General features: G+C 38.8%; 6 protein-coding genes across 6 annotated transcripts; 2 read left to right on the forward strand and 4 right to left on the reverse strand.

The window, feature by feature from the left end:
* The first annotated feature begins 514 nt into the window (after positions 1–514).
* LOC107305058 (two-component response regulator ARR10-like) lies at positions 515–3,311 on the forward strand. Its single transcript, XM_015841488.1, has 6 exons — positions 515–557; positions 728–860; positions 983–1,135; positions 2,095–2,343; positions 2,919–3,016; positions 3,131–3,311. Exons 2-6 carry the CDS (start codon positions 740–742, stop codon positions 3,197–3,199), a joined length of 690 nt encoding a protein of 229 aa, XP_015696974.1. The 5' UTR covers positions 515–557; positions 728–739; the 3' UTR covers positions 3,200–3,311.
* Positions 3,312–13,616: 10,305 nt separating this feature from the next.
* Positions 13,617–25,761, reverse strand: LOC102703918 (protein translocase subunit SECA1, chloroplastic). Its single transcript, XM_006645765.3, has 19 exons — positions 25,224–25,761; positions 23,607–23,886; positions 23,110–23,213; positions 22,821–23,000; positions 22,304–22,522; positions 21,671–21,784; positions 20,850–20,963; positions 20,560–20,727; positions 19,475–19,650; positions 18,404–18,470; positions 18,092–18,238; positions 17,233–17,328; positions 17,075–17,143; positions 16,744–16,845; positions 15,565–15,816; positions 15,352–15,419; positions 15,114–15,231; positions 14,401–14,640; positions 13,617–13,960 (listed from the first exon to the last, which is right to left on the reverse strand). Exons 1-19 carry the CDS (start codon positions 25,608–25,610, stop codon positions 13,850–13,852), a joined length of 3,012 nt encoding a protein of 1,003 aa, XP_006645828.2. The 5' UTR covers positions 25,611–25,761; the 3' UTR covers positions 13,617–13,849.
* Positions 25,762–27,413: 1,652 nt separating this feature from the next.
* Positions 27,414–32,386, reverse strand: LOC102704196 (protein transport protein SEC23). The gene is made up of 5 exons (XM_015832959.2): positions 31,662–32,386; positions 29,610–31,430; positions 28,452–28,568; positions 28,017–28,088; positions 27,414–27,831 (listed from the first exon to the last, which is right to left on the reverse strand). Exons 1-5 carry the CDS (start codon positions 32,061–32,063, stop codon positions 27,694–27,696), a joined length of 2,550 nt encoding a protein of 849 aa, XP_015688445.2. The 5' UTR covers positions 32,064–32,386; the 3' UTR covers positions 27,414–27,693.
* Positions 32,387–35,921: 3,535 nt separating this feature from the next.
* On the forward strand, positions 35,922–39,033 carry LOC102704471. Its single transcript, XM_006645767.2, has 7 exons — positions 35,922–36,099; positions 36,221–36,295; positions 36,396–36,453; positions 37,159–37,214; positions 38,080–38,142; positions 38,294–38,359; positions 38,551–39,033. The coding sequence occupies exons 1-7, from the start codon at positions 36,007–36,009 to the stop codon at positions 38,782–38,784; spliced, it is 645 nt and encodes a 214-aa protein (XP_006645830.1). The 5' UTR covers positions 35,922–36,006; the 3' UTR covers positions 38,785–39,033.
* A 388-nt stretch (positions 39,034–39,421) lies between these two features.
* Positions 39,422–39,888, reverse strand: LOC121053940. Its single transcript, XM_040522594.1, has one exon. It carries the CDS (start codon positions 39,796–39,798, stop codon positions 39,529–39,531), a length of 270 nt encoding a protein of 89 aa, XP_040378528.1. The 5' UTR covers positions 39,799–39,888; the 3' UTR covers positions 39,422–39,528.
* A 21,130-nt stretch (positions 39,889–61,018) lies between these two features.
* Positions 61,019–67,946, reverse strand: LOC102704758 (suppressor of mec-8 and unc-52 protein homolog 1). The gene is made up of 15 exons (XM_006645768.3): positions 67,836–67,946; positions 67,065–67,428; positions 66,918–66,966; positions 66,676–66,759; positions 66,469–66,572; positions 65,096–65,182; positions 64,970–65,023; positions 64,700–64,795; positions 64,134–64,261; positions 63,354–63,480; positions 63,118–63,177; positions 62,916–63,023; positions 62,200–62,300; positions 62,054–62,105; positions 61,019–61,964 (listed from the first exon to the last, which is right to left on the reverse strand). Exons 1-15 carry the CDS (start codon positions 67,874–67,876, stop codon positions 61,866–61,868), a joined length of 1,554 nt encoding a protein of 517 aa, XP_006645831.1. The 5' UTR covers positions 67,877–67,946; the 3' UTR covers positions 61,019–61,865.
* Positions 67,947–71,525: the final 3,579 nt, after the last annotated feature.

Consider the following 71,525-nt stretch of genomic DNA (forward strand, 5'->3'; position numbering starts at 1 on the left):
CTCGTGAACAGCCAAAGAGAACAAAACGGGCTTGAAGCCCAGAGGCTAGATCGGGCGTAGAGATGCACGGGAAGGGTGCAGATCGGACGAGACATGCGTAGAGCACGAGGGAGATAAGACCGGTGCCAGTCTGCCAGATGCTTGACACGTGTTATATCCTAGCGCTTAAAATTCGGCTAAAAATTATAGAGAATTTTATCTTACGTAATAAACTCATCGTTTACGTAATTAAAAACGTCTATATAAGACAAGTAACGACGACCAGGCGGCCATGCACACACACGCGCGCGAGTTTCAACAACCTGCATGCGCACCGCCTTCCACGGGCCGGCCTGGGCGTCTCTCTCGTGCCGGAGTACTCTACCGCCGCCGCACGCCCGCACCGCCAGCCGCTCCACCCGCCGGCCTGTACGTCTCTCTCGTGCCAAGCCATCCACCACCGCACCGCCAGCCGGAGGCCGCCGCCGCCGGCGGACCGGTCGAGCAAAAGCGGCATCGTCGTCGTTGTCGGTGGGGCCGGCTGGGTAGTGGCGCTCTCCTCGGCGACGAACCTGCAGGTGAGCGAAGGAAATCAGGTAGCAGGCTGCCCCGGCCGATGCAATTCAACTTGACGGTCGGCGCCCTTAGATTTTCTCCGGCCGTTTGGCACCCTTTTATCCGTACAGGGAGGGGGCATATATACATTCATCCTCATCGCAGGTTAATTCAATTTAGCCTCTATCTTTAGCTCGCTTAGCTGATGAGAGCGGCAGCGGCCGTCGGCGCTGCGCCGCATGGGCTGGTCGTCGACGACGCGGTCGGTGAGAACAAGTCCGTGCAGCGCGCCATGACGATGAAGCTGGAGGAAAAGAAATGCAGAGGTCATAGCTTGATCGATCTGGTTCCCTACATGCGTGTATATTTGCCGATTGTTCATCGATTATACTATATCTTAGTTTGTTTGATTCTGGTTTCAATAATTTGTTCGGTTCTGTGGATGCAGTGACTGTTTGCCCGGACATCAACGCCGCTATGAAGCTGCTGCTAGAGCGAGGAAAACAATTCGACTTCGTGGTGATGTCAGTTGAGTCAATTTGCAGCTTAAGTCACGATGAAAAGAAGTTTATCTGCGAGGGCGTAGGACTGAGACTAGTCGGTATGTTTTTCTTCTAACATAATAAATGTTTATCAACAACTTTTTTTTTCTTCATTGTTTCAAAGCTACTGCTTGCATTCATTAAGTTGGCGACGGAATTGGGAATTGAAGTCAAAAATCCATCAAAATGTATCTTGCATGTTTGAATCGAAGTTAGTGACGGTTTTGAGTGACTTAGGCCATGTTTGATTCAGTTTGAGATTATTGCAATCCAGACTATTGAGTAAGATTAATATAAGTTGTATTATTATAAGCTATGGTAGAAATATCCATGAGTTGTTCGTTTTTCTAAATTATTTGAGCCCTAGATTAGTGAGTTTGTAAGGCTAAAGTCTACCATGCCATTCACTTTTTTAATACATGGTTTATCCTTTTATCACTTTACACAAAAAATACAAATTTTAAGTAGCTAAAAGAGTCATTTATTAATAATTAAAACATTCATGAATAATTTATAGATACAATAGGTTTACACAGAGTCGCAGTCAAACACTCGGTTCGCAAGCACACACAGGCTCCGGGAGATATGAAGGGGTACAATATTGTATATTATTTGATGTGCCTTTGAATTATTATAATATGTGGTAGATTATAATAATATATCACAATAATCCTTTTATTTATTTTAGATTAGACTATAATAATCCTAATCTGAATCACATAAGATCTTTGTGTGTATTATGATTAATTGGTTTAGTTCCCTTTCAAAGTTAATAACTATATTATGAGATAACATGGTTTTGGAGATTAAAAAATGTCACTTAAAGATAAATATTAGGTGGCCCAATTAATCTAAATCTAGATTATATGAGGAAAAATATATTTTTATGATGTTCAAAATGGTTTATATTGATCTTGTAACCTATCATGCATGTACCCATACGTATACATAGATTAATTAATGTATCGATCATTTATGCTTGACAATTAACTCTTCTTTTTTCACTTACTCAATCCAGCACTTATGGCGGAAGAAGACAATTTCTACCGTTTAACACCCATCCTCAATGCTTCTATGTTGTCGCGCCATGATGGTAATAACTTGACAGTAAATAATGCATCGGCAATCAACAATCAACAGAGAGAGGGTGTGTTTCAGGAGCCATATATAAAGTATCAGCAACGGGAAAAGCCAAGACTCATCTGGACACCACAGCTAAAAGATATATTTGAGACAGCGTACAATCATATCTTACTTGAAGGCAAAAGTAATGAATAGCTTTATTTATCATTTCCTATATAATTATACATCACTACTAATTAAATTAATATATATATATAGACATCTAGATTAGCATTTTAGGCTAAAATTATTTTTTATTGAAATAATATTATATTTTTATATTAGAATATAAAACATTCTTTATTTATATTTTTTTAACTATCTTACGTTTAATTAGTACTACCTTAGCAATTGTTGTTTCCTATATAATTAATAAAATAATCTTACTCGTTATATTTTAAACTCAAATTATAAAAATATAAAATATTTACATTTTTATCATATTATAAATCCAAATTTAAAATTTCATAATTAAACACCAAAAAAAAATTATTTAACATATCATGCTTTTCATATATCAAAAAATACACTTTTAAATAGAATACTTTAAATAAAGTACTTCGATTATACACTCTTGTTTTTTTTCTAAATGCTACTAATTATATTGTTTAATTGTTATTATCATTATTCATTTATATGTTATGTGCTTTTTCTTACTGATATCAACATTGATCTTTAAATTACATTACATGATAAATTATTTACTTTTGTTTTGATTAGAACCAGTGCCTACTGATATACTAAAAGTAATGAAATTGTGGATGGATCCATCGAGTGATATGGAACTAACACGAGAGAATGTTTCTAGTCATCTTCAGGTAACAAAATTAAACTTTTCATATTTAACTAAGAATAAATAGATCTTATTATTATACTTTTATGAATTTGTTATGAATTGTTAATTATCTCATAAATGTTTCTATAAAATGCAGAAATATCGGACAAAAATCAATCATATTCGAATATATAAGGAAAACCAATATGAAGAAGTGCCCATTTAGCAAATTACATATTCGAGATCTTTACAGATGGCGTATGGTAAACCCTCCCAACAGCACATGGAGCAGGAAGATACTAAAATGTGATGTTATTGTCGTCTTTTAAATCATAGTTTATCTTAGAATATACTACTTTCTAATACTTTGTCAAGTCTATAGATGTTAGTTTGTATGTTTGAACTCTATTGAGTTGATTAATAAAATAATTATTAGATCAAATATAAATAAAGATTAAAAAAATTAAATCAACTTTTAATAATTAAAAAATATTACAAATTTCTCTGTTAAAAAATTTCAACCAACAACGACACATGACTAATAGGCATTCCTCTCTTCTAAAGTTGCAAGTGAAACCTAAGCCTTATCACTTTATTTATAGTTTAGACACACATTAAAAAGTCCACTCTATTTATAGTAATTTATAGTACTCCAATCCGACCTATACATTCTTAGATTAAGCCACATTAGCCATGCACACATACGATCCGATCTTTACTCATATACGATCCGATCTATACTCATTACAAGGAGAATCGTAGCCGCCGGTCAAACACATTATCCGCGCCAAGCTGCCAATCCTGCCACGCCATATAAATAGCCATGACCCAGTGCGAGTAAACTACATATTTGAGATCTTATTCGATATCTTAACTCGATATATGTAGATATCTTTACTCGATATGTTTACAGATGGCACAACCTTCTCCAACAATACCCAAACTTTCCACAACAACACACGGAAACACACGGAAAATGAAGATACTAAAATGTGATGTTACTATCAAGCTTATTGTCTTATCAATTATAAGATGCCAAAATATGATGTTATTATTGTCTTCTAAATCATATTTATCTTAAAACATACTACTTTCTAATACTTTGTCAAGTCTCTAAATATTAATACAAGTAAACATGAAAGATTTAAATCAACTAATAATAATTAAAAATTATTACAAATTTCTCTCATAACTAAATCAAGCCTAGACACACATTAAAAAGTACGAATTGGCACTAAGATAAAATATGAACTTATAGCTCTCTAATACGACTTATATTTAAGATCTTATTCGATATCTTTACATATGGTATATGGTATCAATTATGTCATCCCAAACCCTCTCCAATAGCAACCAAACCCTACATATCAACACATGGAGGATGGAGATCCTAAAATGTGATGTTATTATCAAACTTATTGTCTTATCAATCATAAGATACCAAAATATTATATAATTATCGTCTTTTAAATTATAGTTTATCTTAAAACATACTACTTTTTAATACTTTGTCAAGTCTTTAAATGTTAGTTTGCTTGTTCGAACTCTATTGATTTAATAAATGAAATAACTATTAGATTAAATATAAGTGAAGATGAAATATTTAAATCAACTAGTAATGATTAAAAACTATTACAAATTTCTCTTTTAAAAACTATCAAACAACAACAACTCATGAATAATAGTCATCCCTCTTTTCTAAAGGTGCAAGTGAAAACTAAGTCTTATCCCTTTATTTATAGTCTATACACACATTAGAAAAGTCTGAATTGGCCCAAAGATGAAACCTATTTCTAGGAATTAATAGCGCTTTAATCCGATCTATACCTATCCAGATTGAGCCACATCAGTCATGCACACATACGATCTGATCTTTACTCCTTACACGGAGAATCGTAACCGTCAGTCAAACGCATTATCCGCGCCAAGCCACCAATACTTGCTGGCCATGTGCCTGGCTCCAAGACCCAGTGACCATTGAGCAAACTACATATTCGAGATCTTATTCGATATCTTTATAAATCGCATATGGTATCAATCATGTCACTCCAAACCCTCCCCAATAACATATAGAGTATGAAGATGCTAAAATGAGATATTGTTATCAAGCTCATTATCTTATTAATCATAAGATGCCAAAATGTGATGTTATTATCGTGTTTTAAATCATAGTCTATCTTAGAAACATACTACTTTTTAATACTTTGTCAAGTCTTTACATATTAGTTTACATGTTCGAACTCTATTGATTTGATAAATGAAATAATTATTAAATCAAATATAAGTGAAAATGACAGATTTAAATTAACTAGTAATAATTAAAAACTATTACAAATTTCTCTCTTAAAAGCTCTAAAACAAAACCAACTCATTGTGCCTGCGAGCCTCTCCAGCCTGCCTAACACACATTGCCCAAAAAGTCTAACGTGCGCACCCATGGGTCGAGCAGCACTACCGGCCCATACGTTGTTACAACCCAAAATATATGTGTCATGGGCCATAGTAACTTTGTGTGGTTTTTCATGAGATTTTTCTTTATTTTACAAAACCATGTTCTTTTACTTTATACATATACAGTTTACATGTATAAATTTATATGTATAAAGATTTTTATATAGAGAGTATGCATGTGTGTGTATATATGTATGTGTGTATATATAGCAAAAGTAATCTATCCCTCTCTTAGGATAAGCTATTCTATACCCTCTCTCTCATAAGGCCCAAACCCCCCTCCCACCCTCTTCCAAGGATCTAAAACCTCTTTCCTGACCCGGTCAAAGCTCTCCCCCACCGATGAAGCCTATTCTTTGACCTTTCTCTACACCCTACCGTTGTCCACTCCCGTCTATCTAAAAAATACAGTAACATATTTTATAAAATACAGTAACAATATCAAAATATAGTTATGACGTATCTAATTTTTTAAATCATATCTTTTAACCATTATGGTAAAAATGGTTTTAAAAATAATATGAGACACATGAGATATTGCTCTCTATAGATTTAGAATACAATCTTTTAGCTCTCCCACATATATTAGTTGTACTGTAGCAACAGTATGCAGTCACACCGCATGTTATTACACTTCTATCATGATGTTACTGTGCTTCTATCACGACTTTACTGCAATTGTGCAGTGGCAATACATATATTTTATAGCAACATAGTGTTATTAGTACATAGAAGGTGTAACGCTACTACAGTTATTACTATAGCATTAGTGTATACTAATACAAATCCTATAGATATTTCTTAAGATTTCAAACTTTAAACAACTTTATCTCTCACCTCATATATTATTTTTTAAAAACATTTGTAGCACATTGTTAGGAAAAAAGTGATTTAGAAAAGTGGATCGCTCATGGGTATGTTTCGACGGTGTAAGTGTATATTAGTCATCGTGTTACTGTATTTTTATCTTTATGTTACTGCACAATTCCTGTGAGATAAGAGGTGGGCTTAGATAAAAATGGGGGAAGCTCATATATAACAGGTTTGACCCACGGAGAAAACCTTTAACCAACCTTTTAATGAGTTGGAGGTGAATTTTAGGGCTTGGAAAAAGGATGGGATGTGGGATCGGTCTTGCATGGCCTTGGAAGGGAGGGAAATAGAATAGCTTATACGAAGATAGAGCACATATTAGTGTTGCTCTATATATATGTACTAGCACAATGCCATGCTCGCTACGGAGATAAAAAAGAATCATGTGTCATGTGTACATAGTTTAATAGACCAGCGCGAGCTATGATTGGTACCATGTGCAGCTAGAACAAATGAAAGACATATTTTGGCTATTATTTTGTTGTAATTTCCTATCAGTAACCATAAGTTAACACGCTGTGTAATGTGACTAGTCCTATCGTTGCTCTTACGGCAAAGGCAAAAACTCTCGCTTGAGCTTATTTCACTTGGTTGAAGTGGTGCGACGTGTTCTTTTCCACCCTATTATTTCTAGTTTCTCATGTTGCTTTCCAAGCAATTAATTAAATGTTATAAATTTTGTAAAAAGTTTTTCAATAAAAGTTTCCCATCTCATCTTTTCTATAAAGATTTTTAATTCTGTAGCAGTTAATTTCATAGTTTGCATTAATAAATAGAAAAATATCCCTGCGTTACACCGGGTCAAGCTAATTTAAATTGTATAAATTAAAATAAATTATGAAAATAAATTACGGATTAAGTCAGGAATAGTAATTAATCAAAATAGAAAGAGACAATTGTAAATTTGACACTGGTTTGAAATATTATTGTAAAACTATCATAAAAAATTGAAAAAATACTGCTAAATGTCATTCGAGTGGTATCCATGCAATTTAGAAAAAACGAGTGACAAATTTGCAAATGACCCAAATAGAAAGCGGGACAGTTTCACATGATCAGATGGCTATGGTTAGATGGATGAATACGTCGTTTGATTCTTAATTCCCCCATCCTAGGTTATGGACAGTAAGTCTTATCCCTTTATTTATAGTCTAGACACCCGTTAAAAAGTCTTAATCCCCCCTAAAAAAAGTCCTAATTGACTCTAAGATAAAAGTCCTAATTGCCTCTGAGATAAAACTCTATCTCTTGTATTGAGACACATCAGCCATGCACACTGAGAATCGCAGCCGTCCAGCGCCGGGCACGGTGCGTGCCGCGTGTCCGGGTGGGATCCGATTCGCCGGCCAACTTACTTTTACGCACGCACGCGCCCGGGTCGTCGGCCTGCTCGCGCGCCAGCCTCCCCCCTCGCATTGGGCCACATCACATCTGCGGGCCTCTCTAGCCTGACTAGCCATCTTGAACGAGCATTTGGGTCATCGTTGACGCTAAAATGTAAACGTTGACGCGTCACACACGAAGTCCTAGAAATCAATTTTAGACAGCTCCAGTGCAGGACCTAAGTTCTTAGAAGGTGTGCGGACGTGACAGTTAGTTTGATCCTACAACTCCAAGATGGACGGTAAAACAAGCCGATCGGCTATCGAGCCGATAGATAACTAATAATCCAACCGATCAGATGTTAATACTGCAATGGTTAGCCGATAGGATAAACGATCGGCTGTAAAAAGCTTAGATCGGCTAGAAACTCGATCGAAATAAACTTGAAATAAATATTAGACCAACATAACCCACCAAATCACTTATTAATCTTAGTCAATCGGACAAACCCTTATAACTAAGTCGAACTAGACATACAGAGATTAGACTTAACCAGCACAGTATGCAGTCGCATGACATGATTATAGGAAACATGAAGATCGATAAGGCTAATAAATAAACCGATGAATTACTTGGAATAAACAATGAATCATATGTTACGATCGGCTAAACCCAATTTGCGTATGATTCTCACAAGCCGATGCAACATAAATAACTGTCGATCTAACTAAATCAAGCTGATTAGCATATAAATAATGCAGGAAAGTAATCGGCTGCTCTATTGATGTAAATATGATAAGCATGTAGATCGTCCAAAATCATTGGCTATAGACGGCGGACAAACAACCCAGATCTATAAAATACCTAGCCCAGATTGTTAAGAATAATCATAGAAACAGACCCAACCAAGGCAGATTAAACCTAGCAATGTCAGGATAGATACTAAACAGATCTCAATTGCTATCAAGCCAATGAGTCGATGACTAGTAACTTATCGGCTAGTACCCCGATAAAACCATGAACAAAATACATCGATCTGATATAAACCATCTGACAAACGCAATCTACTAGATCGGACCTAACCGAGACAATACTAGATTGAATATGTCAAACAACAAATATCAAACCCATGTAGATCGTCCAAAGTGGCCGACCAGATCAACTTAAGATAGAGAAGTAACTCAAGTTGAAACTGATACGATAACTAGCAATCACACTACCAAATAGAAGATTGGACTGAACCGAGACAGTCCTAATCTAGCCGATGCGATTACCGTAGTCCGGCGGAACGTAGGACTTACCCCTTCGCCGGAGATCGAGACGATGCAGCCCCGCGTTAGGTGTCATGTTCCGTCGGAGTTGAAACCTCGGTTAGGAGGGTGGCGATGCGCCGAAAGTAGTTGATCTAAATTATGATGTAGATGGTTTACAATGACTCCGGGCATATATATTTATACCTTCGGGTGGATGCTAGTTCGTGTCAGACACGGCTCCTAATAGATATAAAGAAATAATAAACTATATCTTTAACACGACACGGTTTTTAACAGATAAAAGAAAACAAACAAGTCCCGATCAGACTTTAATGTTTTAGAAATAAAATCCTAACTAACTCTAACTATTAGATAAAATTACGCCGCCAAGCCTTGGTCTTCACGATTCCATGTTAAATTCGAACTTTTCCGGATAAAATTTCTATCGGTAATTATACATTTTCTTATCCGAATCCAATACAGAAATTTACCAAATTTTAGTGTTAACAGTTATGTCCCCTCTTGGGCGAGCTGGCCCACTGGCAGCGTCGGCTTGCTGCTGTTGTCACTTGTCCGAGCTGCTTCGGCCTTTGGCCGCGTTGCTTGCTCGCTCGCGGTCTTCTCTGCAGCTTCGGCTGAGCTCTCTCCACTTGCTAGCCGTGCTTTTCTTACACGAACCAATCCAAAATAGTCATCTGTATGCATGTTGGATTTGCTACGTACACGTACATGCATGCTCACTGTAGCAAGCATGCCATGCACATGTACTGCTTCTCTTCTTCCAATTCCTTCACAATTTTTCGATGCGTCCACCCGACTTGTGAAGTATGTCGTTGCAAAGATCTTTTCTGCATGGTGTCTGTTCACTATGCACCACCTTAGATCCAACCCTATGTCACACCCCAAATAATATCATTTTCCAGAACGTTGAGTATATTAATCATCGTCCCATGAAGACAAGTATACAAAGACATATTTAGTTATTACAAGTCAAATTTTACGAAAGCATAAATATGGTACTAAAATAGGCCACCTTAGGCCCATACAACCAAAGATAAACAAATAAAACAGTAGAAGACTAAACAACGATAGCACAAGTACTTGAGTACTGAGCAAACTAGAAACCAAAGCCTTTACCTCCTTCTGGTCCGTCTTCTGAGAATTTTTGGGAGCAAGGTTGAGTACAAACCACATTACTAAGCAAGTCAACCGAAAAATGATATAAATGCATATGGGAAAAAAGAAAAGACATAATATGTTTTATATTTTGTGTAAAGCTAAGTTTGTAATATTTTAATATTTTAAAAACCATATACAAATCCAGCCCTATGTCTAAGCAATATTATCACGACTGCGCTAAACCACGCATTTGCCGGTCATAAACCTCATGTTAACCTTATGTCCATGGTTAAACTACCATATAAGAGTACTAAGAATTCCATCCATTCATTCAACCATGTTATTAGAGAGAGAAATATAACTTGGGCACATTGCTAGGCATGCACATGACCACGAGCACGGCTATTCGAATGGTTTTGAACTCTGATCAGATTTGTGTAGATTTACTCACAAGACACAACATAAAACACATATTGAACACCACGACGGTGCTCGTATAGAAGTTGTGGCAAGACCTTCCATGCAGATCACCTCAAAACAAGACCCGTTGAAGTTTCGTAGCCCATAAGCCCCTAAAAATTTACCATTGTCAAGTCAGAATCAATTGACCCTGGCCCCAAACTCATCATATCAATGGCTTATGTTTTGAGATAATCTATCTTTCCGGTCATGTCTTACCCATTAGGTATGTGGTTGTACTAATATGCTTAGCAACAGACACCTAGAGACTGGTTTTTATATCTATCGAGGTCTTCTAACAAAACATTGCACCTTGTGGCTCACCTAGAAACAGATTTGAGAATTTTGAATAGGGATCCATCATGTCCCGCTATATCAGCCATAATTCCATTACGTAAACCATATTTTAGTTGTTACCACTAATTATAAAGATTGATTTTATGTTGAATCTAAATATGTATAAGCCCAACCTATAGCAACTAGCAAGTCCATCATATAGGAAGTCAAACAAGTTATTTTACAATTTAACTAGGCTTCATAGGGTATGGATAAACAATATCAAAGTGGCCATAAAGCAATGTCATAGGAATAATAACTAAATAAATTAGTGAACGTATAATTTTATAAAGCAATATATATATATATATATATATGTGAGTAAAGTAGCATAGATTTTTGGGAAAAAAATGAAAGGATCAATGTGTTCAGGTGATGATTGGCTTGCCTTGATCACTCCCAAAATTCTTCTGCTTCCACAGTGACGAACATAGGCTCTTCCGGAAAGGCGGAGTCTACATGACTAACGTCAAATGGAAGCAAAATGGATAAGACAACAATGAAAGTAAGAACCAAACAATACAAAAATGGGTTTTTTAAACTGTTAGAATGGATTAGTGATTTGAACATATCCATTCAGAGTTCACACGGCCGAGAAAAGTCTGTCTGAATTTTATGTGTCATTCGGGTTAACGTTTTGCAATTTCGTTAATTAAACCAGTTCTTTTGGGCAAGAAATAATTGATGAAGATACAAAGGCAAGCGAAAGGTAGGTATCGTCACTGCAACAATGGCATGAAAAGGAGGTCGATCATCGACGTACCACTGAAATGGCGGCAATTGTGGCTTGATGGGTCCCCGGGAGAAGTTGTTGTTCTAGTGAACAGAGGGTTGGCTGGTATTCTCCTCAGCAAACAAACTCAATGACACATACAACATCCTCTGAAGCCATCTAGAGAAAACAAAAGTATGTTAAAGTTCCCTAGGAGGTGGAGGGAGGGAGATGATGGAGAAGATAGAGGAGAGCTCGAGCCGAGGCTTCACCGCCTTCATCAATGGCTGGTGGGAAAATGGTCGTTGAGATCCGGCAATTAAAGTCATGATTGAGTGGGAAATTATGAGGGGGAGGCGATTCTGTTCCTCAAATCAATTTGAAGAGAAAATGTCAGGAAGGAGGTAAATCAAGCAGTTGGTTAGGGTTCCAAGAAAGACGATCGGGCACGTACGCACATGTCGCCACAGGCCTGGATGGGGTGGGCTAGTGGAAGAGCAGGCAGCCCACGAGCGAGTTGAGAGGAGATGGCCTCATGGGCCGGTCAGGGTGGCCCAAAAGGAAAGGGAAGAGACGAAGAAGGGAGAGATGGGCTGGCTGTGAGGACAAATTTGTTATTTTAGCCATCAAACCAGATAGCTTCCCTAAAATGGCCATGGAACCGTGAGCTTCTCTAAAATGGTCCTACATCCAAATATCCAATGGCAAACCATTTAAATGATATTTTTATTTTCTTTAATCAATTTTCAATATATTGACATAGACAGTGCAAGAACCGATGAAAATACCCCTTAATCGATCTCTACTCATTCTCACACAGAAAACTCCGTTGTTCGCCTGAAGGGGGTGAGCAGACATTAGATAGGCCACCTAAACTGGCGCTAGGTTCTTCAATGCTCGGGGCGAGACCTCCATGTGAGGGGGCGATGGGCAGACAGTCGGAGGACCAAGGCAATGGTAGTCCGCCGCACGCGTCGTTGTTTCCGCCGCTGGTGAGCGATCGCCATCTATGCCATGGCGCGACGAGAGGAGGTGCGGGGGACTGACAAGCCTGGGGGCCACCGTAGTTGGGAACATTACTAACCTCGCCACCGCATGCACTGTCGTCTCCTGCTGCAATGGTCGTCGTATCTGGCACCACCGGTGGGCAGCCACTGGTATCCATGGCATGCGGCTAGGGCTCTCTATGCCACAACGTGGCGGGAAGAGGTGCGGGGGATCGACAGGCCTAGGGGCCACTGCAGCTGGGAACGTCGTCAGCCGTGGAAGGGAGGACATGTGTGCTTAGGCTGAAAACGGCCAAGTGGTGGGAGTGGGTGAGACGACTTGGGCCGCTAAGGGCCCATGAGGAAGTAGGGAGATTTAAATTGATTTTTAAGGGAATTCTCTTAATGATTTTTGTTTCATTAAAATTAGCTAGAATATTCTGAAAAAAATTAGTAAAAATTTGTTACATATTTCGAGGCACGAGGAATTTATTAAAAAAATAGCCACAAACCAATTTGAGTTTAATTTTGGCCAATTTTACTTGTTGGATGCTCTTTTCATCTTTTGAATTTTTTGGAAATTTGAATTAAATGATGTTTTAAACTTAGGGTGATTTTAGAGTGCTACACCTCGTCACCTGTCAACCCGATCACTTAGGGCCTCAACTTGTCCCTAAGTCTAATCCCGATCAACCATTGATTAGATCGACCTCCAAGGAAACTAATGTACATCCCACATTATCAAATAGCGTCGTGACCACTCTAGACCTTCGCTCCTCCCTTAGCATAGTCTCAGCACTTGTCATTGAACAAGGTTGATTTTCGTCAGCTACACACATAAACAAAACAATAGTTTCTGGTATAGATATCATAACATGATCCGTGGTAGTCGCACACACATGCACACTGAGTCCACCAATTTTTACATCACAAAAATACCAAAGCATACTTTAGTTCTTCAATCTCCCCCTCGATGGAAACATTAGCAACCACAAAAGCAAATTTTAATTTTTAAAAATTGAAAGTAGAAAGATTTGCAAAAGTCAAACTTGGTCAACTTGAAAGAACAAAGACTTAAAGAACCAAGTGACAAGCACTAGAGAGATGTAACTCCCCCTTTCAACATGCAACTTTAATTTTTATACTTTGGTTACTATAAACAACATTATGCTAGTGCATGGGCGTAACTGATTGGTCGACATCTCTTAGAAAAGATTTACATTAAGAAACTGTATTCCAGCATCCACATTCCACTGCCAGTATTCTTTGCCCAGTATCTTTGCACTGCCAGTATTCCTCTACTCTGACGAACATCCTCATAGGCTACATGGACCTCTCACGACAAAATTTTAGTCACAGGGAGCTCAAGATGCAGCTTGTGCAGCACCAAGTTTGTTAGTACCCTTGTCGACTTTCTTCTTTGTCCCCTTCTTTGGAGAGTTCTCCTCTTCTTGGTTCTTCATCACTGGTTTGAACTGTTGAAATATAAACCAGGAATCAGTAAAATCGCTAGCTATGCGAGTCGAACAAAGCACATCCATTAGCACAGAACGAGTATAGCACTGATAGGAAGGACAAGAACAAATGTGACAGCTAAAAGAGATTTATGCAAGCACATAGCATGTACATGTCAGTGCAAAGAGCCCACTAGCTGTGTAACCTGAAAAGATTTGTAGGTCTTGTGATTGAAAATTGTTCAAATATTGCCCTAAGTGACTAGCTAGGTTTTCATGAAAAACAATTGTAAGACAATGCACAAAGGAAAAATATGTTTGCTGATTTAAAGAAGAGTTATCTAGTCAAGAAGTTGCAACCACAGTCCACAGCACTCTTCTGATTCATTGTAATGTGCATGCTATTCTCTAGGAAACACTGAAAGGACAAGGAAAGCGTGTGAACCAGAAGGTTGACTAACCTGATAAACAGAATAAATTACATTCCGTCGAATTTGAGCCATCATATCCAAGAAAAGATTATATCCCTCCAGTTTATATTCAATAAGAGGATCTCGTTGAGCATAACCCCTCAAACCAACAGCTTGTTGCACAAATTTCAATGCCTGCAAGTGTTCCTTCCAGAGCCTATCAATGTTGCTTAGAATAAGGAATCTCTCAGCTTCCTTCATCAAGCCTGGAGCTTGTTTCTCCACAATTTCCTGCCATATGGAAAAAGGAAGTTCATTGATATGACAATAAGTAATTGTGTCTTTTAATTCCTATGATAGCATAATTGGCAAATGGTTCATTTAACCTATTGTTTTCATGCCATTTAGAGGTGCCACTGATCTTTGAATTTTAAAAGGTGTATTAAAGTGTTTACAGTGGAGAGCTCCTCCTTGCCTTCTGATGAAATTAATGTTTTTTCCTCATTTCATAATGTTATATTACCTAAATTTCAATATGGTAGTTTGAATTATATTACCTGAATTTTTTTTTTTGAAAGGGATATATTACCTGAATTTGATAGGGTACTTTGAATGGTATGAACTAAAATGTAATGTTGAAATGTTAATTTTCTGTCAGCGTTTTTTTGCATTACTCTAAGGCTTAAACTTTACATAATCTTTGAATATTTATTCATGCAAAGCCATTTCTATTCATGAATATACACAAGAAAAAAACAACTAACAGCTTTTTGATAGTATGCTTCACGCCCTCGGGTACGAAGGTACTCTCGTAAATCCTCATAACTTGACGATTTTTCCTCCAACAATTCTGGTGTCAAGTCATCTAATAGATAGCAATACCTAGCAAAAACGATAGTCAGAATGTTACAAACGAGATACATATTCACAAATACAGACAATAGATCCCCTGAGATTTTTTCTGATCAAATACATATGCACAAGCATTATCTGAAAACTCACTGTTGAAGTTTAGCTATCAGCTTGCCATTATCCCAATCTTCTCTTGGGGTATCAGGGCTAATGTTTGCCTACAAATAGGAGAAATGGCTTAGAACAATGAGGCTTACCATTAATATATTCAAATGAAAGGTAAACTTCAGCATGTAATGCTTAGGAGCAGCAACCAAGTTGAAACTACATCTATGACAATTGTCACTGGTAATTGTAACTAACCTCTAAAATGTCATCCATTGTTAATTCAGCATATTCCACAATAAGTGATTCAAGACTATCAGATGCAAGAGCACGTCTTCTTTCTGCATATACTCGATCTCTTTGGCTATTCAATACCTCATCATACTCAAATAACTGCTTCCTGATATCGAAAAAATAGTTCTCAACTTTCCGTTGAGCTTCATCTAGGGCCCTTGTTAGCATCTTCGACTCAATAGGAAGATCTTCAACTCTGAAGGCTTGCATCAAACCCTATATACATCGAGGATGGCAAAGTTTTCAGACAAATGACCTTATACTGTTCTGTTTCTTGACTCTCATTAAATGTTTGACCTAATAGTCTCATATGTCATGAAAACAAGACATGTTATAGTAAAAAGAAGCTAGTACTGAACAATGCGGTAGTTTCATACTGAACCAGAAACATTCTTGAGGCTACTAGTTAGAACAGGTATAGATTACAAATTAAATGAAGGTACTGAGGAATTGCGCCAGGTGTTTTTGGTAAGAAGTCCTCCATACAATTTATTGGAAGAAGCATTCAGGACCTAAAATGGGAAGTCTGAACTCTGAAGAGAACTTCAGAATAATCAGAGTTCAAGCGAGGAATAGTAAAGAGTAAAGCAGCACCCCGCATTTCATCGAGTTCTCTAGAAGGACATCCAACAGCTCTCAGATGGTAGGTGTCCAGGATGTGATACACAGATACAGTGGATCCAAGCGCTATGATCCAATGTCGCAATCGCTATATCTGCCATGCTCGTTGTCCTTTTGTGTTTTGGTGTGACATTAAACTGTTTAAATACCAGTTAATGCTATGTAAGCAAACTTAAGCTCGGTATATATAGCCACTCTAGGCTCTAGCAAGTACAAGTATGATGCCCTGTGATATTTTTACTCTAGGAATAGGAGTAGAATAACTAAAATTCTAGATTCGGTCTTCCAGCTACCACAAAAATCGTTCCATTCTACTACATTTCAGAGAGACCCATTTTCGGTCATGAGACAGGAGTTGTGTAATTATACACCACGTATGGATCAAAAGTCCTCCAAGAGTAGAAACTTCATATACTGAGAAACGTTCTTTTTTATGCAATGATGTACTTTTGCAACCCTACTATATTGAAACTGTTGCAATGTCATCCATAGAACAATGAAACTAGGGAAGAAAACACAAACCTGTATCCTGTCACCTCCAAAAATTCGGAATATATTATCCTCGAGACTCAGAAAGAACCGAGAACTCCCAGGATCCCCTTGCCTGCCACTTCGACCACGGAGCTATACCAGATAACACAAACAAATCAAATGGGCAAGGAAGTTTGTCGTAAGAAAAAAACTAAAAAAGTTAGTAGATTTCTGGTGTTCAAATGCCCCATCTCTAAATATAGGGTGCTGTGGAATTTATCAGTATTTTCAAAGTTTGACCATGATCATTGCAACCATACAGAGAGCCTGTATCAAAGGCTGATTTTGCATCTAAACCACGATAGCTCAATCAGTATATTACCTGATTGTCAATTCTGCGAGATTCATGACGTTCTGTTCCTACTACATGAAGCCCACCTGCTGCAATGACCTGAACAAATGACACTAATACCATGATTTCTATGCTCCACATAACAATGGATAAATCTGTAAAATATCATTTTTATTGTTTAATATAACCTTCTTCTTTTCCTCCTCTGTGTAAACCTTATATTCATCCACTATCTTCATGAATGCATTTCTCAGATTTGCAATTACTTCATCACGTGTTGGTCCCTGAGATATAAAGAAACAAAGTATCAACTTTTCTCTCTGTTTGTCTGTGGGTTGTTCTGTTGGGGCAACCATGGGGCACAAGAATGTACAGTAGGTAATTATAATATTAGCTACGTCAAACAGCTACCTTTCCACCCAAAATACTAATCCAGTTTACTGACACTTACTCCACCAAACTCAATTTCACAAGCTGCAGTGCACTGGTAGCCCATTGCCCTCAGCCACTAGAACCAAATTCCAAATTAACTTTGTTTCAGAAACAACTCCACCACTAGCAAACGTTAGAGGGTCAAACAGTGCAAGGTGTAACACGTACATGCATATATATTGCCAGATATTGACATAAGTATAGCTAGGGTAAATCATAGTTAAAATAAGTAGTCGGAACTTTGCAATGTTTAAAAAAATAGCCACTCCAAATTTCAAATTTAAGTGAGAAATATTCATATATGTTGCCACAGTAATTTTTTAGTGCATTTGTCCTACAAGGCGTAAATAATCTCAGTTTGGACTCCCACTAGGTCATTGGAATTATTGTATGGTACTCTGGTTGAGTCATAATTGGTAGAAATAAATCTTAAGCGCGAAAACCTATGAAAATCGTGCCAAACCAGCTATCCCATTTTTCTGGAAAAAGTTAAAAATAATGTTTCATGAGACATGACCAAGTGTACCACAGCAAGCAATCATGTCATTTCAATGATGATAAAGTGACCGACAGTTAAATTGGAGATTCAAAACTTTTCTACTTCAAAAGTCATACCTTCTCACATGAGTAGGAGAGTCGCTCTTCAGCTTCTAACTCAGTCGATGATTTTTCTCCCCATGCTTTGACAGCCACTTCAACTGCATCTTTAACATATGATAGCGTGTCTTTTGAAAGTTCACATGGGAACAAACTTTCATTTGTCTGAGATAGGAGGTAGACGCAATAAGTTAAAGCACTATCAATTTTATCAGAACTAGAATCATAACTCAACCATCTAAAGAATAAATCCCAGAATATTGATGTTCAATTCACATTAATTCATATAACTGAAAATTTAGAGATAATGAAATATAGTTCTTTATCTACCTTCCATGTTTTCTTAGGTGAGGCCTGCTTTTTAGATATAATGACACCATCCAATGGATCAACAACTCTGCAACATGATTTCAGAATCAGAATTAATATAAGCAGTTCTGTGAACATGTTGAAAATAGTAAGTTCCTGTTCAGTTACACGTGCACCAGAGAACAAAGTGGTCTAGGTGTATTGGCAGAATTAAAAGAATGGAATCCAAGCAGAATGGCTATGTGCCTTTTGTCCTTCCTCACCTGTACACTTGTGTGATTAGACTCACCAACTTTCCTGCCAGAATCGGCTGCCTGAATACCTTTATCCTCACCGAGGAAAATGGAGTCTACCTTTTCCCGTTATCAAATAGACTAAGGATAGCCTATTGATGTGAGGATTAACTTATAGCATCAGTATTTTTATTAATCTTCGAGGGGTGAATGGTGGATGGTCAGCAACGAAAAAAAATAGCACTTGATAGGTGATCCGAGAATAGCTAGCGTGAAAGTTTTCCTAAAGACGCAAGAGCTTGATCGCTAGGCGGGTCAGTAGAATCTATGGACAGAAGATTCCATGCTACACTTTACGACGAAAGTGTCAACATGCCGTGCCATTTCTAGGAAAGGTCATCAAAATAGGAGGAGCTCCATTGTAGTTTCCAACTCATTCAAGTGGGTGAAGTCAATCTGAAGTCAATCAGAAGATTTTGTGATCGCTTATATGTTCAATAGGTATCGGTATAAGATCATTGGCAGGTGATCTGGTCAGAGTAAGTCATTGTAAGACATCATCACATAAGTTCTTAGCAGTTGTAACATGTTTTCTCTGGTAGTTACATATAAGATAAAATCTTGTTATACAACTTAATATACCACTTATGTTTAATTTATATGTTGAATTGAAATCCAGTTAATTTACGCCATCTAGTTACATTTACTTTTGGGGGAGCTAATGCATGCAACAGTCATGCAATTAAATAAAGAACTGAATCAATGTCAGATGCAATATTGGATGTGTTGTTTTCTCTAGAAAACAGCAAGGAGCAACATTTATGGTGTCATTTGCAATTCTAACAACAAAATTAAATACCTTGGCATAAGCATCTCACGCAGCTTCAACCTTGCCATGAATTCTGCATTTCCTCCAAGAATAATATCAGTGCCACGTCCTGCCATATTGGTGGCAATTGTCACTGCACCAAGGCGTCCACTCTGAGCTACAATCTCTGCCTCCCTCTCAACGTTCTCTGGTTTAGCATTGAGGACCTACAGTAAAATTTTCAAACTAAAACTTCAGGCAATTTTTGACATGACAGGAAATGAAAACATGAGCTTTTGGCTTCTAAAGTGCTAGAATTAATTTCAGATAGTTCCCTTATTTCTGTTGCAGTCAGTTATGCTATAGTCTTGAGATGTAGAGGGTAGCTGGGGTAAATAGGGAATAATGAAGCACCAGAAGAAGAGGCCTAGGTTGAATCTTAGAGACAGAAACAGGTAGGAACGTGCAGGTACATAGGATATAGAGGGAGTGAGGGGTTAACTGATTTCTATTCTTTTCTAATCTACACATGGATTAATCGGTAGCCTTCATGAGACTAGGCACCAGCTAACCAACAGACTCAACTGTAACAATCCAAATCAACTAACAGATAAATTCACATGACTCTGACTCTAGGTCCACTGTTACAGCTCTATGTACTTCAAGAACAACACCACGGCCTATAGCATGTTATTCAATTCCCCTCCTGTCAAAGATAGAACTAGTTTGCTGATGGCATGATGTATTCAATATCTTGCACTGAAGGTTTGGGGCAAAAGATAGTGTGAATTTGTTCATGCAGGCTTAAGCACTATTTGTCTTGAGGAAACAAATGATGGAGCGGATGCTATACTGCTAAATAACCTGCAGATGGAATGCAAGTAGAAAAAGGTTGCCCTGAAACTTCAACCAATCTACACATTCATGTTAAACTTCCAATAAACAGTTCAGAGTGCACAAAGAAATGAACTCTTTCTTGGAGGCGTGAGTGGGTGATGGGTATAAGAATGCAGATTCCAGTACCATGGAAGTTTTTTTAGTTATGAGTTCTAATATCAGCATTCATGTCGTAGCCTTGTAGCATTGCACTAAATGGAAAGTAGCCAAATACTTGTTAATGAAGTTAACAGCCATACCTCATGAGTAATCCCTGCTTCATGCAATTGTTCTGCTAAAGTTTCGCTTTGCTCAACACTAGTTGTACCAACAAGCACAGGGCGACCAACTTTGTTCATTCTTGATATCTCCACAACAGCAGCACGCCATTTTCCATTTGTTGCTCTGAAAACAACATCCGATTCATCCTGCATCGGAAGATGTGAAATGATTTTTTTTTTTTCAGAGGGGTTAGGGAAGTTGAATGGAAAGGACGTGTCTTTCACAACTATCATGAATTGAATATGCATAGTAGAAAAAAGGCAGGCACCTTTCGTATCATTGGCTTGTTTGTTGGAACAACAGTAACTTTTAGTTTGTATATGCTTTCAAACTCTTGACTCTCTGTAGCAGCAGTTCCAGTCATGCCACATAGTTTCGGAAACTGTCACAGAACAAATCAGTTCCCTTAGAAAACAACAAACTGAATATATCCAAAATAAAAATGGGAGAGATTGTTCATCCAGCGGATATCAGACATGCATTCTTCACATGTTACAGATTTACCACTACTCAGCAATGGTTAATAACTCTTTCAGCTCACCTGCATCATGACTATCTATATCTACATCTATACTCTTAGAAAAATGGAAATGGTGGTGTGCCACACTGCCACCCCACCAACTCTACTCACCTACCAACTCTACTCCTTCATATGCGTTAATATTACAAAGTAGTTCTACATATTTGTTCTATCTTATTTCGTCTCCAAAATACAAGTTTATTATGCAAGGATAGAACAGGGATGAATTGTTGTGAAAACCTCACAATTAATTTGTTCCAAACAATACTAGCATGCATATAATTCATATTTATCCATAGCAAAGCACGTGTATTTAGCTAGTATAGAAGAACTTAATTTTGGTGGTGGTTGTGAGTCTGCCATCCCACCACAGCCCCTAGAGTTGGCACTATCTCTTAAGAGTGGATAATTAGACCATTTGAGGTGGCTCTTAACTATCTGTAGATTGGTGTTCGCTTGCATATTTTGCTAGTTAGAAAGGGTTCTATCAAAGATGCTTGACACTTTACATATTATACAATCATGAATGAGTATCTTTCCAGCATTGGAACAAAAAAACTGTCACTTGCCTGAAGAAAGAAGTTCTGATAACTTATTGATGCAAGGGTTATTGTTTCATTTTGTATAGGTACAGCTTCTTTAGCTTCAATTGCTTGGTGAAGACCATCACTCCATCTTCTGCCCTACCAAATAGTAGCATCTAAAACATGTAAACTAAACTAAGACGATATCATCTTCGATAGCAGAAATAATGAACAAGGATGGAGATACAAACTCTAAACATCATACACTCACAAGTTTGGATAAGAGAACTAGACTGGGACTAGGATCATATTTGAACTAAATTCTGATCCTACTCTTAGACACAGCCTTACTTTTCAAATAGAATGATTTGCACAAATGATGTGGACCCACATGCAAGTATGCAACAACCATCCAGATCATCCAATAAGCTAATGATTTGGACTACATATGCCACTATTGAGTAACATCTTATATTGTGAAACTACACATTCCATGATAATGGGTTTATCACATTATGGAAGAAGTAAACAATATATGTTGGAGAGCTGTGAAATAGTTGGGAGAACCGAAAGTAGAGCATGCATGCACTAGCCATGTGGCAACAGAATGAATTAACCTTTTGGCTTTATGGATGAGTTAATGTTTCACAGTATTGATATCAATGATGCAACACTTACTGGCATTACTCGACCTGTGAACTCATCCACAATAAGCACTTCCTTGCTACGAACAATGTAATTAACATCTCTGAGGAAGAGCTCCTTAGCCTTGATTGCATTCAGAACATATGAAGCCCACTGTTCACGAGGATCATATAGATCATTTATGTCTAGTATTTCTTCAGCATCTGCGTAGCCTTCTTCTGTAAGTAAAACATTTCTCTGCTTTTCATCAACCTGAAGAACAACATTTATAAGAACACAGTTAGCATTTAGCTAATAAAACAGACAAAATTATGAATAAGCAAGCAAGCAAGCACAATGCACCTAGATGTAAAGTAATCATACTGATATACTCACTTTCAAAAAAATGTATTAAGCATTTGCACAAGCAGATTCATAATAATGGGTGTAACATACATCATATGCTACATGACGTAATATTATAATCTAAAAAGATGTTATGTGATCAACCTACAGAAGATTATACATCAAAATTTTATTTACATAGGAACAAAAATAGATCAGTGCTCACAGTGTAATGAATATCTCTTTCAAAAACTTCAGCTATTTTTGCTGCCTTAAAATAGCGATCACTTGGCTTTTCAGCAAGGCCTGATATTATAAGCGGTGTTCTTGCTTCATCAATGAGAATGGAATCAACTTCATCTATCACACAATAATTAAAGTTCCTCAGGACAAGCTCATCAACAGTCTGCAGAAAAATGAAGGATCAATTAACAGGATCTGTGAATCTGTTGTTACCGCAAGGCAGAGCCCAGTCTGACATTAACAAATAATTGCCATCAAAGAAATTGGCATACCATTGCAAGGTTATCTCTTAGATAATCAAAACCAAGCTCACTGTTTGTAACATAAGTAATATCACACAAGTAATTTTCCCTCCTTTGCTCAGGCGTCATGTTTTCTGTCAAAATAAAGAGCAAATGTTTAACAAACCATCACAAGAAAATAGAGAATAGTCAATAATGAACCCAATGGAAGTATGAAACACAAAATTCAAAGAGAGAGTGCTAGTCAGCCTTGTGAAACTTTATTTAGTAGTGCCCGAGACACATGCTATGCTTCGTTTTGACAGTTGATCAAGTTAAACATCCTTATTAGCTGTCAAGCTTACATGGACCAAAAATCAGGTCCCGTGGCTTCCATAGTTCAATTTATTCAAATATATGCCTGTACTAGTATGAAGGCAGGTAAGTATCCTTAATCATTCTTGAAGTATTGAGGCAGATGTTAAACATTTTTTTTAATTAGGAGATGGCGCAAACAACAAAGTGAACAAAACGATTTGATGACATACGTTGAATTAGGCCAACCTGCAGTCCTAGAAATCGGGGAACTTGACCAACCCATTCGCAATCACGTCTTGCAAGATAATCGTTTACAGTGACAACATGCACCCCTTTTCCACTCAAAGCATTTAAGTACGCTGGTAGAATGGCCACAAGGGTCTTCCCTTCTCCGGTTTTCATTTCTGCAATCTCCCCCTTGTGCAGAACCATTCCACCAATCAATTGTACATCAAAGGGACGAAGGCCCAAAACTCTCTTGGAAGCTTCCCTGACAACTGCAAATGCTTCCTGCAATAGCCAGAAATCAAGCAATAAAAACAAACTTAAGATTTACTAATCTAAATACATACTATTAACTTACTTCTACAGTGTTAAAAGTTCGAGGGTGATTGTTTGGTTTTTTCATAGAAAAAGCCAAATGGCATATTTGCAAACGAAAAATAATTTGGAAATAAAACTATTATATACGTATTCTTACTGATCTAAAGGCTGGAAAATAAACTTCGGTGAAAAAAAACCAAAATCAACTCCAAATTTAAGGTTGAAAATTTAATTTTTGGCTTATAAGAATAAGCATAAGCGAAAAGATGAGGGCGTCGGATTAAGTCCATTTTACACCACTGAATTTTGAAATAAAAGTCCATTTAACACACTGACCTGAAAAGGTAGTTATTAACGCCCTAAACTTCAAAAAAAAAGGTCAATTTACTCATTCAATCAGTTTTAGAGGGTGATTTTGCTGGCACGCATCAAACTCAAGGTGGTTATTGACATTTGGCTGCAGTCATTGTTATTTTTTTATGGAAACCCACATCAAGGATGTCATTTTTCCTTTCTTAATGCTATATGAAATTTTGTATTCACACCAAATTTCCACATACTGTAAAGCTCGTGTGTTCTTTCACTGATAAGTTACTCGGTTCTTGTGTTGTTTGTATCCATGTTTAGGGCATTTTTTTCTGTTCAACTTATTTGATCTTTTGTTCACCCTTGTCCAAGTCATAGCACAATCTGATAGTAAGGAATAAATGTGAACATAAATTTTATAGAAATATATGCTTGTCACTTCAAAGAAAATCAATGAAATTGATATTTGATGAAAAAAATAAGTAACAAAACTAGATCAATAGGTCTCAACATTGAAAATGAATCACATTTCATCTTACAGCTGCAAAACTTAGCTTCTGTCATAACATGCAATTTTTTTCAAGTGATATTCTGTAATGCTATCCTTGAAGTCATGAACTGTATATGAACCCTTTTTTTTAATAGCTGAACACTTGGGTTTTTTTTTTCTTCTTATAAATCACTCGCCTCATTCATGTATAGAGATGTATCTGTCTCTCCACTAAGGAGATGTGCGAAAGGATTGCTGTATATATTTTTCTATACACATTTAATTACTGATCATCTAGCCGTTGAACTCTATGTCCACCTTTGTTCCTATTACTTGTTGGATCAGCAATCATGTTGTTATTTTAGCCACAGAAGCTAATATTGCAGCATGCTAGTAATGAAAAGGACCACGAAATTTACAGCTACTACTGCACCACGTTAGCAATACTACAAGGAAATGAACTGAAACCGCAGCTGAAAATGTAGAATTCGCCGTGGCGTGCACTCACAGGAAGGAGGGAATCGAGCGATTCCCCGGCGCGCGCGCGCTCCTGCATCCTGGCGGTGCGGGCACGGAGGTCGGCGTCGGAGAGGGCGGAGACCTCGGGCTCCATGGCGCTGACGCGCGCCACGGTGTCGGCGTACCTCTTCCTCGCCGCCTCCCCGTCGTCCCCGCCGGCCCCGCCGAACATGCCGCCCAGCAATCCCCCAAGTCCCGCGCGCACGGTGACGGCGCGGCCCGCCTCCCGCCGCTGCATGCCCCGCCGTACGGGCTGAGGGGCGCGGCGGCCGCCGCCGCCGAGAGGGCGCGGCGTGGCCGTGGGAGAGGAAGACGTGGACGCGTGAGAGGACGGGTGTGGGAAGCGGAGGGTGGCGGCGGGAGGCGCCATGGCCATCGTCGCTCTCGCTCGCTGCCGCGTCGGGACGGGAGGGGAGTTGCCTAGTGGAGCGAGGCGCGCATGGGCACGGGCCCGCCGCGTGCTCTGCTCTGCTCTGCTGCTCGGTGGGTGGAGGGGAGGGGGGGTGGTAATGGCTGTGCTGCTGTGGTTGCTAATACGGGTGGAGGTGCAGCGAGGGAGATGAGGAGGGAGGAGAAGGATAAGGAAGGAGATCGGCCCGGCCCGCCTGAGCTGGGTGGGCTGGGCATTGAGTGGGCTGGTTCGGGCCGGGCCGGGCCGGACATTCTTGTTTAACGGCCTGAGCCCAAATGGACGTTTAGACTCGGCCAGAAATGCTAGCATCAAATTACAAAGTTTTTGAATTTTTAATTTTATTTATTAAATAATTTACAAATTTAATTTTGTATTTCAAAAAATTACAAAACTAACCTCCTGTCGCCCTCTAGGAAAGCGGAAAGGTGACGTGGCAAACGGCCACTCGGTCCCAAGCAACGACTGGAAACGGCGACACAGCGAATTTTGCATTTAGGCCATTTTCCGCCCTCTGTAAGGGTGGAAGGACCTAAGTGCAAAATATACGGTGCTGTCCAAAAATTTTACCACTATGGTTTGATACATGTATATGTATGAAATTCTTTAATTAGTAGTACTTAGCTAAGTGGTCATCATCTCCCTCTTCTATTTAGAAGACATGGGATAGTGACCACTAAGCTAAGATAGTACTTGTGATTAAACAAGTACATACGTTATACATATATTTATTAAACCGCGGTTTAATCGAAAAATTCTCGGTTCAACAAAATTCTCAGGCGTCACGGCGAATTTTGCATTTTAGGCCCTTGCTGCCCTTACAGAGGACATAAAGGGTCTAAATGCAAAATTCACTGTGTCGCCATTTCCGACCGTTGCTCACGACCGAGTGGCTGTTTGCCACGTCAATTTTCCGTTCTCCAAGAGGACGACGGGAGATTAGTTTTGTGATTTTTTAAAATACAAAATTAAATTTGTAAATTATTTAATAAATAAAATTAAAAATTCTAAAAATTCATCAAATTACTCCATCCGACTCCATCTGCTTCCTATTATAAGATAAGCTCTTAGAGCATCCCTAACAGCTCATCTATCCTATCCTCTATCCTAAAAATAAAGGATAAAGAATACATATTGAGCTCCAACAGAACGACTATCATATCATCTATTTTTAGATGACATTCATATTAGAAGAGAGAATCTTCATATTTGGATGATCTCTATCTATTCTTCAAAGAAATAAAGAGGATGTCATATATACATGATCTAGTGGAGTGCATAAAGATACGAAGGATAAAACTAGTTTAGATGATCATCCAAATAAAGATATGGATGACCAAATTTAGATGAACTGTTGGGGATGCTCATGAGGAAAGAAAAACTCTCTTGCTTCCTAAATTGCTGAAGGATATATTTTTTTGCAAAAAAAAATTCTATACAAAAGTTGGTTTAAAAATCATAGTAATTCATTTTTTAAGTTTAAAATAATTAATACCTAATTAATCATGTGTTAATTAATAACCTTGTTTCACATATCTTGTTTCTCTTTCTCTCATACTCACCCTTTTCTCTCGTACTCACCCTAAGTAATTTTAGGTTTATCCTAAGTCAGACATCTTCAAATATGACCAAATTTAAAAAAAGAATAGCAACATTTTCATCACAAAATAAATTTACTATCTAAATATATTTAACGGTGGATTTAATAAAAACTAATTTGTAATCCAAAAATAGTAAGGGCAGATATACTGTATATATAGTTACATCCAATTAATGAACTTCCCAACAAGGAGACCATCATCTTATTCCGTAAAATTTCGCGCCCGTAAGACAATTGACAATTTGAACCGTATATGCTATGGCGTCAGAAGAAAGAATCAGGCAAAATCATACAACTCTTCACCATTCCAAACAAAATGTGTTTGGCATTGGCACGTCCCGCAATGCACAATTGTACTTCACAAAGCTTTCAGCGATCGTTTGGCAACTCTGTCTGAACCCAAGCCTTGGCTTCTCTAGCTATCCACCTTTCGGGGTCCAATTACTGGTATTAGCAAGGTTCAGGTGGAACCAATTTGAGGCTGCGCATCCACTCGCAGAAACTATGATCATCGAAGTGGATGAAGCTGCTCTTTAGCCTTGCCCTTTGCTCAGGAGTAAGTGTCCGTAACTGAGGAAATCTTGACTCCTGAAACATATCAAAGTGCATCTATTGATAAACTGCGACTTTATTCAAAGAAATTAACAAACTACAACTGCATAGACCGGCGGTTGCAGTTAGGCGCCAAATTAGTAGCCGTAGTAACAACAATTATCAGAAAGGATGAGTTCAGATGAAATAGAGCAACTGCAAAGGTTCAGAGAAAGTATTACCTGCTCATAAGTAGGGTCCTTGTGAGCTGGGATCAGGCGTGAGACAAAATATCTAGCCTGAGAGCTCCCTTCCTGTACGAGAATCAAGAAAGCAATCAATTAGAACAGCAAATCATATAGTGCTGCTTAAATGGTACTTCATGCTAGTGGCGTAGTTAATGTATTTGGAAGTCCCGTGACAGACTAAATGGTGTGAGGCCCTATGCCATGATATTATGAATTTATGATTATCTGATGGACAGATATATTATATACTACAAAGAAAACTACATGTATATATTGGCCTCATAAATGAGACAATTCTTGTCACGTGTTTTTTCTACGAACGAACATGGCCTATATCAGACTGGACAAAAAAGTTATGAGGAGAAGATTTGACACTACAAAGAGAGGCGGTTGGAAATCAGAAACAATAATTGAGAATAAAAAACTGACTTTGAATGAAAGTATCCTGGGAGCTGGGAAACGAAGCTCACTGAGCTCTTCAGCCAGTGTACGGCATGCAGCTAAAGCTGCAGCACTTTGTCCTTCTTGGGCTGCAAGTTCAGCACCCTGACAACATACAGGAAGAAAAAAATTACAAGGAGATATTATCGTTACATAAATGAAAAAAATATCCCAGCAAATTACGTGATGTGTATAAAGGCAACATCCAGAGAGGGAAAAAAACATCTTCCACAAGCCATACTGCCATGGTATATCAACATGACAACATCTAGCATATTGTATTTCTAGCCAAAAATTGTTTTCCATGAATTTGTATATAGCAGTTATAGTGATTCAATGGCTATAATGCATTCTACTTTCTTGACATATTTTATATTATCTATTGCAAAGTTACGAATACATGGTTTTTGAATGTATCTCTAGCCAAAGTTCGAATATCTCTGTATCAATACTTGTATTGGGTACATGAAAATCATATGTATAGATTTGCCTGGTTTCAGAGTATCACAAAATATATTACTCCAATACAAATTAGTAGTCAAAGTTGCATGTTGGAGACCATGTTGGTGTCATAAAAGACATGCTTTCATAACCAAAGGAGCATTGTAAAATACTCGGAACAAATGAGTTTTCTCAGATATAGTAATGCTGAAATTGCCCCCACTTAACATTCTGCTTGCATTTGAAAAGCAGAGAGTGGAGCAGCAGATTATTTTCTTCTACCAAACCACATTACATCATGCAGTGCCATGCCCTTTACTTGTTTAGGTCATTTGGAAAGTTCAAATTTCAAAATAGCAGTGAATTGCATGTGCATGTTTGTACCAACAATGTAAGCTATGCAAAAAGTGTCATTCACTAGTGAACGAAATCACATTACCAATAATAATGATCATCCAGGCCCTGTTTCCTGACTAAATAAAGTGGCTTAATCCCCTAGTTTTCTTCTAAAATGTGAATTAGTAGATCTCAAAGCCATATAATCCTAGTCTACTCCCAGCTGCAACTGCCAAGAATTATTGGAGCAGGAGATACACAGCTCCAGAAAAAACAAATACTTGGAGCTGTATTAAACAGGGACATAAAGGTATTGAAATAATTGCAAGATTGAGTTAGGCTCAAGGAGATGCATATGATTTAACTTACCAACCAAATGAAAATATCAGTTCCATGGTCCAATACCACCGCAGCATTAGATTGCATGGCAAGATCATATGCTGGCAGCTCCTCAAAGGTACCACCTTCGCGGTGCATTATACATCGAGGTGCTAACATACGGAGTGAGAGATCAAATGAGGCATTCAGGAACAAGTTCCTAAGCACAGATCGTTCATCTTCATGTCCTACTATGCTACCTAAGAGTGGTCCCCTTCTCAAATGAAACAAACACTCAGGTAGTGATGCCAGCTCTTTTGGAAATCGGTAAAGCTTTGATTTTGGAACTTGAGTGCCAAATTTGAAAGCTATGTCCTTAACTCTTTCATCAATTGTGAGCCGCATGTCAATGGCATCTAAGGCAGTTCTGGCACGCAAGACAGTTCTCTTGCCAATGATGACTGAAGCAACATCATCCTGCACACTTGCCAGATATGCAGATAAACCATCAACAGTTTGTAGCCTCATAGTGATTACTCTTGTTATTTCTGCTTGATACATGTTAGAGTAATGGACTGCAAATTGGAAGTAAACAAAATCATTCTTGATATCACCTTTTGCCTCCATAGAAACAGAAAAACTCTGTGTTTCCTCAACACTATGCATCTGGATACAAAATGAGGTATCATGTTTGAAAGTTTCATGAGAATCAGGAGATGCCTCTTCACCAGGGCCAATTACTTGAGTAACAAGCATGTCATCAGAACATCTGATCTCAAATAAACCATGGGAACCAGCTGCTCTAGTTGACGCCCTTTGCAAGTTAACCCCAAAGGCCTCCCCAAAATCATCATGAAGTAAAAGCACGCCTCCAGAACACTTGGCTAGTGGCTGCAACACAGGAACCCTCACAGGACATGTTCCAGCACAAAGGATATCGACAACAGTACTGTGCCTCTGTGCTTCATGCCCAAGACGCTCCATCCACTTTATGGCTGTCTTCTCCAGGTAAGCATAATTTGGATGTTGAACAGAATGAGGCACTGATCCTGGACCAAATGTGCTAGGGCCACCTGCACACACCAAGATCCTGTAGTTACCTCCAGATCTCTTGATTATTCCACGGGACACCTCTGCCGCTGGCCCTTGTATAATACCAAGAGCAACCTCTACTGCTGCACCAATGCATCGGTCCCTTGACACTTCCGGTATGCTCAACTGATAGGGTCTCAGAGATGAGAATATTGTGTGTGCAACAGGCAGTGAAGCATGTACAGGAGACAGGTACACACCTGTTCCATAGATTATAGCCTTCAGAGACTCATGGGTAGGAGACTTATTTCCAGGTAGTACATCTGCTGACACCGCAGCACCCTCTGAAAAATCATATACTGAGACTGTACGCCCATAGGTAATGATTCCAATTCTCGCTGTAGGAGGGAGTGAATCCACAAAAGCATGCAATGAGCCTTGCAGATGCTGCAGGTGTGCCTCGTCAAGGCACTCATCTATGAGGATAAAAATGGGTCCGGACACCCTTGTGTCTGGCACTGGAACAAAGCCTGGCCTCCTGTTCCCTGATTGCACATAATCGACAGCCGACGACGCAAGCTCAGGCCACTGGAGCAGGTCATGCTTGCTGGAGACAACAAATTCCCCTTCGCTGCCATTCATCTTCTTGCAAATTACGCATTGCCATTGCCCAGAGCCGATCAACACATCACAGTACAGATTAACATAAGCCCCACAGTTCAGACATCGCCGTGGATCACGCTCCACGGTCTCTGGCCCTGGCGCCACCTCCCTCCCAGGAGACACTAGAGCTCCGAACCCTAAGCTAGGAGCATTCAGCAGTTTCTTCTGCTTCAGGACCTACAAGTAGAAAATGCCGATCACAAAAGGAACAGATTTCCTCTTGGACACAAACCACACAGAAACTGCACATCCCTATGCAACGAACACTCTCTTCGTCTTAAAATCGCACGTATTTTGGATAGGCCAGTGTAATTGTGTGAGATCCAAATGATAGCATGCTTATGTGCGGATTGAGCTCTAGGAGACGGGCAGGCATTAGTGTGCAGCGCGGGCGTGAGCGACGCGTACCTTGCGGGCGGAGAAGAGGACGTAGGGGGACTCCTCGGGGGGAGGCGACGGGGGCGGCGCCGCGGACGGGAGGTGGGAGCTGGGCGTGACAGCGCCGTTGAGGAAGTGCGGGCCGGAGGAGGTCGGGAGCGACACGGCCGCGGAGGAGGACGAGGAGGAGTAGGCCGCGCGGGACGCGAAGGGCACGGGCTGCGGCGACGCCGGGGTGGCGCGGAAGGGCACCGCGGCGGGCCGCAGCGGCGACGAGAAGACGGGCGGGCCCGGCGGCGTGCTGAAGTGCGCCGGCGCCGAGGCGGGGCTGGGGCTGGGGCTGCCCCGCGAGGAGACGGCGGTCGTCGGCGGCGGCGGGGTGAAGACCGCCGGGAACTGGGGGGACGGGTGCGGCGGCGGCGTCTCCTCCATGCGGGGGCGGCGCGCGGATCTAACCTAAGTTGGGGATCCCGGAATGCGCGTGGAGGAGGCGCGCGGATTTGGGGATCTGTGGGAGACGAGGAGGACGGAGGGGAGATTAGATTCAGCTATCGTCGATGGAGCGGCGGAGGAGAAATTTTTACTGCTCAGTGAGCGTAGATTTGGTTTTTCTTTCTTTTTTTCCTTATTATTTTCTCTTTTCGTCGATGTCATTGCGGCTTGATCTCGGCCTGCTATTGGTCGAGGGGAGCGCGAGCGCGAGCGTGCGTTCGGTGCTCTTGTGGGAGTGGAATCGCGGCGACTCGGATTGCGGGATTCGGCCATATGTCTTCTCCGTTCGTTCATGTGCTGAAGAAGGACCGGTCAACTTGGGGTCAACGGCGATAGCAGTACCGGCAATGGGATTTATTATGGTCATACGGGTACGGAGCAGATGCGCTCGTTCCGAGCAAAATCAGACAATAACATATTGAAGTCTCCCACCTCTATCTTGCTCTAGTGACCATCTTATTGAAGTCTCACAATAACATACAAGAAAAGGTTATAGGAGGTGCTCTTATGTGCTCGTGGAGGTGGTGGTCATATTCAGCTACAGCGAGATAGCTAGAGGATAAAAAGTTTTAATGATCCATGTATTGGTAATATGAAAACCAGGGTTCACCAACCAGTTAGCTCGCAGCGCTTTAAGACTTGAGCACATCCTAATTCCGAGCTACCATAATCCCTCCCATCAAGAAGCAAGCTGGCGTCAAGGTCCGACCCCCAATGCTCTTGTAGTGTGTTGTATTATTGAAGGCCAATGGAAGAGGTCCACTGAGGAAGTGGTTTGAATCGAATAGACCTCTCACCTACCGTATTTAATTAATGTCGAGTGCACACAATGTCAGGCACACGTGACACCTGACACCATCTACCCCACGCCGCATCATTAAGTGTAACAAGAAAGCGCCTATCATAGCGTGGAAAATAGAGACGCACAATGCTGTCCCGTTAATCTTGCCCAGTGACAAATTCATGATGAAAATTAAGGTAGGGCTTATAGTAACTTATAACATATCCTATACTCTTATGTTGTTAATTAAACATCATATTTATACAAAAAAACAAAAGGTATGTCATTTCTAAAAAAAAAAATCTAATACATACTTCCAAACTAAATGGTTGGGTGAAAGGATAGAAAAATACTACACAATATTGATTGCCCACAAGTATAGTTAAGCAAAATAACATATTTAAAGATGGAGTATAGGATCAACTCTTTTATAATTTACGTCAGCAACAAAAACAAATCTTAGGCCATGTACAATGATATAGTCATGTATGTTCTCTTAACAAATACACCAAAAATAATATTTACTTTCCTTTTTATTCACCCCAATGCAATAAAAATAATTTTGATGGATGCTAAGAGTCTACCATAAGTCATTGTCATGTATAACAACATACTTTCTCTTTCCTCCCCCTCTCATTTTCTCTATATCATCATATTTGTTTATATGACGATGAAGAGAGTCAGTTAATAATCATCTTTTATGTGCCCTAATTAATTAGGGGACAACCCAATATTACCCACGTTGGCTTTCTCTATCGTGGTTGCTATTTGATTATTCATCTAACTAATGAACGTTGGATACTTGGATACATAGGGATATAAAACAGAATTAAGGTGAACACAGGTGGGGCATAAGCCCCAACTATCCTCAAGAGTAAATTCATCCTTAGTCTTGTCGTCATCATTGTCATCACATGTCATCCCTTCTTTCTATAAAGTTAAGACCCAAAGTTGAATTGGTTCAGCCACATCACTTGTAAATCTCAACCATTGGATTTATTCTGGACGCTCAATAACCACTAAGTGTAGTTAATGTTAATTCTCTTTTCTCTCTCATGAAGTCACATCACCTCAATTATTTTTAGCCTTAGGATGATATATCAAGGGTGTAAATTGCATCTCTCCATATCACCTCAATTGTTTTTAGCCTTTGGATGACTCATCAAAAGTGTAACTTGCATCTCTCCCCCAAAGTCACACCATACAATCCAATCATTCATAACCTATGGATAATTAATAAACGCATAAAAATATATAAACGCATGAAAAAAATTGTATAGTACGTAAGAAAAAAAGTTAGAACTCATATCTACTATATTATCACATAGCTCTCCCGCAGCAACGTGCGGGATATCCATCTAGTGATGGGTAACGAACGACGCCAATCGAGCTTAATGACCACCTGCCATTTGACCTCGCTAATGGAGGGCTTCGATTAGATATCCAACACGTGTGTAGAGGGTACCAGCCTCGTCCATATACCACGGGTATGGTCCACGAGGACCAGTATGTCTGTGTAAGTCTACCACCGGCCTCCAACGTCACCAGCCCATCACATGTTCTGTTAGTAGCTATGAAGCATACACATTAAATGGCTACTCCATGAGGTGCGAGATGAAGGAGATAATTCCTTATACCAACACGTTCCTTGATTAAAATTAGGCTATTTTGGTATCTACTTGGCACTATAAAAGGAGGACCAAGCCTGGTGAACAAGGGACTGGAAAACTAAAGATAAGAGAAACACATGGAAGAAAAGGTAGCTGAGAGTAATCTTGCATCATGAGTTTTTAGGAGCTACATAAGTAAACTCCCAACCATTTTTAGTGAGCTTCTCTCACTCTCATCGCTTGTGTTACACACAATGCACAATAATATTCACATAAGTAGGGTATTACATCGTCATGAGGTCTGAACCAGTATATTTGTCTGTGGGATTTCTCTATGCATCTACTACATCACCCACCAAATTTGAACCAACAACTTCTCCCACGCCCTAGGATAAATACAAAAAAGAGATCCTTCAATCTCCCACTCAAGTAGTTCACACTTCGATCATAATGACCGAAGAGGGGAGGGCTATTGACTAGTAAGAACAAGCATATCTTTCTCCCTATGCTATAGTACAAGCACAAAGGCTAGCTGCTTGGGACCAAGGGACACAACGAAAAGGAACTAATAGTGGGTATGAGGTGGGATTTAAGGTGTGGGACATGAATGTCATTGTTACCGGAAGATTTGGCAACTATGACATCAAAGACGGTGATGACGAATCAAAATGAACAACCGGGTGTAGCATGCCAAGGAAGGTCATGGTGACCGTTCGCACTTGTAGCTCTTCTGCTCATTGAGAAGCACTCGTCGTTAACGCCTTTCTTCTAGCTAGTGATCGGAATAGAGAAACATGCTGGTCTATATCAATATTTTTCTTTTTTTTTGATTTTTCGATGATCAAATCATTATATTGTTTATGAACCAGATCAAAACGTTAAAAACAAAATTTTGATAGTATTTCATATTTTATCTTTGAATTCATATGGGACCGGCGATGTGTTATGAACTTGTTTGATGTGTATGAGCGAAATGTTCTAATTGTGAAATGGTTGTGTTTAAATTAAACATTTTAGTATTTGATTTTGTGAAACTTTATCAATCTTTAAATAATTATAGCTCGATGTTTGATGCGTAATTTTAATAGATGGTGTTGTTGACTTTTTAGCACATATTTGACCATTCATTCCACTTATATTAGGTAATTATCAAATATTATATTATGTTATGATTTATTGCTAAATATATTTTAATTATAAATTACATTTTCACATATTTATACTAACCAGACAAACAATTAAATACGTTTCAATAAGTGAAACGGCCCCATGGAGGAAGTAAAATATCTGCGAGTCTTCGTACGATTGGCTTGCGCGAATGAAAATTTGGCAAACAACGACATAGGTAGACTGTCGATGACAGATCCAACGGCCGTGAAGGCCCGGAAACCGCTTTTGCGAGTCGTTTGGTTTTGGGGATCGCATCCTAGTTTTGCTTTTGCGGCGGGCGGCGGGCGGCGGGCGGCGGCCGGCGGGGAGGACGAGAGGAGTAATGGCCGGGGAGGAGACGGCGACGTCGGGCTCCAAGCCGCCGGCGGGGGCGGGGCCAACCATCCGCCTCGTCAACTTCATCTCCGAGGACCAGGTAAGCCTGCCCGCCCGCTACTGCTCGCGCGCCCTGCAGTTGCGGAGAGTCTGGAGTCGGAAACCCTAGGAAAACCCCCCGCTGAAAATCTGGCGTTGTGCTTGGGGGGAATCCATGGCAGCTTGACGAGGCGAAGCGGACGAGAGGGGAGAGAGCGGACGACGGCACTGCCCAGCGCGACAAGCCGCTCTTCCAGGTTGGTATCCACGCCTGCCCCGCCCCACCGTTCAACAACTCTGCTAACCCCCTCCCCCCCGGCGTTCTCCTCCTCAAAACTTTCCTGTCGCGCTCCGCAGATCCTGCAGGAGAACAAGGACAAGAAGGATGCCGAGTTCAACGAGCGCTTCAAGCATAGTGAGTTCCCCTCCGGCTCCACTTGCTCCGTCCTTACCTTATCTTGTAAATTTGCAAAACGGAGATGATGCTGTTGTGCTTGGACAATTCAGTAAAGAGTGTTGTCTTGCTAGTAAAAAAATGGCATTCTTTCATGGGAGCTGGAAGCATTGAAGCAGAAGCAAGTATTGAGGCCTATGTTAAATACATGATTTTCATTATGAATAGTTCAATTCCTGTAGGAATTGGGAAAACTCCCATGTTCCAGCCTTATACAGGACACCAAGCCCAAAGAATTATATAATGCTGCATTTAAGCTCTTTGTTTCACCCTTTTGTACTGAAACAATGCAGTATTGCGGCCTTATTGTGTCCATGAAACAGAAGCTATAAAGTCCTTTAATCTATCAGCTAGAACTCCTCCCTTTCTCTGATTAGTTATGCTGAACATATTCCGCTTTTTCCCGGATACTTGGGTTAAAATTATAATAAAAAAAATTTCTGGAAAAGTTACGCAGATCAAAATACGAGGTTGCTTGGTAGGAATTAGGCATTCGAGCTTACAAGAACAATGTATTCCTCATTTCTATTGCTCTATATTTTGTTCCTTCACATTTGGTTTGTGACTTCTGAGCAAATATGTAAGGAAAAGAAGCAGAATACTGGGGTTTGTATTTTATCAAATTTTGCACTGTATCCTGATATTCCTGTTATTCATTCAATTCAGGACCTCCAAAAGCCTTGGATGAAGATGAAATGGAGTTTCTCGACAAACTTGCATCAGTGAGCATTTTGATATATGCTAGCATTGAATTTCCTGTTCAAGCTAAAGTAATCTTGTCTGTCTGCATAACTATCATATTTATCAAAACATGCTTTCATTTGTTTGATCCCCATTGCACATCTATTTGTGTGCCTGCCTTGAGATTTCTATCCCCTGCGCCGTTGTTGTTCCCTTGCAAACCATGCATGATGAAACTTTGTGGTGTTGGCTTGTCTGGGAGCTGATCAATTTTGCGATGATAGCCTTGTTTTATATACCAGTCTATTCACAAGATCAGGCCCATTCGATTGAGGATATGCACGAGATCAGGCCTATTTGATTAGGGATGGGCTAGGAAGGTGAATTGAGAATAAAGCATGCACGAACAGTGGGAGCCGGTGGTTGCACATGCACGAGCGCGATGTGAATGGTGGGAGGAGGGGACATAATGAGAACTTCTCTGCTTTTATAATAGTAGAGATAGAGATACCAACACACAATTTGCAAACATTATAAGAAAAAAGAAATTAATTATCTATCTTAAAAAATGGTTGAAGTTGTAAGAGAAACCTACATGCTTCTGTTTTCCATATATTTATTCTAATATTTTAGATTGTTCTTCTTGATTAATCATAAATTGATAACAACTATCCATTGGGGTTGGAAATTATCATACCCAAATTTAAAAGCTACAAAGTTAATCGAAGTTGGATGCTTGAATAGCTTGATTGTATTTATCATATCCAAGTTAATTCAGTCCTTGGTATTTGAATTGTAAAAAAATATGGACAGCAGACATATGAGCTTTTAAGTAAATTGAATTCATCTTATAGCCCATGACTTTTGCAACATCTTACATCCTTTTCTCACGCCACTTTTGAGCAGTCAAGGAAGGAATATGAACAGCAGGTGGCTAATGAAGAAGCTGAACAACTCCGCAGTTTCCATGTGAGTATTTACCAACAAACTATGTGTTGTACCATTTTCACCGTTGTTCAATGTTTGTATCTTATTAGAATTGTGAGCAAGTGTGGGTTTTCTTAGATTATCTACCAAATGCAAGTCGCATGGCACACCTAACCGATGCTTGTTCTTTCAGGAGGCAGTCGCTGCCCAGTCCAATATTATCCATGAAGTTGAGGCTCCTACAGTCTCGAGACCAGAGGTATGTTATAAATGCAAAGGTGATCTGGAAGTTGTTACAATGTGATTGTTTCAAGATGAGAATAATAAAAATGTCATATAAATATCACGACAATCCATACTCCTTTATTTGCCATCTGTTGGAGTCCTCATCAATCATCATGATGGCAAACTTGTTTTGCTTCTGAGTTGTCTGTATATCTACTTTTTTAGGAGACCAAGCCTAAGGCAAAGAGGAACCAACCTTCACTCTTGAAAAATGTAATAATTTCCGTAAAACCACAAGCAAAGAAAGCAAAGGTAGATTTGGAAGATAAGCCTGCTCCGAAGGAGCTTCCTTCAAATGGGCATAGTGCAGATAACAAGCCGCCAGATGAAACCAAGGGCGTGCTTGGTTCTCTGGTGCAATATGATGATGACGATGATAGCGACGATGAGGATGTATGACAACTGTTCTGAGACCGATTAGTTCATGGATTTCAGACGCCTACCAGTATCGGGGCAACAGCCTGTGAGGTTTGGTTGTCTAGATGCGGGCATAACATTTTTCTCTTGTAGCCCTTGTGCATTGATATTCATGATACTTTCTTGTAGTGTATGGATTTGTTGTCACTGGTGATGAGGATTTGATAACAAAGACAATACTAATGCACGAACACGCTACGGCAAATGTTGTGGCCCCACCTGTAACTTTTTCCCCTTGATCCCGGGTGCTCTCTTCAATTATCCTTGTATTGCACATAGCTGCATATTTCGCTGTTAACCTTCCAGTGTCAACCTGTCATAACTAAACATGCCCCTCGACGTAGCTTGGGAATATTGTAGGATGCATCCTTGTGTTTATTTTATTTTGTTTAAGTTGTTTTGGGAAAAAATTGTAAATATATCATTATTAAATATAGTTTATTTTATAAATCAAAATAAGGATAAATAAGATGTGTTATTCGACTTCAAGTCTTTTCACAATTGTCCCATGTATCTAAAGTCATTATTTGCAACTTAAACTAAGAGAGAACCAATTAGCCAAGGCGCCAAGCGCCGGGGAATATTTCAAAACCGTTGCACAAAGTGTGATAATTGCCTATTCGATATTCCAACTCGATCAATGTCATAGATCAGATATTTGCATCATACATTCATACCTAACTTATCAACGAAAGAATTCTGCACCCTATAATTCGTACAAAGCTTTCAGGACGAGAATGAGCAGCGCATCAGCATAAGCTCCAGCTCCAGCTCCATCTCATCGGCGAGCAGCGCGGCCATGCGCCGGGAGCTCTCTGACCTCTCCACCGCCGGCCGCCGGAAGAGGCTGGCGCTCCCGGCCACGCCGCCGCCGCCGGAGAAGACGCCGGAGGAGCTGGAGAGGATGAGGTACACCAGCGCCTGCACCACCACGAACGCTGCGAGCTTGGCCAGCGTCTCGTTGCCTGCCACCAGCGCCAGCAAGTCGAACTCCATTGATTTGCCTTGTGTTCTTGAGCTCGTTTAGTTTCTCTCGTTTAGTAGCTAGGTTTGCTCTGGTAATCAGTGGAAGGACATAGCGCTCTCTGAATCTGATGATCTATTTATATATGTATGTGTGTTTTTTTTTGGTGCTGTGCTTACTGAGCTTTAAAATGGTTTTGACTTTGTCGATCGAGAGAGAATAAGAAATGATGCGTGACGCAGTTAGCCACAGATAAGTACACATTCCGTGCATCAAGATTACTATTAGCGTAGAAGCGGTCGTTTGCTGCTGAAGGAAAAAAAACTCATCTAATCATTTACTAGTAAGCGTTAAAAAATCAGGTCAATTCTTCCATTATTCCTCGCGTCGAAGAAAATATAGTTAGGCTAGGCCGACCGTTAGAGATAAGAAAACTAAATACTCGCTATGATAAAAAAATATTTATTGTTTAAAACAACATTTTGTCAAACTTATAAGATTTCGACAAAAAACAATTTCGTGTTACAATAATTTATAAAACCTAATAAATTATGATATTATGATAGTATTTTTCGAAGATAACTTATGTATACCATTTTTCTTATATTTAAACTAATTAAACACTTAAGAAATTATCAATAGCTAAAATTTTAAAAGTTTGATCTAATATTGTTCTAAAAGCTTAATATTTTTTAGTGGAGGGAGTAATCTCTAAAAAATGTACTAAAAAAATATTAGGAACAGGCTCGTAGAAAAGGTAGTGAAAAATACCGTACATATATAATTCAGTATAACTGCGTATACACGAGGAAGGTGACGTACGGGGCGACACAGAGAATTAAGTTAGGCATCGCCATCAACGAGAGTCGGCATTGGACCTGGCCGACCGGAGGCCGGAGAGACGACTTAGGCCGCGTTCGTCGTCCTGTTAGATAACTTATGCCCACTCATTTTTCGCGTCCACGTTTTTCGAATTACTATTTTTTGTAAAAGTTTTCTATAGTAAAGTTGTTTCAAAAAAATCATATTAATCTATTTTATATTTTTTAATAATTAATTAATCATATACTAATCTATTACTATATTTTTCGTACCAGGGATAAGTTGACTTATCCTCGTACGCTCGGCTACCGCAAGAATACCGCCGACATGTACGCGGTATTCTTACATACTGGAATATAAAGTACATTACATTTTTCTTTTGGTTATGGCACATCTAAATTACTATGCACCATCTATTGTCTCTTCATCTAACGGCTCAGGTTGCTCCTACCACATAGCTATGTGTTAAGAGATCATTTAGGGTAATTTTGATTCTATTAAATGCAGTTGCTGTACAGGGACTAGGGCTCGGGCAGTGCTGCCGCTCAGGGCCCCAAATCGTACGAGCACCACCCTAAATTTATAAGATAGCATGTAAAATGTTTTTATATAAATATTATCTATATGTAATTTAAATGTTTACTATAATAATTTATATATAAGTATATATTTATTAATTAGTATAATATAGTATGATAAGGATATGTTTAGTTTCGTACCGAGACCTCGAAAAGTCAAGACCAGCATTATTGCTGTACTCTGATATGAAGTACACCAATATCACGGCTTCCCCAAATCTAGATTTAAGCCTATTTCTATAGAGCGGCGGAGGCTCGGCCCGACCGCCTACACGCCGGCTCCTCTTCCCTGTCCTCTTCCTCCTCCTTCCTCAGCCGCAGCTCCGAGCTCGCGCCAGCTGCAAGGTGGTCGTCGGCCCCCTTTCCCCTCTGACTCCGGCGGCTTCGGTCGTCGGCGGCGGGGAGGGGGGTCCAGGTAGTCGGGTAGATCCCGTAGTAGGGTAAATCCTTTTGTTTTGTTTGTGTTTTCTTTTCTCTCTGCAGCTCAAGAGGTCGCCGACGTCGCGTCCTCTTGTCTCGATGCAAAACCATGGTTGCTGATCTCCCGTGGTGGAAGCTTCGAGTTTTTGCATGGCGTCTTCAACTGGATGTGCTGCAGGTTTGCGTTTTAGCGGGCTGTGCCGACCTTCACCTTCATCTCTGGCAATCCTTCCGCAAGAATGACGACCTTCTCCATCAATGCAGACGGATCTTCAGCAAGTGGCTGAACTTTCTTGTTGCAGTCAATGAAGCCTCAACCTTCATCGGAGGCCCCTTTTGGGTTTGCTTCTTGGCATTCATTTACAGCTGCTTGTGGTCTTCAAATCACCGTCATCATCGTCATAGCTGTCTTCGTCAAGGCGGAGAAGCAACGAAGGGTCTGGTTGATTTTTTTAAATCCTCTAAAATCCTTTGTTGCAAAAGTCCTGAGCTTAGATTGATTTGGCCAGCTACAAGAGCCCTCTTTGCAAAACTGCTGGTGCATGCAGTTCAATCCTTGGTATCGAGAACTACTCATGACATGTTTACTTTTCTCTACTAAATAAAGTGCATGAGTTAAAAAAAAGTGCACCAATATTTCCTTTCTTATACTAAATTTGTAATAATATCAATAAATAGAAAAAAACATGTTGCATACTGACAACCTTTGTATCCAAATTATAATAAGTATGTTTGTAACCAAAGTTTAATTCAAGATTTTGATTATATATGTATAGTTTAGGAAAAGTTGCTTGGCTTTTATTTGAAATTAGAATTACGATGAGAAAAAATATATAATTTTAGGTATTGAAAATAATATATATCTATACTTTAAGAATTTAAAATTGCATTAAAATCCATGTGATTTACATTTGACATAGAATATCAACGTTCACACTATATTCACTTCAATTATTCTGGTATTTTAAATATTTTAAAATTCAAAACATATTTTAATTTTACTTCCTATATATAAAATGTGTGGTTATAAAACACACATTAATTTCTTGTCTGAAGTGTAATATATGTTTGCACATTCATTGTACGCGTTTATGGGTCATTAATGCTCTTTTTCTGCTGTGATTATTTTTTAAAAAAGTTCTTCTGTGATTAATCACTAGGAGCTGAAAAAATGTGTAAAACAAATAAATAATTCAATTGCTCAGATTAGTTCTTACCTGTTAACTTGATGGGTATTCCAAAAGCGTTTTTTTTTTGGTCTGTACAAAGAGCACACAACCAAATTAAAACAGTATATGCTCGTGCAACGCAACGCATCGCATAGATATATTTATAATTGAGAAAAGAAAAAAAAAGAGCGGTACATTCGAATAAACACTATTGATTGAAATCGGAAAGAGTCACTTATGTAAATTCGAATTTTAATTTACAGCTGCACGATGTATGCACCGCAGACTTGCTCAGGCATGACATTGTAATTTGATATGCAAGTTGTGTTCGGTAGGGGTAGGAACTTCTCCCGACACTCAAAACAGAGCCACGGATTAACACATGATTAATTATGTATTAACTAAAAATCATGTAAAATAGATTAATATGCTTACTGAAAAATCTTTTTTTTAGATTTTTTATCTTGCAAAAATTCATTGTTTTGCTGTTTCGAAAAAGCATGCACGTGGAAAACAAAAGATTAAAGTTAGGAAGGGGAGTCAAACACAACATATGTACATAATATTGTTATCAGACACTTATATGGTTGGCATAACCGACCGTGTATAGGGGTGAGCTAGATATGAGATCGAGTAGAACTCATATAATACATTGCCTTGTATCCTAAGGCAGGACATAGCATCTCAATCAAACAATGCCATATAAATATACACGAATTGAATTTATATTTGACTAATTTCTCTCTCTTGTAGCTCCGCTCCTCAGTACATAAGGGGAGGCATGGAGCCTCTAAGGACATGGGACACAACATCAACAATACAATTGATGGAATACAATGTAGCAAACATGAGTAGGGTATTACTTCATTGATAATTTAAACATATACAAATCTCTGTCTTCCACATTCGTCCTACTTTAGGTTTCATGCGTCACCCTCGGTATCTAATGTAATGACAGTTGGCGCACTCAGTAGGGGAAGCGGCGGGATATTCAATAAGAAGTGTGATGGACTGATCATCGGTGTTAGCGACACCACATTTATCTCCTACCAGATTAGTTGTTTTGAGAATGTGGACTTTATCATCGCCAACCATCTTTGTTGCCATTGAGGGTGACCTCATCCCCAGGCTGATAGCATATGCCGCCACCGACGTGCTTCATCACCTCCACGACTGGTCACCTCCGCCACCACCAAGTGATGACCTCATTCTCACATTGCCAGCATCTACAGCCATTGATGTTCTTCATTGCCTTCATGATCGATCACCTCGGTCACCACCAAGTGGTGATCTTGTCCCTATGCCAATGACTTGCACTAGTGCACATATTGATCTTTAACAAATCACATGGAACCACCCCTCAAACATGATGATCAAGATGACGAATCACTCTTCAATAACTTGGTGAATATCAAAAAGCTAAGTTACACTGTATTGTTGTTTGAGTAATATCTTCTTTTTCTCTGCCTTACTATGGTGGTATTTGGGACAAGGGACTTGTCCCATCGAATATTTGGACGTTTATTGTAAATAGTAAACGTAGACTATTAATAAAACTCATCCATAATCTTGGACTAATTCGCGAGACGAATCTGTTGAACCTAATTAATCCATGATTAGCCTATGTGATGCTATAGTAAACATGCTCTAATTATGGATTAATTAGGCTTAAAAAATTCGTCTCGCGGATTAGCACTCATTTATGAAATTAGTTTTTTTATTAGTCTATGTTTAATACTTCAAATTATTGTCCAAACATCCGATGTGATATGGGGCTAAAAAGTTTAGCCATATCTAAACAACCCCTATATCCATTGAGCAGTGAGTCGGGGGCTACTTATGGTATATTATGCTTGTTGCAAACTTTTTTAATGCTTGTCTTAATTGCTTGAAAATGAATCCGTGTACAAAAAAGTATTGAGTATTGAAGTTCTATTTCCTGATGTCTATTGGGTGTAGAGCTTATGCTTAAAACTAACTCTTTGCACTCGGGGCTAGTTGGGTAAGGTGTATAACACAATGTACTAAGTACTACTCAAAGAAAATCAAAGCATATAGATAAAATATAGAACATATCATTTTCTTAATATTTGTAAAAGTACTCGTGTAGTACAAATTTTCATCTGAAAGCTCAGCTCCATGTCAGGCAAGCGTTTAAACAGAAGGAATCAAGTGCTTAGGGAAATTAATGTTAAAAGGAGAAAATACTTGTATATACTACAACATACTTGGAGTATTTTAAATCTTTGTTTAGTTTGTTATAAGTTTTTTTAGAGAGGACAATACCAAATAGTGAGACCCTATTTAGCAATGCATGCATGGCGTAGAGCTTATACTCGATGCTAACTCTTTGCACTTGTGAGCTTGTCGGGATGGGTGTATAACTTAACGTGAGGTGCTAAGTATTAATCAAGGCTAAATAATAGAACACAAGAAAAATATAAAAAATTACACAACTAACTTAAAATTTGTGTTAGTTGGATTTTTCTCAAGTAATTATAATTTTGCATCAAATGTTATTCATCTTACATATTTATACCGCATAGTCTAAATCTAGATACGTGTAATTGGAATTCACGGCCATGAGTACTCTCCTAGCAGAAGATGCTTTGATTTATACATCTAATGCATGATGGGCTCAAGTTCCATTACACAATTAAATCACATGCCTATTGGGCCTTTCGCAGGCTGCGACTAATGCATAGTGCTATCATTGCACACGGGCAAGAACCACTCGGGTTAGTCTATTCATTATGCCATCGGGCATCTATCAACTGCATATTTGGATACAATCCCTATTAGGCTCTATGTTTAGTGGTTTCCTATCTAAACATAGAGTTGGGGCAGGGGTTGTTACACCCAACAATTTTATTTTTGAAAATACTCCTATTTAATTCTATGTTTAGTTGTTTCTTATTGAAGCATAGAGTCGAGCACTACATCTAATAGGTGCAATTATTCGATACACCTAGGATTTTATGAATGAAGCTCTCTACGACCCCTCTGCAGGATGCTAAGGAAAAGGGTGGCACTCAAGAAAAAAATATCACAATAGTTGGAGCACCAAACATTGTTCATGAAACTTAATGAAGATTGTACTATGAAGCACTCAGGGGTTACTATGGAGGATATGGATACCAGCCACCCATGTAGAAGGCAACCATATCCATGGGATATGAGATAAACTAAACTTTGATAATATGTTGACTTGTATCCGAAGACAAGGCATAGAATCTCAATAAAATAATACCATGCAAGATAACAAAATAAAACTCATATTCAACTAGTTTGTCTACCCTTGTAACCCTACCCCTTGGTAGATAAGGGGAGGTACGGAGTCTCTCAATGACACATGATACAACATTACCATTACAATCGGTGGAATGCAATCCACTAAATAGGAATGAGTATAAATCCTTATCTTCCGTACCCATCGTGTTTTAGGCCTGACGTGTCACCCTTAATATTTAGGGTAACGATGCCCCATATATACTTCAAATCAATAATGATGAATAATATGGATTAATCCTATGTGAATAACATTGATCAACGACACCCTACATTGGACTTTTACTCGTACATTATATGGACATTTTTTTTGCCAGGCATGACATACTATATTAATAAAGGAAAGATAGGTATAACCCTTGTGGCTATAAGAATAGACAAATGAAAATCTACTAAATAAAACAAAGAGACTCTGAATCTTGGAAAATCACAAGACATGTGGGAATTCTTGTTTTTCTTTGACGAACTATATTAATCAAATTAAAAGAAGAAAATTACAACCTGTCAATGATTGATGTTGGAAATAAACTTATAGGGCGGCTATTAGACTCGGAATTCGATGGTTTAATATGAAGATCGAGACGATTTACCCATGTTCAGGCTCTCGACGTGGCGAGATAATAGCTTACTCCTACTTGGCGATCGTATTGCGTAGATGATTCTCTATGCCCTCAAGGGAGCACCCCGTACCCACTTATATAGTGGGGGAGGGGCTACAGATATGATAGAGTCATAATCTAATAAGACTAAGGGCCTGTTTGGGGGAGCTTCTCCCAGCTGCAGCTTTTCCCAGAAGTTGCTTCTATCAAAAGCTGCCCAAACGGTCCACAACTTCTGAGAATCTATAATTACAAATTCAGGAAAATGAACTAAGAATCCAGAATCTGGAGAAGCTAGGTTTAGGAGCTTTTCCAGATTCTCAGAAGCTGGCTACCAAGCAGCTGCTTCTCAAAATCTAAAGCTCCCCCAAACAAGCCGTAAGATCTATCCTAATTCGGTTGTAGCTCGGGTCTAGAGTGCACAGCATGCAAACTGGTACCTACCAAAACTCCTAGCCAATATCGTACAGATATATTCTCTTTCCTATTCGGTACCCTATTGACTGTATGTATTCATGTAGTCTATGGATACCTCCAGTATAGGTAACCCACACGGCCGTTGTGGTTACAAGCATGGACCAACCAAAACCTTCCAAAATAGATCAAAGACACTTCAAATCTTCGAAAATTACAAGAGATGTAAGTAGACGAGCAAGTAAAATTCTAACCAACACTAGTACATACAAAGATGTTTTTTTAACATACCCTCGAATGATTGTGAGCCGTTCATTGCTTTAGATCCAATGGATATGATTTTATTATACTACACCGGTAGTAAGCGTAGTAAAAAATTTATAGGAGTAAAATTGAAACTAAAGTATATAACATTGATAAATTTGTGTGTCATATATCATATTAAAATAGATGAATTGGTAAATATATATTACCAAAATTTTAAATAAAATGTTTAATATGCTTATTAAAAATACATAGTTTGATTTAAACTTACTACACTACTACCGCTAATGGTGTAGGTAGCATAACATTGCGCTACAAAGATATATGAATGACTAATTAATGATCATCATCCACCATCAATCTGAAATTTGGTATATCCTTAATATGGGGCCTATTTGGAAAGCTTTATATAAAACAGTCAGTAAGAAGCCAGCTCTTCAGAATCAGGAAAAGCTAGGTTTCATAGCTTTTGGCTTCTAATTCATTTTCTGAATTTACAACTTAAGATTCTCAAAAGTTAAATATTATTTAGGAGAGCTTTTGATTTTAGTAGATTATGAGAAACTGTAGCTAACAGAAGCTCTCAACAAAGACACGGAGTCAAACGGAATACATCGGCGACCTCCTCTGAAGACGGTGCGGCCAATTGAATCATATCATGGTAGCCCGTCAGAAAGTGGCAGGGTGACATCTTCTAGACGTGGAGTTCATTGATGACAATTTAAATAACTACTGTAGTTGATTGTCAACAGCAACACGTCAAGATATTTTTATTAAAAAAATCTTGTCGAAATGTATATATAATAATTATAGTTTATTTTGGATGTAAAAATATAATATCATATTGTTTTTGCCTCTTGCAATTGTTTTGTGATAAATAAATTAATGAACAATAGTAAGCTAAATACCAAAACACTCTAATGAATAGTTGCAACAAAACAAGATTACGACATTCACACTCAATTTTATTGGGATATTTGCAGCTTAGCATCCAACGAATCAATGAAAGAATTTGCAGCCATGCATACAAATAGTATACATGCATGCGTGCGCAACTGAAACTACATATACAACAAAATCAAAAACCAAACCAAAATTCAGGAGGAGATGAATGAGCAGCGAATCAGCATAATCTCCAGCTCCAGCTCCACGTCCACATCGTCCCCGCCGCCGTCGTCCGGACGTCCACCCCGCTGGATTCCGGCGGGGCTAGACGGCGCGCCACCGGGCCGTGGCATCTCAGCGAGCAACGCGGCCATGCGGCGGGCGCTCTCTGACCTCTCCGGCCGGCGCCGAAAGCTTTCGCTCCTGGCGGCGGCGGCGTCTCCGGAGAAGACGCCGGAGGAGCTGGAGAGGATGAGGTACACCAGCGCCTGCACCACCACGAACGCCGCGAACTTGAGCAGCGCCTCGTTGCCTGCCAGTGCCTGCAGCAAGTCGAAATCCATCATTGATATGTGGGATCGATGCGGGTTAACTCCAATAGTGTTTTGTTGTTATGAACTAGCTAATTCTAATTAATTTGTAGCTTTGCTTTGAAGTGATGAGCAACTAAGAACATACAAAAATATATATAGTGATGTGGTTTTCCAACTTTAATTTGACCTTGTCGAGAGAGAATAAGAAATTAATGATCCTGAGGTACATTCAGTGTATATCCATGAAAAAGGGGAAAAAATTTGGTGGAGCCCGGGTGCAGCCCAGCCCCTCTGCACCGCCACCCGGATGGATGCCACGTGTCTGCCCCCTACGATCTGATTAATTGCAGCTAATTGCTGCTGATTGTACTTGTTCAAACTCATTTTGATTCTTGTGTTCCAGTAAAATTGTGTCCCTACTATATCAAACTCATTTGGTCCTTCACAATTAGACAGATCAATGTGCCCAATTACACAGTGCTGCTATTTGTGGCCTGCAAGGTTGCAATTCAGAAATTTTAGTGACATTATAGTGCTGTACAATAAATATATAGATAAAATTAACATTTTGCTTGTCCCAGCAGTAGCAGCGGCTACTTGTCCCGGCGGCAACCTTGCTCGCTGCTCGGCAACTCGGTGCCTCAGAGGTTTGACAGAAAAAATGACGTCAGCGTTGTCCAATTGATCTCACGCACACGCAACGGCGCTTGGTAGTTGGGCGGGCTCGGAGCGGTGAGGGGCTCTGTAGGAAGGTGCGGAGGGACATTGCGGCACACGCGCTGGAGCTTGGTAGTCAGGCGGGCTCAGGTGGTGAGGGGCTCTGGACGGAGGTGCGGAGGGACGTCAGGGGCAGGGGACCAGCGGCGGGGAGAGAGGCGACTACGACGACCGCGATGAGCGAGTAGATCTGGAGCTGACCCGATGCAGCGTCGGAGCCGAGTTGAAGTCGAGCCAACAACAATTAGTAACCACAATTAGTAACCATTAGCTGCAATTAATCAGATGTAGGGGGCAGATATGTGACATCCATCCGGGTGGGGGTGCAGAGGGGCTGGCCTGCACCTGGGCTCCACCAAATTTTTTTTCCAAACAGTCTCTGCAGGAAAAAAAACTGGTCATCAATCTAATCATTCACTGATAGTGTAATAAATTTAAGTCAACTCGTCCATGCATTCCTCATGTTGGCGGAAAAAAACGGTTGCTCACTCTGTTTTTCTAAATGGTTGACGTTATTAATTTTCTATAAGTGTTTGACTATTTATCTTATTCAATTTTTTTTATTAGATATGTAAAGCTATATGTATGCATAAAAATATATTTAACAATAAATAAAATAAAATAAAAATAATTAATAATTATATAATTTTTTAATAAAATAAATAGTCAAACGTTTATAAAAAAATTAACATCGTCAAATATCTAGGGAAGGAGATAGCACTACGTGTAATGAAGTCAATTTAAAATCAGTTGTACAAGTAGCGGTTCAGCACTCAGCGGGAATGAGGCCTTGTTTCAAGTTCCTAAAATTTTTTTCTAAAAACATCACATCGAATTTTTTGACATCTACATAAAGCATTAAACATAGATGAACCAAAAAACTAATTACACAGTTACGGAAGAAATCTTGAGACGAATCTTTTGAGCCTAATTAGTCTATGATTAGCCATAAGTGCTACAGTAACTAACATGTGCTAATGATGGATTAATTAGGCTCAAAAAATTCGTCTCGCGGTTTCTAGACTAGCCGTGAAATTCGTTTTTTCATTCATGTCAAAAACCCCTTCCGATATTCGATCAACGTTCGATGTGACATCTTTAACAAAAATTTTGCCAACTAACCAACCTGTGTGTACGCATCAGGATTCAGGAAACGAGGCGGTCATCGCGTATACTGCAGATCGACCATGATTTTGTAGAGTATATGCAGGATGTAGCAGCCTTGTTTTATTAAATAATTTTGCATAGATATGCAAAAATATGAGGTATACTTTAAATACATTTTATAATAAGTCAAACTATAACAAAATAAATAAATTATGCAAGTTTCTTTTAATAAAACGAATATGACATTTAAAACTGTTTTCTTAATATGCCAAAAATTTAAATCTGTTTTATTTACATTTAAAATCACATTACCAAGCTCCTTTCTACTAGTGATGGGTTTTTAGATTCAAATTTTTGACTAAGATAAATGATAAATATATGCTAAAAGTCAATGATGTCACCTGTTAAATGTTAAAATATGAACAAAATAGTTGCCTCCAATACTCAATTGATTATCGGTTTTGCGAATAGGAAAAAGTCTAATTTACTTCTATAAACTTTTAAATTAGTTCGATTTACCCACTGACTTATAATACCAAACATTCACCAGCATCGACTTCGAAAACCAGACAAATTACCTCTCTAGCACTATATTCGACAATTCGGTCTGATGCGATACATGTGGTGGATCTGGCCGAGTCAGGGTTACCGAGAGGTAAGAAAAAATATCGTGGCAACCTGATGCCATTCTCATATTTCTTCTCTTTCTCCACCTTTTCTCTTTGACATATTACCAAACAACTAGTGCTTGCTGCAGGAGCTTCCCTTTGTGGAGGTCATCGAGGACGAGGGTGTGGCAATGCCGGCGGCGAACCTTGTAGAGACAGGGCGGTCACCTTAGTCCCCGTACAGAAGCTCCACCTTCGCCTTTTATTAAGTACAAACAATATGTCATCTTAGGCTTATGTTAGTTGCCACCTCCACCCCAAGCTTAAACTCTACCATGGGGTTGACTTGAACATCCGCCGCCGCTGGTACCGGTTTCGTGTACTTAGCATGAGCGACCTCAGCAGTGGCAGATCTAGAATTTAGTATATGGGTGGTCAGACGGATTTTTTTCGTAAATACAGTAAACATAACGATACTAACACATATATATATATAACATATATATATAACATATATATATATATATATGCAAGTATAGATAATAGAATAGACTATAAGTGCACTAGAATATATGAATAATTCATCTTTAAACATATAAAATTAGTAGTTAAGTAAAATTTTGATCCAAAGAAACTTATATGGCTTCCCCGCAATAAAATAGAAGCCTAAACACCTAGAAAAATTTAAAGAATATTACCGTACTATATTTCTTCTTATCAAGTCTATGCCTTCTAAATTCTAATGGCTATAAAAATATTCATTATATCTTCTGCATCAACTTTAAAAAACATCCTAGTCAATAAACATGATCACGTTACGTCATTTGTGAGAATACCAATCGATAAAAATTATTATTTTTTGGTTATTAAGGGCTGATCGGTATTTTTTTTGGTTGGTCCGGGGACCCCCTGGCTACGCCGGTGAACCTCAGTTGCACTCAGTACTATAAAAGGCCAGGAGACAGGTGGATGAGTAGTCATAAAGAGGGAGCAGCTACGCTGACGATGGCGCTAGATCCAATGTCAAGGTGTGGGCGAAGGTACATCATCAGGAACGGGAACTTGGCACCAACCTTTTACCACGAGGCAGTTAGCATAGTGGAGCGGAGGTACAACACGGTAGCAGCGAACCAACATTGCTCTCTACATCGGGTAAGTCGATGACGCCGCTGAAGAAAGAGAAAGGGAGGGGGAACAGAAAAAAAATAATAGATGACTTGTAGGGCCTATTTTTTTTTTATTTTTCTTATTCCTTGTTGAATTTCCACGTTGACACAATGTGTACCAGCTAAGACCAAAACCACCAAAAAAAAGTAGTACTAAATAGGGAAATTTGTATAGTTTTAGAAGTTGGAGAGGGTGCTAATGAATATAAAAGTATTAGATAAGCAACATGCATGCGCATACCATGGCTGGAAATACGACATATCTAAGGAGATACGAAAAAATCAGATATGTACACCAACACAATTAGGATAGAAATCTGCGTAGATAAGGAAAAAACTTCCGTAGTGTGATTTATGTATGATAAGGACAATCATGCCCGTATTAGGTTAGGTTATCCCAAGTTCCTCTTAAAGAAGAAATCAACGCTGATATAAATACAATGGTCTCAAAAGGGAAGGGAATCAAATCATAAGCCAAAAAGATCAAGCCACCTGGTGTCCACAGCTAGGAGGATTACATCCATAGCTATTGGCTACTGTAGCCTACTACAGCCTTCACCCACCTTACTGAGTTTAGTTGATAGGCTAGTTTAGACAACTCTTCAGATTTGCGCTTGGTGTGATCCACTCACCATCATTAGATATAAACTGGTGAGCACTGTGACTCATTTTGAACACTTGAACTAATATAAAACTTACGTACATATCTAGAAACTACAGATCTCTATGTTTGCTTTGTCACTATTGGATCTTCCGAACTACTTTTAGGACCTATCTAGTGGCCGATACAAGGTCCTAAGTGTTAAATAGTCGCTTGTTAGTTGTAAAAGGACAAGGGACGTAGTATATAGGTGAGGGAATTCCTCGCCTTATTAATTAGCTTTTAAAGCGAAAAATACATTTTATGATCGTATAATTGGTATCAAAGGGTCTCACCTTGTCTAAAGGGACACCAATGTATAAAGGGCCAGATTGTTAAATAGTCTTACATTAATTGTGAATAAGAGTCTAATATATAAGTGGTGAGACTTTCTCCTCATAGGCTAACTTATGGGGTGAAAAACATCCTTAATACCATTATACTCAACTCTAAGTGGTAGCTCGATAAATCTGTAGGATCGTAAAGTGTCTTTCCCACCTCAAAAGCTAGCCATTGAGATGAGGGGCTCCCCACTTATATCCTAGGTCCTTTGCCACTCCACAACCAATGTGGGACTATTCAACAATCTCCCCTTCATCACACATTGGTGCTACCATCAGCCCACGGTTCATCAGGTATGCAGGCCCCGGCATCTCCGCAGGCACCCTACAGTTCATTAGACCTTCACACACTGTGTCCATTGAGCCAGAGATATTAAACTAGCCAGGTTCTGATACCAATTGTACGTAAAGGGTCTTTCCTACCTCAAAAGCTAGCCATTGAGATAAGGGCTCCTCCACTTATATCCTAGGTTCTTTGCCCCTTCACAACCAATACAAGACTATTCAACAAAATCGATGCAATTGGAGAAGAACCGACTCGATCGTTGTTCAGAGTTTATTCCTGTGCAACAAAGAGTGAGCAGGTGCAGACCCTTCCTGTGTTAAGTTAAACACCAAAATGGTCCATCGCGAAAAACAAAACAACAGAACGCTGACAAAAACAGTTGCATCGATCAAAACTATGTTCTGATGTAAGAACACAAATTTACTTGAATATATATCTGCAGCTTAATTAGCGTTCAACAAATCAACGAAAGAATTTTGCCGGAATGCATACAAACCGTATACACATCCAGATCACTGAAATTACACACCAAACCAAATCAAACCAAAAATTCAGGACGAGAAGGAGCAGCGCATCAGCATAAGCTCCAGCTCCCCGTCGGCCTCACCGCCGCCGTCGTTCGGCGTCCGCCCTCCCCGCTGGCTGCCGGCGGAGGACGGGGTGGACGGCCCCGCCGCGAGCTCGCCACCGAACCACGCCATGTCGGCTAGCAGCGCGGCCATCCTGCGGGCGCTCTCCGACCTCTCCACCACCGGCACCGGCCGCCGCCGCCGGAAGCTGTCGCCGGAGAAGACGCCGGAGCCGGAGTTGGAGAGGATGAGGTACACCAGCGTCTGTACCACCAGGAACGCCGCGAACTTGGCCAGCGTCTCGTGTCCTCCTGCAAACTCGAAGTAATCGAAGTGACGATCCATCGATGATCTCTGTGGCTTGTGGATGAATATGTGTTGTGTTCTTGAGCTTCTTCACTTAATTTGCCTCTCTAATGGGGATCGAGTGATGATCAGCCGAATGACATGGGCTATTATATATAAGTGTGGTTACTGACCATGCACTAATTAACTAGACTTTGTGGAGGGAATAAGAAATGGTCAGTGACGCTGATTGCTAGATGCATGGGTTTATTTTGCATAAGCGCGTGGTTAATCTTTTAATATATTTTTTAACTATTAATAGCTTTTTAAAATAGGTACTTTGAAATTACTAAGACAACATCTGTGGATGAGTCATAGTGTGTAATTTAATAAAAATAAACACTTACTTATTTCTGTATATATATTTTAATAGAAGATCACGCTCAAACGTTTTACAAGACCGTTTTATTGTCTAAAATGATTAAAAAAATATCAAACTAGAGGTAGAGGGAGTACGTACTAAGTTCGGCGTATTTATGGTCACGTAGGTACATAGATCGAAATGGTCCTCTTTGGGAAGATAAAGACTTGAGCTTACTATAAGGGCACTGTGGCCTGTGATCGAATTGTTGATTGCTGAACTGGGTACATCGCATGCATGATATTCTGATTCACAACAAACCATACCAAATATATTCCATATATGAGGCCAATATATATTTCGCCAGAGACTACATAATTAATTCTGATCAGTGCATGCACATGCATTAGTTTACGGTTACATACACATCGGCTCAGAAATGGTCAGATTGAGATCGAAGATGATAAAGACGACCGAGCAAGCTAGCTAAGCTAACTAATTAATTAATCATCATCGATCACTTGGCGCAAAAATCGCGTCAACTCTTGATCACTACCATTCCCTCAAGTCGTCGATCTAAAAACTGCAAATACAGTAATAGGAGGAAAAAAATTAAACAAAAAGGCAACTTGGCCGTGCAAACGCGGAAAGCTGACGGCCGGGAGAGAGAGAAGCTAGGACGAAGCGGTCGCCGTCGCCTTGCCGGAGATCGATCGGTGGAGTTGGACCTCGTCGAATGCGCGGGTAGGCTTAGCTAGCTGGGGTTAGTCGATTGCCATGGATGGCGACTCGTGTGAATGTGATAGGAGGAGCTAGCAAGTGGTGGCCGTGGTAGCTGGGACGACGACGACGATGAACGCGCGCTGAGTTTGCATGCATGCTTGCTTGCTTAGCATTCAAAGCAAGCTATAGCTTTCTGCTTTCCTGTTCGGTACGTAGTCCCCGACCAATTTGCTTGACGGAATTTCAGTGACTCTGTGTTTACTGAGACAGCGATGGATCGATCGATCAATGTGGTGTTAGAGCATGCAGGAACAATAGCAGGCTATAAGCCAGCTACAAACATATTTTAAAGAGATAAAAAAGAAAAGAGAAGAGCAACGAGCTACAGATTTATAGCCAGCTATAACACATACTGCAAGACATAATATATGTATGACATGTAGAATATAGTAGTATATGTTTTGTAGGTGACTATTGTATGAATTGAATATTAGATTGACTATAAATGAATTGGAGCTAATAGTTGGTTGTACTATTGAACTTGCTCTTATGTTGATCTTGAGTTCTCCATCATAGACTGGTCATAAGAGCACAGTAGACTATAAGTTGGCTATAAGCTGATGTAGAGGAAAGAGGTAATGAAAAAGAAGTGGGGTTGGCTCTCATGCAAGAGCCAGCTATAGACCAACTCCAAAAAAATACATTAAATGCAAGATAAGAGATAAAAATTATAGCCAACCTTATAGCCAATCTGTTATATGTGTTGACTATAATATAAGCTTATAGCTAGTAAGTTGGCTTTACTATTAAACTTGCTCTAATAGGTATTTCAAATGATGAGCTACCTTCTCTTGCATTAAGAACGTACTAATACGCGTGTGAGCTACTAGCTTTTGGAAGGAGATACAGTAGTACGAAATATTACCATGCAAAAGAAAATGGTAGAAAAAGAAAAAGAAACATGATACATTAGTTGGAGCAGGGTGAGGGATAATCAAAAGGCAAGAACATTTGATAAGTAAATTACTCTATTTTGTACATGGGGCCTTTAATATTTCTTTGAATATAGTTTCGTATTTGATACCGTTGACTTTTGAATCTACATTTTACCGTTCATATGTTTTCAATTTTTTTTTGCAAAAGTGAAAAATTATAAGTAATTCTTAAATCTCCTTTAGTAAATAATTAAATCGTAATAAAAATTAATAATTATATAATTTATTTAATAACATGAATGGTAGTAAAAGTCAATTGTATATGGTTAAAAAAAATTAGCCTAACATAAGTTAAATTATATTTCATGGAATATCGTTATTGGATTGGCATTGAAATGCACTGTCTTATATATGGTTATGATTCTTTTGCCATAAACATTATAGTGTATAAGACTGAAAGTCATAGACTAGTTTTAGGGAGTATATATGGCAAGTTTGATCACACGCTATATTTAGAGGAGGGTGTATATATATAGTTTATCACGAAGAAAACTGAAAACAAAATTATCTTCCAGAACGTACGATGTCAATGCTGCGTGATGTGTAATTCTGACTTTCTAAGATTGAACAAATGGGTGGAACAGTAAGGAACATTGATGGCCCCTTTCAAACACAGTAATGAGAACCCAAAAAAATAGGAAAAACGCAGGATTTTAGTCAATGCAAATGCAAAACAAAGAAAAAATATAACTGTGATTGCTTGAATAGACTGTAGGAAAAAAATGCAGGAATCGGATCAGAGAGGTAGGCTCAAAGAAAATTCTCCAAGAGGTTGGAGCTCTTGCTAATTGTCCTCCAAAATTTATCTACATGAAGCCATTCCTAAGAAATTTCATAGGATTTGGGAAATTCCAATCCTTTGTTTCAAATAACCATATAGAAAATTTTCTTATAGGTTTTGAATCCTACAAAATTCCTCCATAAATTCTTTGATTAAAATGAGGCCTTGTATTTCCCTTGGAATTAAGAATGAAAATCTGAATACAAACTATATCATGGCCATGACAGCATGACTATTAACCTATTACTCCCTCTATCCATAAATGTTTGACGTCATTGACTTTTTTATACACGTTTGATCATTTGTCTTCCTCAAAAAAATTTATAAAATATGTGAAGCTATATATATGCATAAAAGTATACTTAACAATAAATAAAATGATATAAAAATGATTAATAATTATGTAATTTTTTAATTAAAATAAATAGTCAAACATATAAAAAAAATTAACGACGTCGAACATTTAGAACATTTAGAGTACCGAGGAAACAATTTTAACTCCTTGATCAGTAGTAGTGGGCCGAAATGAACTTCCCCCTCCACTGAGCCTGCAACTTTTCGGTAGCATTGAACAGCCTGTCACTTTGCTCACTTGGGCCGTGTGGTCTTCTCTGGTACTGGACAGACTAGGGGCAATTTAGTCACAGATATTCAATCTAAGTACAGCCTACCTAGTACTAAGAAAGCTAGTAACATGTACTTATTAGGGAAAAAGCTAAACGACATAGTTGTAAAAAATAATTTATAAATAAAATTTTTATATAGGTATGCTTAGCAAGTGTGAAATAAACTACGATAAAAAATTTCGAAATAAAATCTTTCTTCAGGATTGAAAATTTAATTTTTGGCTTATAAACAAAAGCGAAAAAAGTTGATAGTGATCAATTAACGACACCAAATAACCAGAAAATCTGCAGCTACTTTTGATTGTGTTTTTCGCATTTTTTGAGCCCATCCATACTGCATCCATTTTACATGATTTGCCTAAAATAAACAAGAGTTCAGTTTTCGAAGCAGGACTATAAATTGTTCATCGACAAGAAGAATATGTACGACAGGTCCTGAGTGGCTCACTTGCTGCGGTACGTACTACTAGTTAGCTGACATCCATCCATCCTTACTAAGTCTGAAGATCTGAAGAGTGTTCAGCTCGGCGAGCTACCTTGGCTGCTGCTGCTGCTGTGTGTGTGCAGTACGCATCTTGGGCCGGAGTTGTACTACCCAAGCCGGAACAGGTCAGCATCGTGTACTCCAGCTCGCTCTCTCATTGTACTGATTGGTGTGTGTACGTTGGGCTATTGAGCGTTTGGTACTACTGTACTGGCAGTTGAATGGTTGAATGAAACATTGCGTCTATATATAGATCTCCCATGTTTCTTGACGATGATGGTATTGGTTCACTTCAGCCGGATTTGCCATGAACTACTATCAATCAGGTGATGGAAAGAATTGTTAGAGAGAGAGAGAGTGTGTGTGATTGGAGAGGAGAGAGTTCAGACAGGGATGAGGCAGAGCATGGGATGGGGCTATCAACAGATCGATAGATTCCAGATTCCTTTTCTTGATCTGTACTAGTTGTGTGTATCCTCCTCTTGTGGATTGCTGTTGTTTGGGGAGAAGAGAGAGTGTTGCGAGTGAGCTGCTGGTGTTGTTGTTGCTCCCTCCCCTGCACTGCCTCTTCCCTGGCTGCTCCCCTGCATCTCCTCACCTCTCTCTCTCTCTCTCTTGTTTATTGCTTAATTCTTTTCTTCTGCTGTATCATATCGTATTTGTAGACTGTGGCAGATACATAGATAAGAAGTCAAAGTGTATATTCTTCTTTTTAAAAAAAAAATGAGCAGGTGTACTGTTGCTCTGCATGTAGTTCTAGCTCAAAATAGCATATCATTTGGCATGCTATGCTAATATTGTCCCCCCATGTGGCATTCCATGGATTTATTTGACATGGCATGGTTTGTTGTTGTACCTCGAAGTTGCACTTCATTTGGCAATGCCATCCAAGTTTGTAGGTCAAGATAGTATTTCATTTGGCATGCTATGCTAGTCTCTAACTCCAATTTGACCTGCAATTTACATGCAAATAGTTTCTAAGCTAACAAATCATAAAACAATTTAAGGGGGTCTTTTCTACTCATACCTAGCGGTGATAATGGGTCCAAACTTTTAGCCTATAGAATTTAGGCTGGGTTTAAAAAACGGATTGAAATTTTGTAGATTTTTAACTAAAAATATAAAGGCTGATCGGAGTTGTGAAAGGATTCATGTATCCTTTTATCACCTTGTACCTGGAGCTGTTTTAGTGCAGGGGAGGAGACTGCGTGGCTTGACGGAGATTGCACGCGACACATTTGGTTGGGAATTCGGGATAGAAGGAACTCAATCAAGTATAATTATAGAGGTTTTAAAAAAATCAAAGGTCTGCTTTGCAAATTGCAATGGCGTCTTCATAGATGAAGCTTTTAGCTTGTCCCTTCTGTAACTACCGTAAAGAAAGGAAAAAAAAAAAGAAAGGAACTCTTTTCTGGCTTTGAAACAATGCCATGCTACGTCAGCCTATCTGTTTGAGCTTCATGATGAGAATCCAAATGTTCACTTAGGCCTTGTTTAGTTCTAAAAAGATTTTGTAAAAACATCACATTAAATTTTTGGACACCTAAATAAAGCATTAAATATAGATGAACCAAAAAACTAATTATACAGTTATGAAAGAAATCTTGAGATGAATCTTTTAAGCCTAATTAGTCCATGATTAACCATAAGTGCTATAGTAACCAACATGTGCTAATGACAGATTAATTAGGCTCAAAAGATTCGTCTTGCGGTTTCTAGGCTAGCTGTGAAATTCGTTTTTCCATTCGTGTCCGAAAACCCCTTCCGACATCCGATCAAACATTTGACGTGACACTTCTCCTAAAAATTTTCTCAATCTAAACACCACCTTATTTTTCTGTTGTTGTGTACGCATGTGTCTGCAGTTTATATTAGATGTTCCAACCAAAAAGGGAACAATTCCACAAAACAAATTGCCTTTTAAAATAAAACATTCAGATCTTTTTAAAGATCTGTTCCACATAATAGTAACATGTGTAGCAAAATCACTGATTTACTGCACTGCATGATAATCTTAACAAATCCAGGCTCACTGGCTCAATACACGCGCTTGATTATTATTGCTCCAAAGTTGTGTAGTCTGCTTATTAAGCCCAAAGTGTTAGGTGCAAAGGCGTAAAAAAAGAATGCAAAAGAAACTGATTCTTATAGTTCTGTGTCCTTGTATTTCATACTTCGACGCAAATTGGAAAAGTAACTGATTATTACAGTTCTTAGTTCAGGGATTTCTTTAGATGGGTTCAATGATAGTTTTACAAGAATCTGTTAGGAGACTCACAAAGGAATGGAACACACCAAGGTAAATTTTGTGAAAGTTTAGGATGTGTTTGGTTCCAGAGATGAAATGGTTTAGGATAGAGCCAACTCATCATTGACTGATGGATAGATAAGACCTAGGAAAGGATTATTCTTCTCAGATTCAGGTCCAACTAATCCCACCGTTTCGATGACAGATCGTCGTCCCAAGACAACCATGATGCATAGAGAGAATGTCCATTTTATTTATTAAATTTATTTAAAATATATTACTGGTACAAATATACATCTAATTACTTTAGGTTATTCATATATTAATCCTAGTATTTAATATTTTATTTTGGATATGAGAGGTAACTTTTATCCCATCTTATCCCTTCAACCAAATAAAAAGCATATCCAACTCATCCCATCTCATCCTTCCTACCCAAAAAAAAAGATCCAACCCATCTTACAATTAAAGATAGATACAACCCAACCCATCTCGTCACAAACCAAACGCATCCTGAATCAGCTGCCTCTTGAAAACCTCATGGCAGATACACTTCTTATGTGTATGCTCTAAACTGTTAATGGAAATTGCTTGAGATTACAACCATTTCACAGTATTTGAGCTGATGTAATGCCGTATGCATGTTTCTCAATCTGCATTCAGTGCTCCAAGAAAACAAGGGTATGCCAGAAAAGGAATCATGCTCAGCTTTTTCCGCTTCCTTCCATACAACTGACCCTACCAATGCTATAAGATACAACGGAAGCATCAGGGAGTAGACAGTGTTAGAGCAAGTATAATAGTAGACTATAAGTTAACTATAAGCTGACGTGGAGGAAAGAGATAATGAAAAAAAAGTAGAGTTAGCTCTCATGCAAGAGCTAGCTATACACCAACTCTAAGAAAAATGCATTAAATGCAAAGGTAAGAGAAAGAGATATGACATAAAAATTATAGCCAACCTTATAGCTAATCTATCATATGTGTTAATTATGATATACGCTTATAGCTAGTAAGTTGGCTTTACTATTAAACTTGCTCTTAGCTAGTAAGGGCACATTCCAGTTTCTAAATTACAAAAAGTCAAAATAAATCCTATTTATCTAGCACTTAGAACAGAGATGGATGATCATGTTTCCTACAAATACAAAATGAGTTACAAGACGAGAACAAAGAAAAGTAACAAATAATCAAGGCTTCCATGTTTTCATGGTGCAATCTTCAGCATAAGTAGCAATCAAGTTCCTATGAGGGTGGTGAGTGATGCCTATCACATCCTTGTCGTGGACCTATCATTTAGAAAGCATTAAAACAGTGCTACACGAAAACATTATAATTTTGCACAACACAACAAAACTACATTTTATGTCATACAAACCTTCATTAGATGCTCCAATTTACCAGATTGGTAGCTAAAGCAATACATGTTCCTGCAAAATAAGTACAATTCTCATTGCTCATGACTGCACTCACAATAAACCAAGACAACAAAACATGCAATCAACTTTATCATAGCATCCTTACATGTCTTCACCAACACAATATATCCATTCTCCTTTTGGTGAAACAGAAGCTGCAAGGAAATCTCCTCCTTCCCGTTTACCAGATGAAAAACTTTTCACAACCTGTAACAGATTCTCTACTAGTCAAGAATAGACATAATTTAGAATTCACAAATAACCATAAAAATGAAAAGTGCAATGCACACCCTTCGATGTAGTAATAGATAACCATGCAGGATTCAATAGTCACTTCATTCCTTTTCAATCAAGGACCTAACATACTCTTTTGAGATAGATCCTAAAATTAGAATCCCAGAACACTCTACAGGTACTTTGTGCTATGGTAGTTGGATTTCTCATGAGATGTCATGTCCCAGTATCCCAATAGATTTAGCACAAATCACTGCACACTGTGCATCAGTAGGCATAAACCAGACAAAACTATGCTTTATGTACTTCAATTCTGCACTCAGGGTGCTGAATTGAAGTACACTGCAATGATAATAGAGTACATTAGCACTGCAACCACATGAAATATTCATGCATGATCTTGATATACTATATGACAACACCTGATCAAACCAACCACCTGGAAAACTAAAGTAATCATATGCCCAGAACTAGAAGCTTGAAACATGTAATATATAACTGACTGCTGCTAAAGAAGTGCATTGCAATGGGCACCAGAATTTTGAACACAAAGAAAACGAAAAATGAAATGTGAAGATCGCACTATACCTGTCCTTGTAGAGTCATTATGTATATTGATGATGTCTTATTGCACACAATAATGTGATCAGTATTCTTTGGAAATAAATGGACAGAGTTAACAGATGCATCTCCTCCCTGGAAATGGAAAAACACCGTAAGGTGAAAAGCATGATTAAAGATGGAAGGTCAGATGGAAAGACAAGCTATTAGTCCCATTAGTTATTATTACCCTCAAAGGAGGTGGTGGCTTGAACGTTTGCAAACAATCTGTTGTTTTCGTATCCCAGACCTACATCAAGAAATAATAGATGAATATGCAGTTACTAATACAACATGTAGAATAATAGATATGGCCATATGGGAAGTAGTAATTGAATATGAAGATATTGATCCAACATGCAGAATAATAAATATGGTAAGTAGAAGAACAAATATAAAGATTAACCATATACAAGAGATCTGCACCTTAACAGTACAATCACTGGAGGCTGTAATAACACGGGTACCATCTGCAGAAAAGATTGCACAATTCACATATGAGTTATGGCCTCGGAATTCCTTCAGCATCTTTCCAGACTTGAGGCCATGTATTCTGCAAAAAATGAAAAAGAATAATCCTACTTCTTTCCAGAATTAAAATTGTACAAAATGGATTTTTGGAATATTCAAAAGTACTCTGAACTCAACAGAAACAAAGATACAAGAAGAAAATTGATGTTTTTAAAATAGCAGTTTGCAGATTTCATAAATATCAATCATCGCTCAGATGTCTGGTACATGAAAAAACATCACAGATGGTTTGCAAACCCCAATCAGGAACATGTTAATCTAAAACTTCTTAAATCAAACTTAGGGCCTACTTGTAATTCTTAGTGTTTGCCTTTCTGTAGTTTTTATTCTGAATTACCCACAAATTAACCCCATATTTGACAAAACACTAGTAATACACCAATGAAGAACACCTAAACTAGGTTTTGTCAATTAACAGGACTATGCCAAAAGACATTAAAAAAAAAAAGAGGCCCATATGATTAGCTGCAAGAAATATTGCTGCACTATGATGCAAGTGTCAAGTCCTCAAATACTAGAATGGAGAAAAGCATGAAATTAGCCCAAAGAATATACACTGGCTCAAAGCTGCAAAATATCATCTTCAATAATGCTCTTTTTGATATAATTGAAAACAGAAAAATGTAGAGAGATTTTAAAACAAATTCAAGTTGGTGGATCATGATTGTAAGAAACCTTGCAGTAGTGTCAAAGGATGTACTCAATATCTGAGTTCCGTCACGTGAGAATGTAACACTTGTAACACCTTTTGCATGTGCACGCTCAAGGCGACGCAAACATTGGCCGGTTCGTATGCGCCAAACCTAAAAATCAAGAAACAGTTCAGTATGGCAATTTGATTCATAATAAGAACATTTTTGCCATAACAATTAGAAATTAACTAGATATGTGGGCAAATAATTCTGGTCCTTGCGCACTATAAATGTGTTTATATGGCCTTACCAAATTATTGTAATCAAATATGACCAAAAATGTATTTGTTCAAGTAGAGTACTGCAACTATGTGTAAAAGCTGCATATTAGGAATCTTGCCCAAACTGCAACTATGCCTGCTTCTCTTAATAAAATATAATTAATAGCATTTTAATTCATAGTGAATGCCACAACCACCCCAAACATGGAACCCATAAATAGATTTATATGAAGAAATAAATAAACTAGTGACGAGAAGTGCTGATATCAACTAATATATGACAAGAGCTAATAAGTGCAAAAATAAACATGCAGAATAGTGGGGGTACCTTAATCTTTCCATCCTGTGATCCAGATGCCAGCATCTCAGAATCTCTGCTGAAATCAACACAAAGCACAGCATCATCGTGCATCATGAAGCTTTCCTGTAACATGTGTTTATGGAAAAATATTAAAAATTATATATTTTGTATAAAGAAAGAACCTATGTATGTCCCCATAAAACTAATGAACTTCCAGATGCACCAATACATTACAGTAAACATGTTAATTACTTATTATGTGTTAAATTTGAGAAAACTTCAATCATATGGCCTTACATCAGCTTGATATTGAAGATCCTTTTTAAGCTTCCCACTGATATAATCCCAAACCTGAAAAATTTAGTGAAATTTCAGCTAAGTTGCCTTAAAAGAACTGACCTGCTTCATTAGAAAGAGACTCACCTCAATGATTCCATCCACTGAGCATGATACAAGGTACTGACCATCAGGTGAAAATCGAGCACATTCAGGGTGGGTTTTCTTCCCGAACTGCAATAAAAAATAGTGTCTAGTTATAGTCAGTGGTAAACAAAACACAATTGTGTTATTGGCCTATGGGCCCATGACCTGCACACAAGGCACCGTGCAATAGGGCTCTGTAGCACAAAAGCAGTGCACACCATTACTGTAAGCATGATTACTATTCATGTTTCAGATCACTGGTAATCTTTGTCTACTGATACATTTGGTGAATGAAATAGGTGAGTCTTCGATCAAAAGGACCTGTACAGTGAACGGCTGATTGAAAGGATAACAAAGCAAATGGGTTGCTGGAAAATGGCAGGAGCAAAGAAGACAAGTAATCCCCTTAAGGTTTTTCTTGGGTCTGGTAGTAGTCCTCTCCCTTTCTAATGTTCTTTCTATCTCTATCTCATTCAGCTTTTTTAAGGTGCGCTTCATGCACATAACACTATGTTTCCTTCTTATAATATAAGCCAGCTGAACAAGCTGGATCTTTCCAATAAAAAGGGTGTGGGAAGAATATTGCTGTTCATGATGCAGCAAAATGTCTGGATAAATTTTGTTACAGATAAGATCCGATTTGGGTCTTGAACAAACTTTTCTTTAATATTAGATATAGATTCTTAGTAATAAAACCATCAGATATATTTATCTCACATGTTGAGCAAAGAGTAGTACTAAAAGCTCTAGTCTGTCACTGTATCCCTCTATCTCAAACAGGCCTCACAAACTTAGCAGTAGGAGGCCATAATGACTGACCAGCCAAGCATGATGCTGCCAGCAGTTCTCAAAACCTCCTGACTAAGGTCAACATTTGGTACCAGAATAACCCATCATGGCTTAACTTCTAAGGAATTAAGGCCACAAAGGACCTATAACTGGAAATCTAAGATTGCATTAGTCACGAAATGTATATCAAAGTGGAGACAGCAGAGATTTCTTCACACATTCATGTCCATTAAGAATGCAAATTAATTTGACAGAGCCCCTGAGAAAATCTTAGAACAGATTTCTCTTTCATCAATTATAACAACTAGTAAAGAGTATAATTAGCACAAGTTCAGTGATCCTTAGATTAGTTTTTCTTACCCTGGCTAATTGCAGAACCTTAGTTCAATACAAGGTATCGGCATACGTTAAAGCTATGCAATTAAGTTAATGTAATAAAATATGCATCAGCATTCCTCCATTATCCAATCATGTCAGAAAATTATACTTTTAGACTTTTGAGCTCGTTGATACTAAATTTACTGAAGCTCCTTGGTATGAATAAAAGAGCCAATGTAAGAGAGCAACCACAACAAAGGAATCACCTTTATTTGATGTGATAAGGTAGTAGGATATGCCTCCTCTTCATCTTGCTTCATTGCAGCGGTTCCCCTGAATAAATCAAACTGTGTGCCAGGTGGTAACAATCCTTTGCAAAAAAAGGGGGAGAAAGAAACTCAAGATGAGTTCACACTAGTTGTGATGAGATCATTACAGTACCACAAGCTAATTTCGTGCAACCAGGAAAGTACCTTGGTGCTGTTGCCATTTCAAAGCCTGACCAATCAATGCCATTAGCCGAGAAGGCGGAACTACTGAAACTTCAGAAGCAATAGCTGGAATGTGGGCAGCTATTAGTTAAAATTAGAAAGAACAGATGTCCATAAGCTATTTAGTTTATGATCTCAGAAACAAGAATTGTTCCAGCTTCCCTACTATGTAGAGTTAACGCAACCTTTTAGCAAGAAAGAAGAAAAATGATCGGCAAGCTTACCTTGAGAAATCTGTGCACGCCGTTTCTCCTTGGTGGATTCTTGGTAGGCCTAGTGATGGAGTGGCATACCAGCAATTCCCAATTTAGATTGCTAAAACAAGAAGAAACAATGCTACAAAAAATATACTTGTAGGGAAAGCTACCAACCTCATTGGGGTCAAAGTATGTCCGCACAAGAAGGTGCTCAAGCCGGAGGTACCGCTCGGGCTGCTCCTGCTTCATAACGCCCATGACCTGTGTCTGGCGGAGGATGGCACGGGCCGTGTCCAGCTCACGGAGCTCAGCCATTTCCAGCACAATCTGCTCGTAGAGGTCCTCAAGCTTCTTCCGCGGCAGCTTGAGCTGAGCAACCTGGGGCAGCACAGCGTCCCAGCGCCCGGCATTGATGTCGGCGATGAAAGTGTCGATGCTGTCGACGGTGTTGAGCGAGACCTGGCACTCGTTCTGCAGCGTCTGGAACGTCTGCTGCAGCGAGTTCTCCTTGCAGAACTGCAGCACGATCTTCACCACGCTGCGTCCAATGGATACAAGAAACAAATCAAAACCCAAACAGCTTCCGCAATTCCCTTCTCTGCTACTACAAGCTAGCACTACTCAATTGAGGGTTCCCGGAAACATGTATAGCGACAGAGAGATACCCCCCCCCCCCAAAAAAAAAAAGAAAAAACAGCACTAAATTCGCAGCATTGGTCGTCGATTCCTTCGCCTCCTTGCTCTACTACACTCACTCACTTCGACTAAACCTTTAGACGGATTGACACGACGAGGGGGGAGGGGGGGGGGCGGACGCGAGGAGCAGCGTGTAGGGTTTAGGGATTGCATGGCCCGTTCCGTGTCGTCGCTGCAGGGCACCATCGGCTGTGCGCTCGCGGAGAAGGAGAGAGGAGGGGGGTGGCGAGGTGAGGGGTAGATACGTACTCGCGGGCCTCGATCTCGAGGGTGGACGCCGACGACGCCATGTGCGGCTTTCTGCGGCGGCGGCGGCGGCGGGTGGGGAGCGGCGGCCGGAGAAGGACGAGAGGAGAGGAGGTGGGGAGGAGGGAGGAATGGGATTATGGCTAAAGCCCGAGTTCCACGGGAAGAGTCCGCTACTTTTGGGCTAATGGGCCTTAGAGGGTTGTGGCCCATAGGCCATAGACCAATGGACCTTTTGTATTTTTTTTTAACGAGTTCATCGGGTCCCTAAACTTACCGTCGAGTCTTGTCTGAGATCTCTTAACCCCAAAGCCATAAATATATACCACTAAACTCACATAAACCGTTTCAAAAAGATCATAATGTGCCCCTATGTCAACATTTCGATGCTCTTCTTTCTCTCTTCTCTTCTCTGCTTCTATCTCTATCTTCCATCTCCTTGCCGTCTACCCTCCACCTCCTGGCCCGCCTCCACGTCTGTCTCCTCCACCTCAATCTCTGCCTCCGAGGCTCCATGCCACTCTATCCCTTCGCATCATACTTCATATTATCTGTCTCCGGTGCATTTTATTGACAGTAAAGTTTAATCGACACCGTTAATATAATTTTATCAGACGATTATGATTATATTATAGTACCAACAATATTAGATATACTAGAAATTTAAAGATGTAATATCGCCCTTTTATTATGATCTTTATTGCAAAAAATTATAAAATACTACTAATTAATTAATTAACAAAGTATAAAAATATTATTTTAATTAATGGCTAAGATTAGTTCTACTAGTAGTATTATACTACCAATAAAATGCATCGGAGAGGGCCATGTTTTGTTTTGATGCATTCGGAGCTAGGTAAAGTTATTGTTTGTGCTACAATTTTCTGGATTAGATGAAGTTTTTTTTTTAGCTTGCCTGGTTTCTTGCTTCTTGTCCTATAGTGCCAGTAATTTGTAAATAATTTATATATGTGTTCTTAGCCATCTAAAAGCTTATTTTAGAAAATAAACTCCAATAAAAAAACTCTAAAATCTACTCCAAACTTAACATTAAAAATTCAAATTTTAGCTTATAAGTATAAATAGAAGTGAAAAGATATGCTCCTAAATTTTGGTATAAGTTACAGAGCAAAATCAGACGTGCCCTTAGTCTTAAGAGTTCTGATCTGGAATTCACGTGTCATGATAACTCATATTTGTTTAATATATTCGGTCAACTATACTAATTCCTTTTGGGTAAATGCAAGTGAACGGGGTGATATAGCCCTACACTCTCGTCATGCCATCATTAAATTTTAAAATTTTAATTATATTATAATTTAGTGCTTTCTGTGTAGTTTATTTTTTATATGGACTTTTAAATCGCTAAGACCTAAGACCACGTATATAAATATCTCATTTTTTGTTCTCTATGGCTTATAATATAACAAGTGTTAATTTGATTTTAGCGTTTATAACAAATAAGACATGTACATGTGCCCTGTATACACTACAGTCGCCTCTACAAGTGTCTTTAGCACATCTTTATTTGGTTAGCTCCCTTATGTCAGAACCTACCCACTTGTGTTCAAGTCTCCAACTCAACCTGCCACTCGTACAATATTAGGCAACATGTTTCCAGTTTGATCAAAACCGTTATAAACCAAAAATAGGGTCAGTGTTTTTTTTTCACAAAAACGACTTAAAAATCAGTGCCTATCAGTTTTTCAATTTTTTTTGAAAAAAATATTTTTTTAACTTGAACGAAAAACTAGATCCAGATTTCACAATAAAAAGGGACCGACTTTCGTCGGTTCTGTAAACCATTCTCGTATTAGCGTCTGCATTCTTATTATGTTTCAAGAAAATAAAAAGTTTTGAGCTGACATGCATGCCATACAGTTGGCATGTATAGTACACTGTTAGGAAAAAAATTAATTCCTTGCACGGTTGGTTTGGGGTGGCAATTAAGTTGCATGGTCATTAACTTCTTGGTCATCACAGGGAGTAATAATAATTTAATAATAACAGAAACAGTAGCCATCCTGATGATGATCGATCCAGCTAGCTAGCGTGAATGGAATGGTCCATCCAGTTCTTGCCGACGCCTGCCTACTGTGCAACATCCAGTAGCCGTACGTCCATGTCACGTGATCACGTACTATACGGTATACGGAGTAGGAATTATACCATAATTAAAATGAATACTAGTACGTCTATATCAATATAACTGTATTTGTAAATTTCTACATCTAATATATGATCGTCTTATATGAAAATTTTATAAAAAAATAGTCACACATATTCATGTTTATCATAAAATAACATAAAAATACTAATCATATTTTTTAAATAAGATGAACCATCAAACATTGAATATAAATCTAAAAAATATATTTATTATGAGGCGGAAGGAGTACTACAATTATATCGTAAATGCATGAAACCATAATTAATAAACCACCTAAAAAAGCTTAGATTAAATGAGGAAAACCACGCTATAACAGCATTGCTCTCATGTCTCAACCCCCCGTTCTTTGCGCGTGTCTTTTGAAACCTACGGTTCAACACCCACGTATACATGCCTACTCCATCATAGCCAAACTCTCTAGGTGACAATGATATCATATCCACATTGCCCAGTCGAGATTTTTCTCTCTTACAATCATTTTCGATTCAAGTTCAAGAGACTCAGGTTAGCCAGCTGTGGGCAAATTTGTAGATACTCTCCCGGTCTTTTCATTTGACGTTGTTGTTGATTTTTTATCCAGATCTAGCCATCTGTCTTATTCAAAACTTTTATGTAAATATACATAATTATAAATCATCTTTAAAGTTTATTGAATAATAAGTCAGATCATAACAAACTAATTAATACTTATATTTTTTATTAAAATAAATAGTTAAACCTAGATTTAGAAATCAACGGCACCAAATAAAAAACAAAGTTTGTAATTTGTCGTAGGTAGTTTGACTTTACATTCGTCGGGGGAGCATTGGGTTTAAATTCTAAATTCCATAACTAATATGATTGCATTCATCCTTAGTTTTTTTAAAAATAAAGGAAACTTCTTAATCTCAGACAATTGTATCGAGGTGATCAAATTACGCTCAGAACTCTCTCGATCTCTCCATAGCTAAGATACACGCAGCAAAAACACGCACCCGTAAAAAATTACAAGACGTATTAAATGCCATAAATTATGAGACTAAATCACTACTTGTGTTTATTATTAAAATAACTATATAAACCGTCACCCATTGTATCCTTATTAGTTGATGTATAGTACTTTCGTTATTAAAATAAGCTCAATCGGATATTTTGCACGAAGAATTAAGGAATAATTCAGTGGTGTATGACAAAAGTGAAAGTTGGTGTTTAGGAGTTGTATCAAATATAAGACTTTCTGATTTTTATGTTCAGCCACAAAATATTTTACGTGCCCAATCACAAATTATATTGCACTATTTATTCAAGTAATAATGTAATAATATGAACTAATTCACTTCAAAAAAAATTATTTGAAACAACTAACAATCAACAGATAAAGGTGGAGTTGGGTTGGGATCTGGAAGATTCAATCAACAGGTGCTTCTAGTGTTTCCCCCTAATAACCTCGTCCTAGTATTCTGCCTCTTGTTTCTCTCTCTCTTCAATTAATTTTGCTCCAACCCATTTATTTTTCTGAGTCTCGCACCATCAATATACACTTG

This window comes from Oryza brachyantha, chromosome 1, assembly GCF_000231095.2.
Source record: "Oryza brachyantha chromosome 1, ObraRS2, whole genome shotgun sequence".
In the NCBI taxonomy this organism is placed as follows: domain Eukaryota; kingdom Viridiplantae; phylum Streptophyta; class Magnoliopsida; order Poales; family Poaceae; genus Oryza; species Oryza brachyantha.

Excerpts from the sequence above, each read along its gene's own strand:
- LOC102704196 (XM_015832959.2), bottom strand. The coding sequence starts at position 32,063 with ATGGAGGAGACGCCGCCGCCGCACCCGTCCCCCCAGTTCCCGGCGGTC. Across the intron at positions 28,089-28,451 it reads CCAGGATACTTTCATTCAAA|GAAGGGAGCTCTCAGGCTAG; the intron begins GTCAGTTTTTTA and ends ATTCTCGTACAG. Across the intron at positions 27,832-28,016 it reads AGGACCCTACTTATGAGCAG|GAGTCAAGATTTCCTCAGTT; the intron begins GTAATACTTTCT and ends GATATGTTTCAG.
- LOC102704758 (XM_006645768.3), bottom strand. The coding sequence starts at position 67,876 with ATGGCGTCGTCGGCGTCCACCCTCGAGATCGAGGCCCGCGA. Across the intron at positions 66,760-66,917 it reads GCGTGCACAGATTTCTCAAG|CTATTGCTTCTGAAGTTTCA; the intron begins GTAAGCTTGCCG and ends CCCACATTCCAG. Across the intron at positions 64,796-64,969 it reads ATCTTCAATATCAAGCTGAT|GAAAGCTTCATGATGCACGA; the intron begins GTAAGGCCATAT and ends CACATGTTACAG.
- LOC102704471 (XM_006645767.2), top strand. The coding sequence starts at position 36,007 with ATGGCCGGGGAGGAGACGGCGACGTCGGGCTCCAAGCCGCCGGCGGGG. Across the intron at positions 36,454-37,158 it reads CAACGAGCGCTTCAAGCATA|GACCTCCAAAAGCCTTGGAT; the intron begins GTGAGTTCCCCT and ends CATTCAATTCAG. Across the intron at positions 38,360-38,550 it reads CTACAGTCTCGAGACCAGAG|GAGACCAAGCCTAAGGCAAA; the intron begins GTATGTTATAAA and ends CTACTTTTTTAG.
- LOC121053940 (XM_040522594.1), bottom strand. The coding sequence starts at position 39,798 with ATGGAGTTCGACTTGCTGGCGCTGGTGGCAGGCAACGAGACGCTGGCC.
- LOC102703918 (XM_006645765.3), bottom strand. The coding sequence starts at position 25,610 with ATGGCCATGGCGCCTCCCGCCGCCACCCTCCGCTTCCCACACCCGTCC. Across the intron at positions 20,728-20,849 it reads ACAAGCCAATGATACGAAAG|GATGAATCGGATGTTGTTTT; the intron begins GTGCCTGCCTTT and ends CTTCCGATGCAG. Across the intron at positions 17,329-18,091 it reads TCTCCTACTCATGTGAGAAG|GGACCAACACGTGATGAAGT; the intron begins GTATGACTTTTG and ends TTTATATCTCAG.
- LOC107305058 (XM_015841488.1), top strand. The coding sequence starts at position 740 with ATGAGAGCGGCAGCGGCCGTCGGCGCTGCGCCGCATGGGCTGGTCGTC. Across the intron at positions 1,136-2,094 it reads CGTAGGACTGAGACTAGTCG|CACTTATGGCGGAAGAAGAC; the intron begins GTATGTTTTTCT and ends TACTCAATCCAG. Across the intron at positions 3,017-3,130 it reads ATGTTTCTAGTCATCTTCAG|AAATATCGGACAAAAATCAA; the intron begins GTAACAAAATTA and ends TATAAAATGCAG.